Source organism: Salmo salar, chromosome ssa16, assembly GCF_905237065.1.
Source record: "Salmo salar chromosome ssa16, Ssal_v3.1, whole genome shotgun sequence".
Lineage (NCBI taxonomy): Eukaryota > Metazoa > Chordata > Actinopteri > Salmoniformes > Salmonidae > Salmo > Salmo salar.
Window position 1 is genome coordinate 87708574 of NC_059457.1, and position 72089 is coordinate 87780662.

A 72089-nucleotide genomic window follows, 5' to 3' on the forward strand; every position below is an offset into this window, starting at 1 on the left:
GTAATGTTTTTTTACGAGCTGATAAAATGGCGGCGGCAACTCTGTCTGGGTCAGTGGACTTCAGTGCAGGCAGTGCGGTTGAATCAGAGGGACAATTTCACGGTTGCTCTACTGTTTTGAAGCTGAGTGTAATGATTATCAGTTTTCTACATATTCAGACACCTTCAGCTGTTTCTATCTTATCTATATTTGTTACTATGATGTGAATGGTAAATACAAATGGTTTTTGCGAGCTAAATCACATTTTATTGGTCACATGCGCCAAATACAATGTGTAGACTCTACAGTGAAACGCTTACTTCCAATAATACATAGTTAAAAAATAAAGGGAAATATTTTCTAAATTAATAAAGTAATAGTAGCACAAGGAGTACCAGTACCGAGTCAATGTGCAGGTTGGTAATACAGGATGAATCTGCAGGGTTAATAATTGAGGTAATACAGGATGAATCTGCAGGGTTAATTGTGGTTATACAGGATGAATCTGCAGGGTTAGTTGTGGTAATACAGGATGAATCTGCAGGCTTAGTTGTGGTAATACAGGATAAATCTGCAGAGTTAATTGAGGTAATACAGGATGAATCTGCAGGGTTAATTGAGGTAATACAGGATGAATCTGCAGGGTTAATTGAGGTAATACAGGATGAATCTGCAGGGTTAATTGAGGTAATACAGGATGAATCTGCAGGGTTAATTGAGGTAATACAGGATGAATCTTCAGGGTTAATTGTGGTAATACAGGATGAATCTGCAGGGTTAATTGAGGTAATACAGGATGAATCTGCAGGGTTAATTGAGGTAATACCATATGTGCATGTCACTTTCACCCCTAGCTACTAGACAATGAGGATGTATAATAATCAGAGTAGCAGCTGTGTGTGTGTGTTGAGTGTCAGTGTAGTTTGTGTGGGTTGAGAAGTGGGTGTGCATAGAGCCAGTGTTCAGAGGGCCCATGTCTAAACTTGTCAGCCTCCTGAGGGGGAAGAGGCGTTGCCCTCTTCACGACTGTTGGTGTGTTTGGACCATGATAGGTCCTTAGTGACGTGGACACTGAGGAACTCGAAGCTCTCGACCCGCTCCACTACATCCCGTCAAGGTGAATGAGGGGGCATGTTCGGCCCTCTGTTTCCTTTAGTCCTCGATAAGCTCCTTAGTTTTGCCCATGTTGAGGGAGAGGTTGTTGTCATAGCACCACACTGCCAGGTCTCTGACCTACTCCCTATAGGCTGTCTCATCGGTGATCATGCCTACCACCATTGGCTAACTTAACGATGGTGTTGAAGTCGTGCGCTGCCACGCAGCCGTGGGTGAACAGGAAGTACAGGACCACGCACCCCTGAGAGGCCCCGTGTTAAAGGTCAGCGTGGTGAATGTGTTTTTGCCTACCCTCACCACCTCTCGTGCGGCTCGTCATGAAGTCCAGGATCCAGTTGCAGAGTGAGGTGTTCAGTCCCAGGGTCCTTAGCTTAGTGATGAGCTTGGAGGGTACTATGGTGTTGAACGCTGAACTATAGTCATTGAACATCATTCTTACGTAGGTGTTCCTCTTGTCCAGATGAGAAAGGGGAGTGTAATAGAGATTGCGTCATCTGTGGGTCTGTTGGGGAAGTAGACAAATTGGAGTGGGTCCAGGGTTTCTGGGAAGATGGTGTTGATGTGAGCCATGACCAGCCTTTCAAAACATTTTATATCTACAAATGTGAGTGTTACAGGGCAATAGTCATTTAGACAGGTTACCTTAGTGTTCATGGGCACAGGTACTATGGTGGTTTGCTTGAAACATGTAGGTATACAGACTGGGTCAGGAAGAGGTTGAAAATGTCACTGAAGACACTTGTCAGCACATGTTCTGAGTACGCGTTATGGTAATCCGTCTGGCCCCGTCGACCTTGTTAATGTTAACCTGTTTAAAGATCCTACTGTTTAAAGGCTACGGAGAGCGTGGTCATACAGTCATCCAGAACAGCTGGTGCTTTCACTCATGGTTCAGTGTTGCTTGCCTCGAAGTGAGCATAGAACGCATTTAGCTTGTCTGGTAGGCTTGCGTCACTGGGCAGCTCTCGGCTGGGTATCCCTTTGTAATCCATAAATCTAGTGCTGAGGGATTAGTGCATTTTTGAGGTCAGTTTCGGTTCAATTATTAAAAAAGGCTCACGGATTTGAGTTTCAATTATACATTTTTTTCTTTACATTACATGAAATAATGACATCAATAATTTTAGAGCTTTTTAATGGAAATTGCAAAGGTGTGTGTGTGTTGGTGTCAAATAGCTTGAGAGGGGGTTGGTCGGTACGGTTTGATTTATTGTTCATATCACACGCTCTAGCTCTCTAAACACATGCACACACACACACGCTCGCTCGCTCTCTCTCTCTCCACACACACTCCCCCTATATCTACCTCTCCCAGCAGGTCAGTCCATCTCTCTCTCTTTCTCTGTCCTCCATCTCTCTCTCTCTTTCTCTGTCCTCCATCCCTCTCATTTGGATGATAGATAGGGATGGCCCAAGGCCAAAATAGTGAACATTCAATTGCAAAAACATTGAAAATATTCCATTGTATCTGTCAGGTCCATTTTTCGGTAGACATCAATAGAAAAGTAGTCAATTACTATGACAAAATCAAATATTTCAGTTGTGTATATTATACTGAACAAAATTATAAACACAACATGTAAAGTGTTGCTCCCATGTTTCATGAGCTGAAATAAAAGATTCCAGAAATATGTACAAAAAGCTTATTACTCTCAAATGTTGTACAGAAATGTGTTTATATCCCTGTTGGTGAGCATTTCTCCTTTGCCACGATAATCCATCCACCTGACAGGTTTGGCATATCAATAAGCTGATTAAACAGCATGATCATTAAACAGGTGCACCTTGTGCTGGGGAAAATAAAAGGCCACTCTAAAATGTACAATTTTGTCACACAACACAATGCCACAGATGTCTCAAGTTTTGATGGAGCTTGCAATTGACATGCTGACTGTAGGAATGTCAGAGAATTTAATGTTAATTTCTCTACCTTAAGAAATGAACATCGTCGTTTTAGAGAATTTGGCAGTATGTCCAACTGGCCTCACAACCGTAGAGCAAGTGTAACTGTGCCAGCCAAGGACCTCCACATCTGGCTTCTTTACCTGTGGGATCGTCTGAGACCCTCCACCCTGACAGCTGATGAAACTGAGGAGTATTTCTGTCTGTTCTAATATGCCCTTTTGTGGGGAACAACTCATATTGATTTGGCTGTGCCTGGCACCCCAGTGGGTGGGCCTATGAAAGTGTATCCATCTAGTGATCTGTCGAGTCTGAAAAAACCCATGATGGTCATTGTAGTTCATTACCAAGTTTCTGTGCTAAACTAGGTTGAATATTTGCTTTATGAAAACTAAAACTCTCTTTAGAACCAGCATACCACATATTGGAGTTCCTGACTTTCGTTTAATGATTTGATTTCTCTCTAGAGAAATGTCACCTTGGGCTCACACACAAAAAAACTAACTGAATAGAATTCAAGTAATTGAACTGACAATTAGTTGTACAAACAAAAAATGTAATTGCTCAACGCTAAATAATACAGTGAATATTATTCAGGAAAATAGCACATAGTGCTGCCTAAAACATACTGTAACCTTGAACTAAATGGTTTTTGAGTCATTCATTTTAATGTAGGAAATCTACTATAGGTTAAGTGTAATTTAAACTGTGCACTTTGTTTAATGTGAATTCATGTTTTATTGTCAATGATTAGTTACCTGATATATGGAAATGAGAGAAATTAACAAGAAAACATTTTAATATATTTTGTTATAATAAAGAGAGTGCCAGAACTGTCAAGACAATAACTTTTCTGTCTCTCTCCTTCCACACTGAGTCCAAACCTACAGTCACTGGGTCCTGATTGTGACAGTGGAGCCCAGTTTGTACTGCAGGATCCAGAGATGGCATCAGTGAAGCTTGAAGACTGCAGTCAAACACTGGAGCTGAATGTCAACATTAAAGATGAAGAAGAGGAGGAGAAGATTGGGAAATCTGTTTCTCATGGTAAGAGCAGGTTCTATCTAACTAATTTTGTTGTTTGTTACAACTTCCCACTGTGTATGAAAAGTTGCAGTAGAACTGTTTCATGATGAACTGTTTTCAATGAGAAGGTAGATGTTATTTCATGCTAATGACACTTGCATGGTTTGACACCAGTATTGCCAGCATTTGTTTTATTCACTGGGCTACCTGGAGTGATCAGAGAGTAGACTAAAGAAGTGAAGTAGTTAAGTTTTATGAAATGAGTCTGTGTAGGTTCTAACTCTTGTGATAGTGAGTGGAGGATGATATGGCTCATAGTTTTCATGACTTTTGCCCCTTTTTAGTTTTTGACTCCTACCCAGTTTTAGAATAGTTTTATTCCCGTTCTGTAATTGTACAGCCTACTTACATGAATTCATATGTCACCCGGTACAGCCAGAAGAGGATTGACCACCCCTCAGAGCCTGGTTCCTCTCTAGGTTTGTTCTGAGGTTCCTACCTTCCTAGCGAGTTTTTTGTGGCCACTGTGTTTCTACATCATAGGCTGCTCTTTGGGGTTTTAGCCTGGGTTTCTGTAGAACACTTTGTGACAACTGCTGATGTAAAAAGGGCTTCATAAAATACATTTGATTGACATGTATATCACACCAACTGACTGGTTCTTCTGATGTTGTTCACACAGGAGACCATGTTGAGACATTCTCTACATCCAGAGAGCAACAGCAGGAAGATCACAGAGCTAAGAGGTCTCACCACTGCCCACATTGTGTGGAGATTTTCCCATTTCTATCAAAGCTAAAAATACACCTACAAATACACACAGGAGAGAAGCCTTACTCCTGCTCTGTGGAAGGGTGGGCGTGTAACTCAAACATCTAGCCAAAGGCTGCGTGTTTGAATCTCATCACGGAGGACTTAAGTATTTCAGCTAATTAGCAACTTTGCAACTACTTACTACTTTTGAGCTGTTACTGAGCATTTTAGCTTAGCATGCAACTACTTAGCATCGTAGCTAACCTTTCCCCTAAACCCATTTAACTCTACCTTAAACCCCTCACCCCTAACCTAGCTAACGTTAGCAACAACAAATTGGAATTCATAACATATCATACATATTACAAGTTCGTAAAATATTGTATGAATAGCAATGCGTAAAATAACATGCGAATTGTAATTCGTAACGTACGATACGCAACAATTTCAAAGATTTACAGTTTGTGTGTGTGTGTGTTTGTTTGTGTGTGTGATTTACAGTTTGTATAAGGATATCAGTCAATTGAAATAAATAAATGAGGACCAAATCTATGGATTTCACATGACTGGGCAGGGGCTCAGCCATAGGTGGGACTTGGGAGGGCATAGTCCCACTTGGGAGCCAGGCCCAGCCAATCAGAATGAGTTTTTCACCACAAAAGGTCTTTATTACAGACAGAAATACTACTCAGCCCCCCCCCCCAGACAATCCTGCAGGTGAAGAGGTCCTGGGCTGCCGTGGTTACATGTGATCTGCAGTTGTGAGGCCAGTTGTATGTACTGCCAAATTCTGTAAAAGGACGTTACAGGTGGCTTATGGTGGAGATATAAATATTGAGTTCTCTGGCAACAGCTATGGTGGACATTCCTGCAGTCATCATGACAATTGCACATTCCCTCAACTTGAGACATCTGTGACATTGTGTTGTGTGGCCTTTTATTGTCCCCAGCACAAGGTGCACCTGTGTAATGATCATGCTGTTTTATCAGCTTCTTGATATGCCACACCTGTCAGGTGGATGGATTATCTTGACAAAGGCTGAAATGCTCACTAACAGGGATATAAACAAATTTGTGCACAACATTTGAGAGAAATAAGATTTTTGTGCATATGGAACATTTATGGAATTTTTTATTTCCGCTCATGAAACCAACACTATACATGTTTTGTTTATATTTTAGTTCAGTTTATATTGGTAGGCCAATGTAATGTAATGTAATGTAACCTAACATGGTAAATGGAGTGGCATGGATATAACATATAATACATTTTGTTTGAGACCAGGTTGTCCCTCTGCAGTATTCTGTGGGAATGAGCAAGTAGACACTCTTTTTATTTTTTATTGAACCTTTATTTAACTAGGCAAGTCAGTTAAGAACAAATTCTTATTTACAATGATGGCCTAGGAACAGTGGATTAACTGCCTTGTTCAGAGGCTGAATGACAGATTTTTAACTTCTCAGCTCGGGGATTCGATCTAGCAACCTTGTGGTTACTGGCCCAACGCTCCAACCACTAGGCTACCTTCCATCCCTAACACGTATCAGATAGAGATGGTGTGATGATCACTTTTCACCACTAGTTTGGGGGGATTATTTTACAACTTGATTTAATGATACACAGCTTATGAAATGAATACATGTGTTTATTAATTGTCTTTAAAACTAGATTAGTTATTTTAGTTACTGATCATGAATGTGTTTGGATAACTGCATTGAAGCAAACTTTATTGATCTGCCAATGAAAAATAAAGTTACATGAATATGTACTGGTCAACCTCTTCTTCTCTTTAGTATTCAGTTCTTCATATTAGATCTGACAGTATGAATGGTTCTTATGGTTGTATTCAGTTCTTCATATTAGATCTGACAGTATGAATGGTTCTTATGGTTGTATTCAGTTCTTCATATTAGATCTGACAGTATGAATGGTTCTTATGCTTGTATTCAGTTCTTCATATTAGATCTGACAGTATGAATGGTTCTTATGGGCTGAGTGCCGGGAGTGTTTTTGTATGACTACAATCAGGAGTTCTCTCTGACCCTGTGATGTCACCAGCACATTAAGTACATTCATCTTAACATAGCCAGGTGAGACAACCACATATCACAGTAAATACATTTCTCCTCAATTAGTCAGTGTTAGTAGGACAAGTGTCACATTTTTATTATTATTTGTATTATTATTTGTATTTTGGGGGGATACTCTTTAAAGATGTAGGGTTTCAGACCTTTTCGGGCAAATGGGCAGGGACTCTGCTGTCCTAGCATCAGAGGAAAGCTGGTGCCACCATTGGGGTGCCAGGACAGAGAAGTGCTTTGACTGGGCTGAGAGGGAGCTTGACCTGCTGTAGCAGTGGGACGGCCATGAGACCAGAGGTGGCAGAACTGAGTGCTCGGGTTGTGTCATGAGAATTTTGCTATCTCAATGGTTGAACTCAACTATCACTCTAGCTTTGACCAATTCCCCAGAGGTTGTAAATCTCCGGTTAATAAAGAATTAGACAAAGTCTCAGATTCTGCAATAGATCAATACTTTATTCAGAGCGCGCTCTGTCTTCAAAATGAGAACACAATCTTTTTATAGCACACACACCCACAAATGAACTCACATCAGTACAAACTCCACCTCTCTTTAGGTGGGCTGTATTTTTCCAAAGTTCACATACATTGTTTATCACACTTCTGCAACGTGTTTCATCATCTTCTGCAAGCCTAGCCATTTCTAACAGTTTTTCTCCTCCTTAGGGTGGGGAGGCCTCTTTCCAGTTATTAGTTTCACTGTTATCACAAGTCGACAGTTCATTTGTCCTTGAATGTCTCAACTATACCCAGCTCATATTGCAAAATAGTAACACAATGGCCTAGTCACACACATTATTGAATTGAGTCTTAACACATTTCATACAATTATATGGTTTCAGGGTGGAATAATTTAGACATTATCTTAAGCATACAAATTATTCTATCAGGTTGGGATACAGGGTTTGAGCATAGCCTGAAGGTAGAGCAGGGGCAGTTCCTCTTACTGCACCGTAAGTAAACACTATTGTCTTGTAGTGGATGTGAGCTTCGACTGGAAGCCAGTGGAATGTACGGAGGAGCAGGGTGACATGGGGGAACTTGGGAAGGTTAAACACCCAGACGGACTGCAGTGTTCTAGATAAGTTCAGTGGCGACCCATCATTCAGGGCAGGTTTTGAGCCCCACAGTTTTAGCAATAAAAAAGTGAGAAAAAAATAATCTGTTTGCAAACAATGTAAAAAAGCATAATTGAGTTAGTAATAAAGCCGCATACAGACATGGTCTCTTTTTTGTTTTCTTGAGTAAGGCAGCTCCAAAATGCAGGTGTTTCAGCCTAGCTCAGTGCTTTCTGTGGAGGTGGGGCAAGCCAGCAGAAAATACGGAGCATTGCACTGTGATTGGCTTAGTGTTCTGTCATTCATGGGGACAATACGTCACTACCAAGTCTAAGGGTAGAACTTGAAAATTCAAGCCCCTTAGGTACTGCCATAGAGTTACATTAGAAGTGCCCATCCAAGAAGGCTCAAGGTCATTGTCCACAGATAAAATAACGTCAAATCATTTTTTATCTACAGTCGCTTTGATTGGACTGATCATGTCAACATCCTACTTTCAAAATCTGAGCTAGCAGTCATCATGAATCAAGTCGACAATCTACTGGCAAATCCTTTTTAATCTTTGTCATATGAAGAGAAATAGTGAAAAATTATAGATTAAACGTATCGGTGCTCATCGGCCATTGGACAAACATTACACAACAAGTTGGAAATTGCAAATTCAACAATGAGTGATTTGGAAGGAATCAGTGGCTAACTGCAAGCATTTCAAAGCAATCATTAGCGTGCTATTCAGTGGAGTGGCTGTGTGGTCTCAAGTCTAAGATTAAGGGGCTATTTTCCTAGTTTAAAATTGTAAACATTCAACATTGGCCATGCTGTCAATGAAGCTTGATTTGTGCCGTGTGTTGGAGAAAACTTGTAAATAGTATTCATTTATTGAGTTAATGTTGAATAATAGAAGAGAACATTTAGCATTTGTAAGTGTGTTTAACAGTAGGTTAGAGAAATATTGAATGCATAAAAGAATGTGTCGGTTAGGATGGAACTTGTCTGTGTGAGGAAACAAGTTGATCTATTCTCAGAAGATTAGGCGAGACTGAGTTCCGAGAAGAGAAGTAAGCCAGACGCTGCGATACCAATGAGGTTTCCTGTTTTGAGCTAGAGTTGTCAATTGCAGGCATGAAGAAGAATTATAGATGTACCCTGTTAGACAAAAGGAGCTATTAAAGTAGAACATTGTGACAGGGTTAGAGAAGGGGAGGGGCATTAATAAAATGTGTTGTATAACCAAATGTGAGGTATAAAAAGCTATGTGCGTTGTATGATTTTCAGAGCTCTCTGAATAAACGCTTACAAACAGTTCGCTGGGTTTAGTGTCTATGATGGGGTTAAACTATTCTTCTTAGATAGAAACTCAGAGCCTTACAACCCCTGATTATAGTTTAGACCTGACACCGCGCTCAAAACAACTTAACTCGGTACTGCAAAATCTGACTTCAAGACAACTGGGAACTCGGGGTAAAACAAGCTACGACTGAGAAAATACGTTTTGAACTTTCATCCAACTCAGAATTGTAAATTGGGAACTCAGGCCTCTTTCTACAGCTACAACCTGAAGATCACTGACGTCATCATGATTCCATTTTTTTCCCTTCGAGTTCTCAGTTGTCTTGAAAGCACCATAAATCCAGAGAATGCCAGACTTTGATTATATAGTTTGATGACAAATATGCCCACGAAGGACTGCCGTTCAACCTTCCTGTTCAAGTGAGCACAGCACAACAAGGAGAGTCCAAAAATGTCTTGCATTCTGCTGCATAAATGATGTAATATGCCAGGGAGATATGTATACTGTAGCTAAGAAAGTAATACTAAGTGTATGTTGTGTAGGAAGATGTTAGTAGCCCATGTGCCTCATCCTAATAATTTGGTCTATTTTCAACTCTTAATTTTGCCTACCGTTCTGACTTGGTGGTTCACATGTAGCCTATAACCTGTTTTTGAGAAATGTAATCATTGAATATTGTAAGAGCTTTCATTGTCTGCTTATATGCCCCTTTATTTATCCTACGGTTCTGACTTGGCGTACAGGGAGAGCACTGTAAGAACGGCCCATATTCTGAATTCTGTCGCTGTACATTTCAAAAGTGCTGAACAAATAGTTATACTGACCTCGTCCGTCCTAGCTCATTAATGTCTTAATCGAAATTACGGATTGCCTCTTATTTGCTTGTCGCCCCCTTATGCCATAGTTTGTACATCTCAATTGTCAGTAGAAACCACATTTGTTTAAGTAAGTCAGCTATGTTTTTTTTTAAAGGCAGTAAATGAGATTGAATGAACTGTTTCGTTGCCAGACAAGGCTCCGCTGATAGCCAGGTGTAGTAGTGGTAAATTGTTGGGACTATACTGTTGGGTCAGCTTTATGTAGGCCCTAACAGTTTGTGGGCACCGTTTCTCACCGTTATAGTGCAATTAATGTATTGTTTAGTATTCTGTTGTGTAGTGGCTTTGCTGGCATGCATCCCACTTTTTCCATTTTTCCATTTAATCATTATTTAACTAGTCAAGTCAGTTAAGAACCAATTATTATTTACAATGACGACCTACCCCGGCCAAACCCGGACGATGCTGGGCCAATTGCGCACTTCCCTATGGGACTCCCAATCACGGCCAGATGTGACTCAGCCTGGATTCAAACCAGGGACTGTAGTGATGCCTCTTGCACTTAGATGCAGTGCCTTAGACCGCTGTGCCACTCGGGAGCCCTTAAAAGGTTTGCGCCCAACGTGGGGCAGGAGTTTGACGGCACAAGCGGGGAGCCCAGTGTGTTGGTACTCTTCCCCACATCTGTTCCTCGCCACAAACTTGTCTCGGAGCTCGACGGACTATTTCTTCGACCTCATTGCTTAGTTTTTGCTCTGTCATGCACTGTCAACTGTGGGACCTTATATAGACAGCTGTGTTCCGTTTCCAATCATGTCCAATCATTTGAATTTACCACAGGTGGACTCCAGTCAAGTTGTAGAAACATCTCAAGGATGATCAATGGAAACAGGATGCACTTGAGCTCACTTTCGAGTCTCAGAGCAAAGGGTCTGAATACTTATGCAAAAATGTCTAAAAACCTGTTTTTGCTTTGTCATTATGGGGTATTGTGTGTATATTGATGAGGGGTAAAAAATGCAATTAATCAATTTTCGTATAAGGCTGTAACATAACAAATGTGGAAAAAGTCAAGAGGTCTTGTATAATGCCCTGTATATGCTTTAAACTACAAATTTAAGGAACTGAAGTGGTTACACAATGGCATAATGGAAAATGCATGTCCAATGGTTATCTCTGTATTAGTACTATCCACATTAAAACACCTAGGTAGAGCAGTGGTTATCTCTATTAGTATTATCCACATTAAAACACCTAGGTAGAGCAGTGGTTATCTCTGTATTAGTATTATCTCTGTATTAGTATTATCCACATTAAAACACCTACGTTGAGCAGTGGTTATCTCTGTATTAGTATTATCTCTGTATTACCCACATTAAAACACCTAGGTAGAGCAGTGGTTATCTCTGTATTAGTATTATCTCTGTATTAGTATTATCAACATTAAAACACCTAGGTAGAGCAGAGGTTATCTCTGTATTAGTATACTTAAAACAACATTAAAACACCTAGGTAGAACAGAGGGTTATCTCTGTATTACCCACATTAAAACACCTAGGTAGATCAGTGGTTATCTCTGTATTAGTATTATCCACATTAAAACACCTAGGTAGATCAGTGGTTATCTCTGTATTAGTATTATCCACATTAAAACACCTAGGTAGATCAGTGGTTATCTCTGTATTAGTATTATCTCTGTATTACCCACATTTAAACACCTAGGTAGAACAGTGGTTATCTCTGTATTAGTATTATCCACATTAAAACACCTAGGTAGAACAGTGGTTATCTCTGTATTAGTATTATCTCTGTATTACCCACATTAAAACACCTAGGTAGATCAGTGGTTATCTCTGTATTAGTATTATCTCTGTATTACCCACATTAAAACACCTAGGTAGATCAGTGGTTATCTCTGTATTAGTATTATCTCTGTATTACCCACATTAAAACACCTAGGTAGAACAGTGGTTATCTCTGTATTAGTATTATCTCTGTATTACCCACATTAAAACACCTAGGTAGATCAGTGGTTATCTCTGTATTAGTATTATCTCTGTATTACCCACATTAAAACACTTAGGTAGATCAGTGGTTATCTCTGTATTACCCACATTAAAACACCTAGGTAGATCAGTGGTTATCTCTGTATTACCCACATTAAAACACCTAGGTAGATCAGTGGTTATCTCTGTATTACCCACATTAAAACACCTAGGTAGATCAGTGGTTATCGCTGTATTACCCACATTAAAACACCTAGGTAGATCAGTGGTTATCTCTGTATTACCAACATTAAAACACCTAGGTAGAACAGAGAGGACAGAGCATGTGGCTTTGCAACACACAGGTGTTTCATCTCCACACTGGGATGATTTTAACAGTGCAACGCCACACAGGCCTCATGCCTCTCAGGTAGGAGGGTACCAGAAATAAATGAATAAAAAACACTAAACTAATGAAGGACCACACAGTCACCAACAATATATCTCTGGTGTCAATACTTTCAACTGGCTCAGCTCGCTGTTACAGTACAGCACCACCAAATTCCATTTATTAAGTAACCATCTGTCTTATGTAACCATAAAAATGTAACGTAATACTATTTTGACAGTCACAGATTTATATTTACTATGTTACCTCTAGTCTATGAGACGAGGCTGCTCCTTGACCTACATTATGCACATGCAGGTCAAGAGGTGTGTTTTCCCTTCAGCATCTGCATGTGGCATACGTCAGCTGAACTGCACTACCGAACATGCCCTCTGAGCACAGTGGAAAACATGCTTATAGACTGGAAGCCTTGCCCCTTGATCCGAAAAGGGTGTAATTGCAGACCGCAATTAGGGGCGTTCTCTGATATCGGGTGTTTAATGACTTCAAGTTTACACCAATTGATGCTCCCCATTGGTCCGTGGCCGTTTCTTTTGCTTTGGGACAACAGTTTTTGACTACTGTAGCATTGTAGCTAAACATAACCCTAACCCGTTTCCTAACCTTAATCTCAGTCTCCTAACCACCACGTTAATTATCATAACCTGCCACGTTAGTTATCCAAACCTGCATGGTAAACAAATCCCTAACCATCACCCTTTTCCTAACCTTAACCTCGGATCTCCTACCTGCCACATTAGTTATCCAAACCTGCATGGTAAACAAATCCCTAACCCTCACCATTTTCCTAACCTTAACCTCATTCTCCTAACCTGCCACGCAGGTGTCATTTACCAGTTGAAGGATACCGATTGTAAAGATTAATTGTACGTGCGGCTGAAAGATTTTTGGGAGTTCAGGAATTAACATTGGAAGCATTGCAGGTAGTGGTGGAAAAAGTACCCAATTGTCATACTTGAGTAAAAGTAAAGATACTTGAGTCCTTTCCTATCAAGGTAAAAGTGAAAGCCACCCAGTAAAATACTACTTGAGTAAAAGTCTAAAAGTATTTGGTTTGACATATACATCAGTATCAAAAGTAAATGTAATTGCTAAAATATACTTAAGTATCAAAAGTAAAAGTATAAATCATTTCAAGTTCATTATATTAAGAAAACGATTATCTTGTAGTTTAAATGTATTGATAGTCAGGGTCACACTCCAACACTCAGACATAGTGTTACTCCGATTTCAGAGCACTCTCGGGTGAGTGTGCCAGAGGGCTGAATAATTGATGAAAAACGAACGCTCAACACCCCTTGAATACGGCTGGTGTCAGTAAACGTCGGCAAAAAAGCGTAATTAAATTGTTGCCTGCAGCACAGTTAAAGTCACCAATGCTCTGGATAACAGGAACACAGCCTAACCGCTCTGCTAAGGCGAGTAAAATGGTCAGAGTTCTCTCATTTGCACTGGAAGTAGCTAGCAAGCTAGCCAATGTTAACCAGTTAGCTTGGATGCTTGACTGCCGTTGTGAGGTCAGAACGCTTGAATCAACCCTACTCCTCCGCCAGAACGTCCAGTGTGGTTCTGAACGCTCCGAGACCGATACGAACTGACAATCTGACAACGCTCTGAATTTACGAACGCCCAAGCGCACTCTGGCACTCCAGATTGAATTTAAGATCTCACCCATAATTGACAAACAAAGTATTTCTGTTTAGTGAGTCCGCCAGATCAGATACAGTAGGGATGCGTGAATTGAACAATTTTCCTGTCCATTTCCTGTCCATGCAAATGTAACGACTACTTTTGTGTGTCAGGGAAATTGTATGGAGTAGAAAGTACATTATTTTATTTAGGAATGTAGTGGAGTAAAAGTAGAAGTTGTCAAAAATATCAAAAGTAAAGTACAGATACCCCAAAATACTACTTATGCAGTACTTAAACTATTTGTACTTAAGTACTTTACACCACTGATTGCAGGGAATACTGACTGAAGATGTTCCTCCCTACGAGGCCCATGAGACTGTGTAGGGATGTGATTTGAATAGGACTGTGACTAAGAGTTCCTCCCTACGAGGCCCATGAGACTGTGTAGGGATGTGATTTGAATAGGACTGTGACTGAAGATGTTCCTCCCTACGAGGCCCATGAGACTGTGTAGGGATGTGATTTGAATAGGACTGTGACTGAAGATGTTCCTTCCTACGAGGCCCATGAGACTGTGTAGGGATGTGATTTGAATAGGACTGTGACTGAAGATGTTCCTCCCTACGAGGCCCATGAGACTGTGTAGGGATGTGATTTGAATAGGACTGTGACTGGAGTAGTGGGATGTTATTTATCTATTTTTGTGTTTTGTTTTGATGTCGTTGTCCCCCCTCCCTTTATCCACAATGGACATGTATTTCTTTCTACAGTTTACTAACCGTACAGTAGGTGGCGGCAGACACGTTATATTTGTGTAAATGTCAGTATACCAGAGAAGAAGATGACGCTGTTGTATTGTCGTTGTGGGGAACAGGAAGTTCCGGGTAGAAAACGACAGAACTGTGCTTGTATGTCGATAGGGGTTGTGTCCGTTTCAAATGTATTATTGTAGGTATGTAAAAGCACGTTTAAACTTTCTAATGTCGAAATAATATATAATATGCTAGGTAACAAATCCGTCAAGGTATTATCACGTTTGGTAAAGGTTTTAATTATATGTGTTATTTTGGGGTCAACCCGAGTGAGTGAAGAACGTGATTCAAAACGATTTTACAAGTCACATAGCTAGACTTTGGGTTTGTTTGAGTGTATGGACACAATTTAGTAAAAGTAATTTCATAAAGATTCCACTTATTTGAGTTCGTTTTCACATGTTCTTGGTTTTGTGTAAAATGTTTATGAGCTGGTAAATAGCCTCTTCCGAACCATCCTGATCTCGCGAGTTTACATACACTGTTTCGTTAATGTACGCTCGCGAGATCAGGATGGTTCGGAGGACGCTAGTCAAATGGCGGCTTCAACGGTTTCGGTCGTCTTTCGAGGAGTTTGCTCGTGGTGAAATGGCCACATGAGGCTGTGTGCTGGAGTGTCAATAGAGGGAAGCTAACTGAAGTTATCCTTCACCATTTGGAGAGAGAGGCCAACTGCATGGAATGGCGTCGATTAATGCAGATGAATCAGAGCACCTGTCAAACTCATTCCATGGAGGACCAAGTGTCTGCGGGTTTTCTCTCCACCTTTGTACTTGATTAATGTATTAAGGTCACTAATTAGTAAGGAACTCCCCTCACCTCATTGTCTAGGTTTTAATTGAAAGGAAAAAACTAAAACCTGCGGAGACTCGGCCCTCAATGGAATGAGTTTGACACCCCTGAAACAATGGAAATGGAGAGAGAGTTTGAGAAGCAACAGCTGTGCTGGAATGCGATCAATGTGGGGGACAGTTCTGATATGGAGCAGGAGGATGAGGGCCTAGAATGTGAATGGTCTGTAGTGGAAAGACATAGGAAGAACAGAGATAATGATACTGGAAGCAGTGGTGCATGTAGTATAGAAACTCTAAAGAGGTCCAAGGTAGGGAGCTAGAGTAATAATGTGTCACAGTGGAAAGTTGGGATGGTGTTTGAGGAGACCACAGGGCCTCATTTACACCCTATCTGATTAACCAAGGCCATAAAGAGAGGTGAAGTTAAACTGGGCCGCATCCGTGTAAATGAGAACTTGTTCTGAACTAGCCTACCTGGTTAAATAAAGGTGAAATAAAAAATTGAAAATGGTAGATTGTTCATATCTTGTACTAGTCAGGTTCATCAAGGGAAGATTCTTCAATTGGAAAATCATAATGGGACGAAGCTCAGAAGCCGTGCTAAATTGAAGGGAGTAATCTCTGAGGTCCCAATATCTATGTTCATGGATAATATTGTTAAAGAACATGTGAAGGGAGACAGAGTGGTTGAAGCCTAAAGGTTGATCAGTAGGAAAGGGGGTTAAAGAAGTGAAAGCTTATCAGTGCTGTTGAGGTTTGAGAAGGTTTTGTCTGGAAAGGTACAGAATAGGATTCCTTGTCTTCAATGTCAGAGAATTTGACCCAGCCTCATCAATCAAATCAAATGTATTTATAAAGCCCTTCTTACATCAGCTGATATCACAAAGTGCTGTACAGAAACCCAGCCTAAAACCCCAAACAGCAAGCAATGCAGGTGTAGAAGCACATTGGCTAGGAAAAACTACCTAGAAAGGCCAGAACCTAGGAAGAAACCTAGAGAGGAACCAGGCTATGAGGGGTGGCCAGTTCTCTTCTGGCTGTGCACATTATTGTAATTTAGCAGACACTCATCCTGTGCTGGCCCCCCGTGGGAATCGAACCCACAACCCTGGCATTGCAAACACCATGCTCTACCAACTGAGCTACAGGGATGTCAGTTGGTTTTTCATAACCGATCATTGAGAGTATCTCTACCGCTCCTGCTGTCTCTAGAGAGTTGAAAACAGCAGGTCTGGGACAGGTAGCACGTCCGGTGAACAGGTCAGGGTTCCATAGCAAAACAGTTGAAACTGGAGCAGCAATGGTGAATCATCACAGTGTTTTTAAATGTCAAAGAATGGGACATGTAGCTGTTGAGTGGAAAGATGTGCCAAGTGGGGTGGGGAACATGATTACGGTGAATGTTGGTGCAATGTGACGGTTAAGTGTTGCAATTGTGCAGAGGGTGCAGCATTTGTGCAGCATTTGGTGGATGCCAGGTGTAGAGAGATGCTCAGAGATATAGAATCCGTCATGATGTATGATATGCAGAGGCTGTAAGACAGACTGGTGGAACTACAGTGCAGACTGATGGAGCTTCCATGGTTGGTCCTGTAGTAAGAGGACCTACTGTCAGACTGACGGAGCTTCCATGGTTGGTCCTGTAGTAAGAGGACCTACTGTCAGACTGATGGAGCTTCCATGGTTGGTCCTGTAGTAAGGGGACCTACTGTCAGACTGATGGAGCTTCCATGGTTGGTCCCGTAGTAAGAGGACCTACTGTCAGACTGATGGAGCTTCCATGGTTGGTCCTGTAGTAAGAGGACCTACTGTCAGACTGATGGCGCTTCCATGGTTGGTCCTGTAGTAAGAGGACCTACTGTCATACTGATGGAGCTTCCATGGTTGGTCCTGTAGTAAGAGGACCTACTGTCAGACTGATGGAGCTTCCATGGTTGGTCCTGTAGTAAGAGGACCTACTGTCAGACTGATGGAGCTTCCATGGTTGGTCCCGTAGTAAGAGGACCTACTGTCAGACTGATGGAGCTTCCATGGTTGGTCCCGTAGTAAGAGGACCTACTGTCAGACTGATGGAGCTTCCATGGTTGGTCCTGTAGTAAGAGGACCTTCTGTCAGAACTGGTCTTCCTACTAGTCCTGACATGGTTTCGAGGCCTGTTCAGAAATCTTGTGCCTATACATGTGCTGTGACAAAGGATACTTCAATATTGAATAAAATGTACTTCATAGCTTTCATTGGTAAGGTTATCAACAACTTGGATTGTGTAAAGCAGAAATACCAGGTTTAAAGTTATCTTGTAAACTTCAGCAGAGTTGTTGGTGGTAACAGATGTTATTGTTGGCATGGTATTTGATAAGCTGGATAACCTAAGGGTGGATTGTCTCAGCATGATATAGACCCCAATGTTTGCAACCACAGAAAGGGATCTATTGATAAAGTTTATTAGGGGTGTGGGAGGGTTTTTGGGGAAGGGGGGTGTGGTAGAAGTTAATAGGGATTTCTTGGTTTATTTTATTAGTACAGAATTAGACAGACATGAACCTTAAACGTTTGTTTGTGGACCACCATGATACCATAGGAGGTCTGCATCAACGGACTTCAGTGCAGGTAGTGCCTCATCAGAGAGAGAACATTTCAGTTGCACTACAGTTTTGAAGCTGAATGTAATGATTGTCAGTTTTTTACATGTGTACTAATATTCAGACACATTCAGTTGTTTCTATATTAATCTGTAATTCAGGGCTTCAAGTAAATAAATATTAGTGCTTGAAAAAGTACTTAAGTCCTTGAATTTGCCACTGTACGACCCCTGATAATTCTTACTATGGTGTGAATGGGAAATACAATGTTTTTTTGTGAGTGAAATAATACAGTGAAGACAAGGTTATTCATATTCTTTTTTACATAGTACTGCATAAAACATACTGCAACCTTGTTCTAAATGGTTTTTGAGTCATTTATGCATTTATGTGAATTTAGGAAATGTACTATAGATATAATTTTATTTTTTATTTTAATTTTACCTTTATTTAACTAGGCAAGTCAGTTAAGAACAAATTCTTATTTTTACTGACGGCCTAGGAACAGTTGGTTAACTGCCTTGTACAGGGGCAGAACTGCCTTGTACAGGGGCAGGCTTATGTTGTGCAATTTAAAATGTGTACTTTGTGTCTAATGTGAATGAATGTTTTGTCAAGGATTAGCTACCTGATCTACTGAAATGAGATAATTGAACAAGAAAAAATAGAAAATATTTTTACAGAATAAAGAAAGTGCCAGAACTGTCAAGAAAGTAACTTTTGTGTCCGTTTGTCTTTATTACTTCAGGCCGACTCAGATCAAGTCTGAGGCCGGTAACATCAACAGTGAGGACAAACCCAGCCTGCCTCTCTCCTTCCACACTGAGTCAAAACCTACAGTCACTGGGTCCTGATTGTGACAGTGGAGCCCAGTTTGCACTGCAGGATCCAGAGATGTCATCAGTGAAGCTGGAAGACTGCAGTCAAACACTGGAGCTGAATGTCAACATTAAAGATGAAGAAGAGGAGGAGAAGATTAGGACAACTGTTAATCATGGTAAGAGCAGGTTCTATCTATAAGTTATCTTCATAAATTAGACCTCCATAAGTTATAACCCAGTCTACTGCTAGGTTGAATTCTGTAATTCTGACATCACACATCCCTGAACCACTCAAGACTTCACAGCGAAGTAACATTTTTTTAAACTTGTAACGCTTGCATATGCCCACACATTGTCTCAAGAACGTTGAAAATGTTTCATACCCTCAATCAGTTAGTTAGGCATACCTCATTTCAAAATAGGCCATGACATCATCACTGTCAATATTTAATTATAATTCTTCACGTTTTACCAGTGAAATGACCAAGCTGCGTCTGCATGCCAATCGTTTGATCTCAATCAATTTCATGGGAATATGCATTTAAATCTCCTTAAATTTCTGTTTGGTTAGCAAATTAGAGCAGATGGTGTTAAATTATATAGACTTCCTGTATTTTGTTTTAATCAAAGCACATTCTGCCTAATGGCGCGCGCTGTTGAGTTTGGGACGATTCAGCAAACCCTCCTAAAATCTCGTAAGAAATTAGGTGTTGCTTTTGTTGTAACAGTAATGTTATGCTATGATATTTGGTTATGTGGACTACTAATTAATCACTAGGTGATCGTCCAAGACATTGATCTAACTTTACTAAACAAACACCATTGTGGCGGCGCATCGCTCCTGCAGCACTACACCCCTGCAGTCTGCTGCACCGAACTAGCGATTGATGCTCACCTGGCCTACTCTTTTGCCCCACGCAACATTTGGTAACGAGAGAACATGTTTGGCTGTTTTTATGAAAATCTGGGGATATTTGGCCAAGGAAACATTTCTGGTTGGTCTCAAGGAATGTCACACAGGGAGACTTTTTAAAACAGGATTGAGTGAAGTAGCAGCTAATGCCCATGGAGATCCTAACAATTATTATTATTATTAACCTTTATTTAACTAGGCAAGTCATTTAAGAACAAATTATTATTTACAATGACGGCCTACACCGGCCAAACATGGACGACGCTTGGCCAACTGTGCGCTGCCCTATGGGACTCCCAATCACGGCCAGTTGTGATACAGCCTGGAATCTAACCAGGGTGTCTGTAGTGATGCCTCTAGCACTGAGATGCAGTGCCTTAGATGATGCTGCGCCACTCGGGAGCTCATAAGGTTGATGAAATTCCATTATCTTTCAGTCTAATAGGGCTATTTACTTCCTTTTGTAGCTCTTCACCAACTTCTTGTATGTATATTGTACATAAATATAAACGCAACATGCAACAATTTCAACGATTTTACTGAGTTACAGTTCATATAAGGGGCGGCAGGTAGCCTAGTGGTTAGAGCGTTGGGCCAGTAACCGAAAGGTTGCTGGATCGAATCCCTGAGCTGACAAGGTAAAAATCTGTCGTTCTGCCCCTGAACAATGCAGTTAACCCACTGTTCCCCGGAAGGCTGTCATTGTAAATAAGAATTTGTTCTTAACTGACTTGCGTAGTTAAATAAAGGTTAAATGTATTTAAAAAAAAATATATATATATAATAAGGACATCAGTCAATTGAAATGAATTAGGCCCTAACCTGTAGATTTCACATGACTGGGCAGAGTTGCAGCCATGGGTGGGCCTTGGAAGGCATAGGCCCACCCACTTGGCAGCCAGCGCCACCCACTGGGGAGCCAGGTCCAGCCAATCAGAATGAGTTTTCCCCACAGAAGGGCTTTATTACAGACATAAATACCCCCCCTCAGATGATCCCGCTGGTGAAGAAGCCAGATGTGGAAGTCCTGGGGTGACGTTGTTACACGTAGTCTATGATTGTGAGGCCGGTTGGACGTACTGCCAAATACTCTAATACGACGTTGGAGGCAGCTTATGGTAGAGGAAATAACATTCAATTCTCTGGCAACAGCTGTGGTGGACATTCCTGCAGTTAGCATGCCAATTGCACGCTCCCTCAAAACTTGAGACATCTGTGACATTGTGTTGTGTAACAAAACTGTACATTTTAAAGTGTCCTTTTATTGTCCCCAGCACAAGGTGCAGCTGTGTAATGATTATGCTGTTTAATCAGCTTCTTGATATGTCACACCTGTCAGGTGGATGGATTATCTTGGCAAAGGAGAAATGCTCACTAATAGGGATGTAAACATATTTGTGCACACAATTTGAGAGAAATAAGCTTTTTGTGTGTATTGGAAAATGTCTGAGATTTTTTATTTCAGCTCATGAAACATGGGACCAACACTTTAAATGTTGCGTTTATAGTTTTTTTCAGTGTAGTTAGGCATTACTGTCCTCTCCATGTTCGGCTGGAATTTAGCCTGAAAAGGATTTGAGAAATATGATTGGTTGAGGATTAGGCCTACGTCTCGTTTTGCACTGCACAGAATATCAGCTCTCAACAACGTTGGAGAATTGTTGAACAGAACCAGTAGACTACCACATCCTGATGATTTATATCTGATAGATATATATTTAATATTTTTTGTTGTAGAAACATCTCAAGGATGATCAATGGAAACAGGATGCACCTGAGCTCAATTCAAAAGTTTGGGGTCACTTAACACCAGTCTCAACGTCAACAGTGAAGAGGCGACTCCGGGATGCTGGCCTTCTGGGCAAGAGTTGCAAAGTCCAGTTTTATTGCTTCTTTAATCAGCACCACAGTTTAAACCTGTGCTAACATAATTGCAAAAGGGTTTTCTAATGACAAACTTGGATTAGCTAACACAACATGCCATTGGAACACAGGAGTGATGGTTGCTGATAATGGGCCTCTGTACGCCTATGTAGATATTACATAAAAAATCTGCCGTTAACATGTACAATAGTCATGACACCAGTATTGGATGACACCAGTATTGCCAGCATTTGGTTTATTCACTGGGCTATCTGGAGTGCTCAGAGTGTAGACTAAGGAAGTGAAGTAGACAAACTGCCAGTGTTTTAAAGTTCTATGAAATGAGTCTGTGTAGTGACTAACCCTTGTGATGTTGAGTGGAGGATGATATAGCTCATCATTTTCATGACTTTTGCCTCTTTTTAGTTTTTGACTCCTACCCAGTTTTAGAATAGTTTTATTCCCATACAGCCTACTGAAATGAATACATACACTACCGTTGAAAAGTTTAGGGTCACTTAGAAATGTCCTTGTTTTTGAAAGAAAAGTATATTTTTTGTCCATTAAAATAACATCAAATTGATCATTAATACAGTGTAGACATTGTTAATGTTGTAAATGACTATTGTAGCTGGAAACTGCTGATTTAGCATTTTTGGGGAATATCTACGTAGGTGTACAGAGGCCCATTATCAGCAACCATCACTCCTGTGATCCAATGGCATGTTGTGTTAGCTAATCCAAGTTTATAATTTTAATAGGCTAATTGATCAATCTGGAGCATTTGTAGGTTCAATTACAGCCTCAAAATGGCCAGAAACAAAGACCTTTCTTCTGAAACTCGTCAGTCTATTCTTGTTCTGAGAAATGAAGGCTATTCCATGCGAGAAATTGCCAAGAAACTGAATATCTCGTACAACGCTGTGTACTACTCCCTTCACAGAACAGCGCAAACTGGCTCTAACCAGAATAGAAAGAGGAGTGGGAGGCCCTGGTGCACAACTGGGCAAGAGGACAAGTACATTAGAGTGTCTCGTTTGAGAAACAGACGTCTCACAAGTCCTCAACTGGCAGCTTCATTAAATAGTACCTGCAGAACACCAGTCTCAAAGTCAACAGTGAAGAGGTGACTCCGGGATGCTGGCCTTCTAGACACTATTCTGGTTAGAGCCAGTTTGTGCTGTTCTGTGAAGGGAGTAGTACACAGCATTTTACGAGATCTTCAGGCGTTTCCAGCTACAATAGTCATTTACAACATTAACAATGTCTACACTGTATTTCTGATCAATTTGACATTATTTTAATGGACAAAAAATCTCCTTTTCTTTCGAAAACAAGGACATTTCCAAGTGACCCCCAAACTTTTGAAAAATAGTGTATTTTATTTTATTTTTTATTGTTTTTTTTAAACCTTTATTTAACTAGGCAAGTCAGTTAAGAACAAATTCTTATTTTCAATGACGGCCTAGGAACAGTGGGTTAACGGCCTTGTTCGGGGCAGAACGACAGATTTTTACCTTGTCAGCTCGGGGATTCGATCTTGCAACCTTTCGGTTGCTCTAACCACTAGGCTACCTGTCACCCGATATAGACAGAAGAGAATTGGTCACCGCTCTGAGCCTGGTTCCTCTCTAGGTTTCTTCCTAGGTTCCTGCTTTCTAGGGAGTTTTTTGTGGCCACTGTGCTTCTACATCTGCATTGCTTGCGGGAATTTAGGCTGGGTTTCTGTTAAGCACTTTGTGACAGCTACTGATGTAAAAGGGTTTCATAAAATACATTTGACTGACATGTATATCACACCAACTGACTGGTTCTTCTGATGTTCACACAGGATACCATTTTGAGACATGCTCTACATCCAGAGAGCAACAGCAGGAAGATCACAGAGCTAAGAGGTCTCACTACTGCCCACATTGTGAAGAGATTTTCCCATTTCTATCAAAACTAAAAATACACCTAAAAATACACACAGGAGAGAAGCCTTACTCCTGCTCTGACTGTGGGGTGAGTTTCTCTCGACTGGATACCTTAAAAACACACCAACGTATACATACGGGAGAGAAGCCTTACTACTGCCCTGACTGTGGGGAGAGATTCTCTCAAAAGACCAACTTAAAAGCACACCAACAAATACATACAGGAGAGAAGCCTTACTCCTGCTCTGACTGTGGAAAACGTTTCTCCCGATCAGAAAACTTAAAATCACATGAACGTATACATACAGGAGAGAAGCCATACTCCTGCTCTGACTGTGGAAAATTCTTCAAAACATCAACTGGGCTAACAGTTCATCAGAAAACACACACATTAGAGAAGTCTTACTTCTGCTCTGACTGTGGAAAATGCTTCAAAACATCATCTGAGCTAAAAGTTCATCAGAGAACACATACAGGAGAAAAGCCTTACTCCTGTTCCGACTGTGTAAAATGCTTCAAAACATCAACGGTGCTAAAACTTCACCAGAGAACACACACAGGAGAGAAGCCTTACTCCTGCTCTGACTGTGGGGCGAGTTTCTCTCGACTGGATACCTTAAAAACACACCAACGTATACATACGGGAGAGAAGCCTTACTACTGCCCTGACTGTGGGGAGAGATTTTCTCAAAAGACCAACTTAAAAGCTCACCAGCAAATACACACAGGAGAGAAGCCTTACTCCTGCTCTGATTGTGGGAAGAGTTTCTCCCTATTGGGTACCTTGAAATCACATGAACGTATACATACAGGAGAGAAGCCTTACTACTGCTCTGACTGTGGAAAACGTTTCTCCCGATCGGGTACATTGAAATCACATGAACGTATACATACAGGAGAGAGGCCATATTCCTGCTCTGAATGTGTAAAATGCTTCAAAACATCAGCTGAGCTAAAAGTACATCAGAGAACACACACAGGAGAGAAGCATTACTACTGCTCTGGCTGTGGAAAATGCTTCAAAACATCAACTGAGCTAAAACTTCATCAGAGAACACACACAGGAGAGAAGCCTTACTTCTGCTCTGACTGTGGGAAGAGTTTCTCTCACCAGAGCAACTTAAAAACACACCAATGTATACATTAAGGAGAAAAGCCTCATCAGTTCTCTGACCAGCTAAGAATAAAGTCACTCCATCACTTAATTCTCATCTCATGAAAGAAGTTGAAGTGGATCAAATGAAGAAAGTGTAGAACACTGTAATCCTATTGTTTCTCACTATGAGAGAACTGTGCAGAGGAAAGGGAGCATTATAGAATATTAGCCTCTCTTTACTGGTCAGTGTGCACCTTGTCAGTTTTAGTATGTTTTGTTTTGTTAGCTTCTACTGTAAATATTTGCCCTTAGTGTTGAATACCCTCTGTGAGGCTTCTCATTTTGAAAACAAACACTAGTCTGACAATTGACTAGGTGGTACTGCTTCCCTCTCAGCCTGGTCTGACTCTGTCTGTGGGGAGAGTGTCAACTGGGCAGCTTAAAAACACACCACCGTTTACAGGTAGGAGAGAAGCCTTACTCCTGCTCTGTGGAGAGGTGGGCGTGTAACTCAAACGTCTAGCCAAAGGCTGCGTGTTTGAATCTCATCACGGAGGATTTTAGCTAATTAGTAACTTACTTATTTTTAGCTATTAATTAGCATGTTAGCGTAGCATGCAACTACTTAGCATCTTTAGCTAACCTTTCCCCTAAACCCATTTAACTCTACCTTAAACCCCTCACCCCTAACCTAGCTAACGTTAGCAACAACAAATTGGAATTCATAACATGTCATACATATTACAAGTTCGTAACATATTGTATGAATAGCAATGCGTAAAATTACATACGAATTGTAATTCTACAAGTCGTATTATACTGAACAACAATCTAAACGCAACAATTTCAACAATTTACAGTTCGTATAAGGAAATCAGTCAATTGAAATAAATAAATGAGGTCCTAATCTATGGATTTCACATGACTGGGCAGGGGCTCAGCCATGGGTGGGACTTGGGAGGGTATAGGCCCACTTGGGAGCCAGGCCCAGCCAATCAGCATGAGTTTTTCCCCACAAAAGGTCTTTATTACAGACATAAATACTACCCCCCCCCAATTGCACATTCCCTGAACTTGAGACATCTGTGACATTGTGTTGTGTGGCCTTTTATTGGCCCCAGCACAAGGTGCACCTGTGTAATGATCATGCTGTTTTATCAGCTTCTTGATATGCCACACCTGTCAGGTGGATGGATTATCTTGACAAAGGCTGAAATGCTCACTAACAGGGATATGAACAAATCTGTTAACAACATTTGAGAGAAATTAGCTTTTTGTGCATGTGGAACATTTCTGGAATTTTTTACTTCAGCTCATGAAAGCAACACTTTACTTGTTTTGTTTATATTTTAGTTCAGCTTAAATTGGTAGGCCAATGTAATGTAACATACTAAATGGAATGGCACGGATGTTTTTGTAACATATAATACGTTTTGCTCTGAGACCAGGTTGTCCCTCTGCAGTATTCTGTGGGAATGAGCAAGTAGACGCTTTTTTGTTTTTTTTTACCTTTATTTAGCTAGGCAAGTCAGTTAAGAACACATTCTTATTTACATTGATGGCCTAGGAACACTGGGTTAACTGCCTTGTTCAGAGGCTGAATGACAGATTTTTTACCTTGTCACCTTGGGGATTCGAGCTAGCAACCTTTTGGTTACTGGCCCAACACTCTAAACACTAGGCTACCTTCCGCCCCTAACATGTATCAGATAGAGATGGTGTGATGATCACTTTTCACCACTAGTTTGGGGGGGATTATTTTACAACTTTATTTAATGATACAACTTATGAAATGAATAAATAAAATCTGATTTATTTATATAGCCCTTCTTACATCAGCTGATATCTCAAAGTGCTGTACAGAAACCCAGCCTAAAACCCCAAACAGCAGGCAATGCAGGTGTAGAAGCACGGTGGCTAGGAAAAACTCACTAGAAAGGCCAAAACCTAGGAAGAAACCTAGAGAGGAACCAGGCTATGAGGGGTGGCCAGTCCTCTTCTGTCTGTGCCGGGTGGAGATTATAACAGAACATGGCCAAGATGTTCAAATGTTCATAAATGACCAGCATGGTCAAATAATAATAATCACAGTAGTTGTCGAGGGTGCAGCAAGTCAGCACCTCAAGAGTAAATGTCAGTTGGCTTTTCATAGCCGATCATTGAGAGCATCTCTACCGCTCCTGCTGTCTCTAGAGAGTTGAAAACAGCAGGTCTGGGACAGGTAGCACGTCCGGTGAACAGGTCATGATTCCATAGCCGGAGGCAGAACAGTTGAAACTGGAGCAGCAGCACGGCCAGGTGGTCTGGGGACAGCAAGGAGTCATCATGCCAGGTAGTCCTGAGGCAAGGTCCTAGGGCTCAGGTCCTCCGAGAGAGAGAAAGAGAGAATTAGAGAGAGATTAGATTCACACAGGACACCGGATAAGACAGGAGAAATACTCCAGATAGAACAAACTGACCCTCGCCCCCTGACACATAAACTACTGCAGCATAAATACTGGAGGCTGAGACAGGAGGGGTCAGGAGACACTGTGGCCCCATCCGATGATACCCCCGGACAGGGCCAAACAGGCAGGATATAACCCCACCCACTTTGCCAAAGCACAGTCCCCACACCACTAGAGCGATATCTTCTCAACCACCAACTTACCGTCCTGAGACAAGGCTGAGTATTGCCCACAAAGATCTCCGCCACGGCACAACCCAAGGGGGGGCACCAACCCAGACAGGAAGATCACGTCAGTGACTCAACCCACTCAAGTGACGCGACCCCTCCTAGGGACGGCATGGAAGAACACCAATAAGCCAGTGACTCAGCCCCTGTGATAGGGTTAGAGGCAGAGAATCCCAGTGGAGAGAGGGGAACCGGCCAGGCAGAGACAGCAAGGGCGGTTCGTTGCTCCAGAGCCTTTCCGTTCACCTTCACACTCCTGGGCCAGACTACACTCAATCGTAGGACCTACTGAAGAGATGAGTCTTCAGTAAAGACTTAAAGGTTGAGACCGAGTCTGCGTCTCTCACATAGGTAGGCAGACCATTCCATAAAAATTGAGCTCTATAGGAGAAAGCCCTGCCTCCAGCTGTTTGCTTAGAAATTCTAGGGACAATTAGGAGCCCTGCGTCTTGTGACCGTAGCGTACGTGTAGGTATGTACGGCAGGACCAAATCGTAAAGAAAGGTTGGAGCATCCCCATGTAATGCTTTGTAGGTTAGCAGTAAAACCTTGAAATCAGCCCTTGCCTTAACAGGAAGCCAGTGTAGGGAGGCTAGCACTGGAGTAATATGATCACATTTTTTGGTTCTAGTCAGGATTGTAGCAGCCGTATTTAGCACTAACTGAAGTTTATTTAGTGCTTTATCCGGGTAGCCGGAAAGTAGTGCATTGCAGTAGTCCAACCTAGAAGTAACAAAAGCATGGATTAATTTTTCTGCATCATTTTTGGACAGAAAGTTTCTGATTTTTGCAATGTTATGTATTTGTGAATACATGTGTTTATGAATTGTCTTTAAAACTAGATTAGTTATTTTAGTTACTGATCATGAATGTGTTTGGATAACTGCATTGAAGCAAACTTTATTGATCTGCCAATGAAAAATAAAGTTACATGAATATGTACTGGTCAACCTCTTCTTCTCTTTAGTATTCAGTTCTTCATATTAGATCTGACAGTATGAATGGTTCTTATGGTTGTATTCAGTTCTTCATATTAGATCTGACAGTATGAATGGTTCTTATGGTTGTATTCAGTTCTTCATATTAGATCTGACAGTATGAATGGTTCTTATGGTTGTATTCAGTTCTTCATATTAGATCTGACAGTATGAATGGTTCTTATGGTTGTATTCAGTTCTTCATATTAGATCTGACAGTATGAATGGTTCTTATGGTTGTATTCAGTTCTTCATATTAGATCTGACAGTATGAATGGTTCTTATGGTTGTATTCAGTTCTTCATATTAGATCTGACAGTATGAATGGTTCTTATGGTTGTATTCAGTTCTTCATATTAGATCTGACAGTATGAATGGTTCTTATGGTTGTATTCAGTTCTTCATATTAGATCTGACAGTATGAATAGTTCTTATGGTTGTATTCGGCCATGAGACCAGAGGTGGCAGAACTGAGTGCTCAGGTTGGGATATAAGGGTTTGAGCATAGCCTGAAGGTAGAGATGGGGCAGTTCCTCTTGCTGCACCGTAAGGGAACACCATTGTCTTGTAGTGGATGTGAGCTTCGACTGGAATCCAGTGGAATGTATGGAGGAGCAGGGTGACATGGGGGAACTTGGGAAGGTTAAACACCCAGACGGACTGCAGTGTTCTAGATAAGTTCAGTGGCGACCCATTATTCAGGGCAGGTGGGCCACCTGTTTTGAGCCCCACAGTTTTAGCGATAAAAAAGTGAGAATAAAATGATCTGTTTGCAAACAATGTAAAGAAAAATACATATATAATCGAGTTATTAATAAAGCCGCATACAAACATGGTCTCTATTTTGTTTTCTTCAGTAAGGCAGCTCCAAAATGCAGGTGTTTCAGCCTAGCTCAGTGCTTTCTGTGGAGGTGGGGCAAGCCAGCAGAAAATATGGAGCGTTGCGCTGTGATTGGCTCAGTGTTCTGTCATTCATGGGGACAATACATCACTGCCAAGTCTAAGGGTAGAACTTGAAAATTCAAGCCCCTTGGGTGCTGCCATAGAGTTACATTAGACGTGCCCATCCAAGAAGGCTCAAGGTCATTGTCCACAGATAAAATTACAGCAAATCATGTTCTGTCTACAGTCGCTTTGATCATCATACTTTCAAAATCTGAGCTAGCAGTCATCATCATGAATCAAGTCGACAATCTACTATCAAATCCTTTTTAATCTTTGTCATATGAAGAGAAATTATAGATAAAACGCATCGGTGCTCATCGGCCATTGGACAAACATTACACAACAAGTTGGAAATTGCAAATTCAACAATGAGGGGTATGGAAGGAATCAGTGGCTAACTGCAAGCATTGCAAAGCAATCATTGGCCTGCTATTCAGTGGAGTGGCTGTGTGGTCCCAAGTCTTTCCTAGTTTAAAACTGTAAACATTCAACATTGGCCATGCTGTCAATGAAGCTTGATTTGTGCCGCGCTCAAAACAACTTAACTTGGTACTGCAAAATCTGACTTGAGTGAGTTCAAGACAACTGGGAACTCGAGGCAAAAACAAGCTACGACTGAGAAAATACGTTTTGAACTTTCATCCAACTCAGAATTGTAAATTGGGAACTCAGGCCTCTTTCTACAGCTACAACCTGAAGATTACTGACGTCATTATGATTCCATTTTTTTCCCTTCGAGTTCCCAGTTGTCTTGAAAGCACCATAAATCCAGAGAATGCCAGACTTTGATGACAAAGTTTATGACAAAATATGTCCACGAAGGACTGCCGTGCCACCTTCCTGTTCAAGTGTGCACAGCACAATAAGGTCCAAAAATGTATTGTATGCTGCTGCATAAATGATGTAATATGCCAGGGAGATATGTATACTGTAGCTAAGAAAGTAATACTAAGTGTATGTTGTGTAGGAAGATGTTAGTAGCCCATGTGCCTCACCCTTGTAATTTGGTCTATTTTCACCTCTTAATTTTGCCTACTGTTCTGACTTGGTGGTTCACATGTAGCCTATAACCTGTTTTTGAGAAATGTAATCATTGTAAGAATGTTCATTGTCTGCATGTATGCCCTTTTATGTATCCTACGGTTCTGACTTGGCGTACAGGGAGAACACTGTAAGAACAGCCCATGTCCTGAATTCTGTCGCTGTACATTTCAAAAGGGCTGAACAAATAGTTATATTGACTATGTCCGTCCTAGCTCGCTCATTAATGTCTTAATCGAAATTACAGATGGCCTCTTATCCGCTTGTCGTCCCCTTATGCCATAGTTTGTACATCTCAATTGTTAGTAGAAACCACATTTGTTTAAGCAAGTCAGCCATGTTATTTTAAAAGGCAGTGAATGAGGCTGAATGAACTGTTTCGCTGCCAGACAAGGCTCTGCTGATAGCCAGGTGTAGCAGTGGTAAGTTCTTGGGACAGCTTTATATAGGCCCTAACAGTTTGTGGGCACCGTTTCAGTGCAATTAATGTATTGTTTAGTGTTATGTTGTGTAGTGGCTTCGCTGGCAATGCATCCCACTTTTTTAGTGTTTTATTTAATCTTTATTTATCTAGGCAAGTCAGTTAAGAACAAATTCATTTTTTAAATTATTATTTTTTATTATTTTACCCCCTTTTTCTCCCCAATTTCATGGTATCCAATTGGTAGTAGTTACTGTCTTGTCTCATCGCTGCAACTCCCGTACGGACTCGGGAGAGGCGAAGGTCGAGAGCCATGCGTCCTCCGAAACACAACCCAACCAAGCCGCACTGCTTCTTGACACAGCGCACATCCAACCCGGAAGCCAGCCGCACCAATGTGTTGGAGGAAACACCGTACACCTAACGACCTGGTCAGCGTGCACTGCGCCTGGCCCGCCACAGGAGCGTTATAGAAACATATAACAGTGGTTATCTCGGTATTAGTATTATCTCTGTATTAGTCACATTAAAACACCTAGGTAGAGCAGTGGTTATCTCAGTATTAGTATTTTCTCTGTATTACCCACATTAAAACACCTAGGTAGAGCAGTGGTTATCTCAGTATTAGTATTATCAATTTGTATTATATTAGGGAACATCCACATCAAGAAACTGTACAGTCGTGGCCAAAAGTTTTGAGAATGACAGAAATATTAATTTCCACAAAGTTTGCTGCTTCAGTGTCTTTAGATATTTTTGTCAGATGTTACTATGGAATACTGAAGTATAATTACAAGCATTTCATAAGTGTCAAAGGCTTTTATTGACAATTACATGAAGTTGATGCAAAGAGTCAATATTTGCAGTGTTGACCCTTCTTTTTCAAGACCTCTGCAATCCGCCTTGGCATGCTGTCAATTAACTTCTGGGCCACATCCTGACTGATGGCAGCCCATTCTTGCATAATCAATGCTTGGAGTTTGTCAGAATTTGTGGGTTTTTGTTTGTCCACCCGCCTCTTGTGAATTGACCACAAGTTCTCAATGGGATTAAGGTCTGGGGAGTTTCCTAGCCAGGGACCCAAAATATCTATGTTTTGTTCCCCGAGCCACTTAGTTATCACTTACCTTATGGCAAGGTGCTCCATCATGCTGGAAAAGGCATTGTTCATCACCAAACTGTTCCTGGATGGTTGGGAGAAGTTGCTCTCAGAGGATGTGTTGGTACCATTCTTTATTCATGGCTGTGTTCTCAGGCACAATTGGGAGTGAGCCCACTCCCTTGGCTGAGAAGCAACCCCACACATGAATGGTCCCAGGATGCTTTACTGTTGGCATGACACAGGACTGATGGTAGCGCTCATCTCGTCTTCTCCGGACAAGCTTTTTCCGGATGCCCCAAACAATCGGAAAGGGGATTCATCAGAGAAAATGACTTTACCCCAGTCCTCAGCAGTCCAATCCCTGTACCTTTTGCAGAATATCAGTCTGTCACTGATGTTTTTCCTGGAGAGAAGTGGCTTCTTTGCTGCCCTTCTTGACACCAGGCAATCCTCCAAAAGTCTTTGTCTCACTGTGCGTGCAGATGCACTCACACCTGCCTGCTGCCATTCCTGAGCAAGCTCTGTACTGGTGGTGCCCTGATCCCGCAGCTGAATCAACTTTAGGAGACGGTCCTGGCGCTTGCTGGACTTTCTTGGGCGCCCTGAAGCCTTCTTCACAACAATTGAACCGCTCTCCTTGAAGTTCTTGATGATCCGATAAATGGTTGATTTAGGTGCAATCTTACTGGCAGCAATATCCTTGCCTGTGAAGCCCTTTTTGTGCAAAGCAATGATGACGGCACATGTTTCCTTGCAGGTAACCATGATTGACAGAGGAAGAACAATGATTCCAAGCACCACCCTCCTTTTGAAGCTTGTAGTCTGTTATTCGAACTCAATCAGCATGACAGAGTGATCTCCAGCCTTGTCCTCGTCAATACTCACACCTGTGTTAACGAGAGAATCACTGACATGATGTCAGCGGTCCTTTTGTGGCAGGGCTGAAATGCAGTGGAAATGTTTTTGGGGGATTCAGTTCATTTGTATGGCAAATAGAGACTGCAATTAATTGCAATTCATCTGATCACTTTTCATAACATTCTGGAGTATATGCAAATTGCCATCATACAAACTGAGGCAGCAGACTTTGAGAAAATTAATATTTGTGTCATTCTCAAAACTTTTGGCCACGACTGTACAGTAGTTCTCCTACTGGGCGGCGCGGGAAATAGTTGAAAGAGCGATTGGTGCTGAGGAAGCTATGGCAGTGGATGGCCCGCAGCCTGTTGAGATTCATAACATCGTTCACCAGTTGAAGGATACCGATTGTAAAGATGAATTGTATGTGCGGCTGAAAGGTTTTTGGGAGTTCAGGAATTAACATTGGAAGCATTGTAGGGGGTGGAGGAAAAATTACCTAATTGTCATATGTGAGTAAAAGTAAAGATACTTGAGTCCTTTCCTATCAAGGTAAAAGTGAAAGCCACCCAGTAAAATACTACTTGAGTAACAGTCTAAAAGTATTTTAAACGTCATCAGAGCGCGCAACAGGACATTGTACTGTCTACACTCGTTTTGTTGTTTACATTAAAACATTTTCATAAATCGATTTTAATCCTTACAAAAGTTTTGTTGCTAAGGATTCCACGACGCGGCTAGCCTTTGCGGCTGGGACTGCAAATTTGTGTTCCTTTTTTGTTGTTGCGTGGATTCAGCGAGTGCTAGCTGGCTGTACTACAGACACCTTACGTCGTCGTGGGAAAGACTTATTGTTATCTTTTCGTAAAACAACTGGTTGCATGAGATCCTGAGGGAAATCGACGAGTACCAACAGCTTTATGCTATGGAGGAACAACATACTCCTTCATGGAAAGATCTGACCACCTCACAAAATAACTTTAACCCGACAAAAAAAGAAAAACAGATTAATCTACAGACATGGACGATTTACTTAGCAGGGCTGAGGGGGAGTTTGGAGTTCAGCCAGAGTGAAATTCTCATACTCCAAAGAGAAAACAAGACACTCACAGCCAAGGTAAAAATCCACGATTCCAACATGGATTGTCTACTCAGGGAAAACAGGGTGATGAAGGAGTCGCTACTAGACATGCGTGAAAATCTATTTTTTTCTGGGATTCCTGTGGACGCATCCAATAATCCAGAGGGCGCGATCAGAGAATTCATGCAATCCGCCTTGAAACTTCCTATAGAGTCTGTAAACAAGGTGGCTTTCCACCGAGTACACGGACTTGGAGCTCGGAGCGACAAGACCAAGGGTCCCCGACTGATCATAGCAAAATTTGAACACTACCAACAAAAGGAGCTGATCAAAAGCAGAGGAAGGGAGTTTAAAGGGACCAAATTCGGTCTCAATGACCAATTTCTAAGGGAGATTAACGAACGTCGTAAGAGACTGTATCCGGTACAAAGACAACAAAGGCGTGCCTTTATCATTGTGGACAAACTCTTTATAGATGGACAGCTATTCCGAGACAGCTCCATAACACAGTGGCTGTACTAAATTCTACAGGGACTTCAGCTTACGAGAAGAAAAAAAAAAGGTATGGGAACTGTAAAATTATCTGAACATTATGAAGTGGATATGAACACACACGTACTCAATTACATTCTTGCTTACACATACGGACTTATACATACACACACACACACACCTGATCTCGCTCTCCTCTCTCTCTCTCTCTTTCTCTCTTTTCTCATCTCTTCTCTCCCTTTCTTTCTATTGTCGAGAACTGTTTTATAATTTTATGTGTTTATTGTTTGTCTATCTTTTTTGTATTTTTCTACAAGTCTATATATGTTTACAACAAGCAAGGGGAAGTTATCAGAATAGGGGCATTGGGGAATAATAACATATTGTATGGAATACATTTGTACTGTAGTGAAGTCGTCTCTAGAGTAATGTAAGGTTTCTTTCATGATCATGTGAAACGTCAATTGCTATGGAAATGCTGGGATATGTTTTTCAATTATGTTAAACGTAATTATGATGCAACTATGATGGTGATACGATATGGATTACAATTATCATCATGAATATCAAGGCTATACGCACTACATGTTACACACATAGACTCTCAACCATGCGAATTGGCAGTGTTGTTATTTATTTGGACATCACAGATTATAGTCTTACTCTTATACAGACACTCTCACTATATCCCATCCAATATCATACACATCAACCTACTCAGATTTTCCACACACATAATATCTTGTCTCAATTTTCTATCATCTGTGGCATTGGCTCACAGGCAAGGGAATAAAACAAATATTGCTAGAACCTATTTCTTGAATTCTAAATATCAGACATTTGAAAGCTCTAGTTTTGACCTTCATAATACCTCTGATGGCAGTAACTTTACAAGCACTAATTATGGTCAATTTAGACTGAGAATAATATCTAGTTATGGTAAGGGGTGAAATAAGGATAGCCAGTTATAATTGTAATGGTTTAGCAGATTATAAAAAAAGAAGATCAGTCTTTACATGGCTAAAAGAAAAGGAATATAACATATACTGTTTACAGGAAACTCACTCTACATCCTTAGATGAAGTTGCGTGGAAAAGGGAATGGGGAAAGGGTGTCATGATATTAATTAACAATCATTTCGATCTGAATGTGCAAATAGTCAGGAATGATTCGCAAGGAAGGTGGATCCTTTTGAATATGAAAGTGGACGAAAAAGAGATTTGGCTCATTAATTTATATGGTCCAAATCAGGATGATCCACACTTCTTCGAAAACATTTATACCAATTTATTGAACTTACAGGCAACAAATGATCTAATCATTATGGTAGGAGACTATAACACAGTGTTAAGTACCTCAATGGACCGTAAAGGTAATCACTACAAACTATCATCACCGTGCCCTTAAGGAAATCAGAAATATTATAGACACATTAGAAATAGTGGATATTCGGAGACTAAAAACCCTGACCTAGTGAGATATACATGGAGGAGACTTAATCAAGCTAGTCGTCTTGACTACTTTCTTGTCTCTTTCTCTCTTGCATCAAAGGTTAAAAAAGTTTTAATAGGAGACAGAATGCGATCGGATCATCATCTAATTGGCATTCACATAACTCGTATAGATTTTCCACGTGGAAAAATACTTGATATACCTCTACTGGTATGCCATCAAGCCCTGGGTTTTTTCCAGACTGATATTGGAAATTTAATCAGTCTTCAGTAACGAGTTTCTGCAAATTATTTTTGTTAGCGTTCCTGTATTGGAGAATTCTGTGCATTTTTCTCCATATTCCATACAGTTAGCTTTATTTTTGTAATAGATTACATTAGATTGTTCTTGAATAAGTTCCTCAAGTTCTATTTGTTTTTCCTCTAACTTATTTTGTATCTCTGTAATATCATTTTTATTGCTATCTACCTGTACTATTAGTTCATGGATTTCCCTTGTTAGTCTTGGCTCTTTAGCCAGAAACTGCTTTTTTATTATTGATGAATATTGAATTGAATGACCCCTGAAGGTACATTTAAAGGTATCCCAAAAAATAAGGGGATTTGCTGAACCTATATTATACTGGAAAAATTCAGTTATAAATTATTTTGTCTTAGTTAAAAATAAGTTGTCCTCCATACACCTGCATATACACACACTCTCATTCAAATAAACACATACAAGAACATACATGTAATAGACTTGCATACAAACGTATACAGTTGGCATTGCTCTTATGATTTTAGTTGTCCTTGATGTCCTTTTGTTTTAAATGTATTATTTTGTTTATTTTTTCCATTGTTGTTTGCTGTTTTCTTCTGTGTTTTCCTTTTTTCTCGTTAGTTCATTCTCTTGGTTGTTGGTGCATTGGGGTGTTCTTGGGGGTGGGGAATGGAATTAATTGTATTTTTTATTTAATTTCTTCTTCCTGGGGGGGACTGTGGGAGGCATCTCGAATGGTTGAGGGACAGCTATTGGGGAACTGTGGGGGGATCTTGGAGGGTTCGCGTTCACATTTTTTTGGCCTGGTGGTAGATTGGTCAACATGCCCTTGAGCAGGGCATTGACCCTGGATTCATCTGTGTATAACTCTGAATGGGAATCTGTTGGATGACTGGTATGATGTAGTTAATGAGCGGCTTCACTGCAAGTATAAAAAATGTAAAATTAAAAAAATTCTTAGCGAATCCTTTTAAGCGCTCTGGTCGGAAAGGTGGTTCCATCACACTGATACGCTCTTCTGACCTCATTAGGGGCATGGCTTAGTTAATGTGCAACAGACATGAAAAACCATTATCTCATTAGAAAACCAAAATGAAGTTCCTATCTTAACAAAAATAGTTTTATCGTTCTTTATATTGTATTAACATCCTATTGAATGGAAGCTTTACAGCTAGAATGTGTTGCCATCCTAAGTTACAGTATTTCCGTTATACAGTTTTTTAATGACATCACAAAATGAAAAGCGATATGACAGGATTATTCTTTAGATCCCCACAGACCATTCGTAACATTCCTATCTTATAAATATTGTTCCAAAGTTCACTCTTTGGATGTTAAGAGTTTTTGGTCTGCACAATGTCTCTGTAACAAAGCAATGCAATCTCCATAGAAAAACATTGGCAGTAGAATGGCCTTACTGAAGAGCACAGTGACTTTCAACTTCGCACCTTTCCAACAAGTCACTTCATCAAATGTCTGTCTTGCTAGAGCTGCTCCAGTCAACTGTAAGTGCTGTTATTGTGAAGTGGAAACGTCAAGGATCAACAACGGCTCAGCTGCGAAGTGGTAGGCCACACAAGCTCACAGAATGGGATTGCCAAGTGCTAAAGTGCGTAGCGTGTAAAAATCGTCTGTCCACGGTTGCAACACTCACTACCGAGTTCCAAACTGCCTCTGGAAGCAACGTCAGAACTGTTCATCAGGAGCTTCATGAAATGAGTTTCCATAGCCGAGCAGCCGCACACAAGCCATGTGCAATGCCAAGCGTCGGCTTGAGTGGTGTAAAGCCCGCCATTGGCGTTCTCTGGAGTGAGCAATCAGGCTTCATCATCTGGCAGTCCGATGGATGAGTCTGGGTTTGTCAGATCGCTACTTGTCCGTAAAGTTTGGTGGAGGAGGCATAATGGTCTGGAGCTGTTTTTCATGGTTCGGGCTAGGCCACTTAGTTCCAGTGAAGGGAAATCTTACAGCATACAATAATATTCTAGACGATTCTGTGGCAACAGTTTTGGGAAGGCCGTTTCCCGTATGACAATGCGAGGTCCATACAGAAATGGTTTGTCGATTGGTGTGGAAGAACTTGACTGGCCTGCACAGAGCCCTGACCTCAATCCCATCGAACACCTTTGGGATGAATTGGAATGGCAACTGCTAGCCAGGCCTAATTGCCCAACCTCACTAATGCTCTTGTGGCTGAATGGAAGGAAGTCCCAGCAGCAATGTTCCAACATCTATTGGAAAGCCTTCCCAGAAGAGTGGAGGCTGTTATAGCAGCAAAGGAGGGACCAACTCCATATTAATGCCCATGATTTTCAAACGAGATGTTTAAGCCTGGACTCGAACCAGGATCTCTAGTGGCACAGCTAGTACTGCAATGCAGTGTGTTAGACCACTGCGCCACTCGGGAGGCCTGATATTTAGATTTTCTATTCACTACATTTTTTACATTTTACATTTTAGTCATTTAGCAGACGCTCTTATCCAGAGCGACTTACAAATTGGTGCATTCACCTATAATATCCAGTGGAACAACCACTTTACAATAGTGCATCTAAATCTTTTAAGGGGGGGGTTAGAAGGATTACTTTATCCTATCCCAGGTATTCCTTGAAGAGGTGGGGTTTCAGGTGTCTCCGGAAGGTGGTGATTGACTCCGCTGTCCTGGCGTCCTACCAGTACTGTAGTGGCAGCAGTGTGTAGGAGGGAGGTTCCTGGGTGTGAGAAGTGTGCAGAAGGGCATGAGACAAAGGAATGTGTAGTATTGGGGAAAGTAGTGGTATGTGTTAATTGTAGGGGTGCCCATGGGGCTGGGGATCAGAAATGTCCCGTGCGAGAGAGGTAGGTTGATGTTTCCAGGATTAGTGTAGTGCAGAAGTTGTCATATGCTAAGGCAGTGAAGAAAGTAGAGGAAGATGGGTCAAGGGTGAGGGATTCTGAGAGGAGTGGTGTGAGTAATAGATATGTACCAGCACAGAGAGGTAAACCAACAATTGATATATTTTTCAGTAACATTGGATTTTTGGCATTTCTAGCAATGGTTATCAACTGTACTGAAGGGATGGAATGTAGGTCGCAGAAAACTGAGGTTGTGGTGGCAGCTGCCGAGAGGTATTTGTGTGAGCGAGACTTGACATCAAAATAGTTACAGGGTGTGTTAAGTGTTGGTGTCCCATCCTTTCAGGTTGTTGGCCTGAGGTAGGACAAAATAGATTTAAATAGTGGAGTAGGGTGGTGTATTTTTATTTTTTTAATTTGTAAGTGGAGATAGTAGCGTATTTGTTTATTTTTCCAAGCGAAGTATTAACGAGTTGTATTCCAGTCTAGTAGGTGGCGGTAATGAAACATGCATTGGATTCCAATCGAAGAAGAAGAAGGAGAAAGAACAGGAACACTAGCACTGTGCTATGAAGACGATAGCTTTTGTGTACGTTTGAAATGTTTACTACAGGTATGTAATAGCACGTTTACACTTTCTAATATCGAAAGAACATGTCATAACATGTTAGGTAGCAAATCCGTCAAGGTATTGTCACGTTTGCTAAAGGTTTTATGACCTTATTGTTGTGTCAAACCGAGTGAGTGAAGAACGTGATAAGTCACATCGTTAGAGACTGGGTTTGTCTGAGTGAATCAATATACATTATTTCGTGAAGATAAATTCATAAAGAATCTATGTATTTGAGATTTCTGAGTTCGTTTTACATGTTATTGTTTTGTTGTGTAATGTTTTTTTACGAGCTGATAAAATGGCGGCGGCAACTCTGTCTGGGTCAGTGGACTTCAGTGCAGGCAGTGCGGTTGAATCAGAGGGACAATTTCACGGTTGCTCTACTGTTTTGAAGCTGAGTGTAATGATTATCAGTTTTCTACATATTCAGACACCTTCAGCTGTTTCTATCTTATCTATATTTGTTACTATGATGTGAATGGTAAATACAAATGGTTTTTGCGAGCTAAATCACATTTTATTGGTCACATGCGCCAAATACAATGTGTAGACTTTACAGTGAAACGCTTACTTCCAATAATACATAGTTAAAAAATAAAGGGAAATATTTTCTAAATTAATAAAGTAATAGTAGCACAAGGAGTACCAGTACCGAGTCAATGTGCAGGTTGGTAATACAGGATGAATCTGCAGGGTTAATTGTGGTAATACAGGATAAATCTGCAGGGTTAATTGTGGTAATACAGGATGAATCTGCAGGGTTAATTGAGGTAATACAGGATGAATCTGCAGGGTTAGTTGTGGTAATACAGGATGAATCTGCAGGGTTAGTTGTGGTAATACAGGATGAATCTGCAGGGTTAATTGAGGTAATACAGGATGAATCTGCAGGGTTAATTGAGGTAATACAGGATGAATCTGCAGGGTTAATTGAGGTAATACAGGATGAATCTGCAGGGTTAATTGAGGTAATACAGGAGGAATCTGCAGGGTTAATTGAGGTAATACAGGATGAATCTGCAGGGTTAATTGAGGTAATACAGGTAATACTTAGTTTTGCCCATGTTGAGGGAGAGGTTGTTGTCATAGCACCACACTGCCAGGTCTCTGACCTACTCCCTATAGGCTGTCTCATCGGTGATCATGCCTACCACCATTGGCTAACTTAACGATGGTGTTGAAGTTGTGCGCTGCCACGCAGCCGTGGGTGAACAGGAAGTACAGGACCACGCACCCCTGAGAGGCCCCGTGTTAAAGGTCAGCGTGGTGAATGTGTTTTTGCCTACCCTCACCACCTCTCGTGCGGCTCGTCATGAAGTCCAGGATCCAGTTGCAGAGTGAGGTGTTCAGTCCCAGGGTCCTTAGCTTAGTGATGAGCTTGGAGGGTACTATGGTGTTGAACGCTGAGCTGTAGTCATTGAACATCATTCTTACGTAGGTGTTCCTCTTGTCCAGATGAGAAAGGGGAGTGTAATAGAGATTGCGTCATCTGTGGGTCTGTTGGGGAAGTAGACAAATTGGAGTGGGTCCAGGGTTTCTGGGAAGATGGTGTTGATGTGAGCCATGACCAGCCTTTCAAACATTTCATGGCTACAGATGTGAGTGCTACGGGGCGATAGTCATTTAGGCAGGTTATCTTGGTGTTCATTGGCACAGGGAGCTATGGTGGTCTGCTTGAAACATGTAGGTATACAGACTGGGTCAGGAAGAGGTTGAAAATGTCACTGAAGACACTTGTCAGCACATGTTCTGAGTACGCGTCATGGTAATCCGTCTGGCCCGGCGGCCTCGTGAATGTTAACCTGTTTAAAGATCCTACTGTTTAAAGACTACGGAGAGCGTGGTCATACAGTCATCCGGGAACAGCTGGTGCTTTCACTCATGGTTCAGTGTTGCTTGCCTCGAAGTGAGCATAGAACGCATTTAGGCTTGTGTCACTGGGCAGCTCTCGGCTGGGTATCCCTTTGTAATCCATAATACTAGTGCTGAGCGATTAGTGCGTTTTTGAGGTCAGTTTGGTTTCGGTTCAATTATTAAAAAAGACTCACGGATTTGAGTTTATTAAATGGAAATTGCAAAGGTGTGTGTTGGTGTCAAATAGCTGGAGAGGGGGAGTGGTCGGTACTGTTTGATTACATTTGATTAATTGTTCATATCACACACTCTTTCTCCACACACACACACACACACACACACACACACACTCTCACTCTCTCTCTCCACACATACTCCCCCCTATATCTACCTCTCCCAGCTGGTCAGTCCATCTCTCTCTCTCTCTGGCCTCCATCTCTCTCTCTCTCTGGCCTCCATCTCTCTCTCTCTCTGGCCTCTCTCTCTGGCCTCATCTCCCTCTCTCTTTGGCCTCCATCTCTCTCTCTCTCTGGCCTCTCTCTCTCTGGCCTCTCTCTCTCTGACCTCTCTCTCTCTCTCTCTCTCTGGCCTCCATCTTTCGCTCGCTCTCGTTCTCTCTCTCACTCTCTCTTTCTCTCTGCGTGTGTGTCCTCCATCCCTATCTCTGTCCTCTCTCCCTATCTCTGTCCTCTCTCCCTATCTCTGTCCTCCATCCCTCTCCGTTGGACGGTAGATAGGGAAGGCCAAAGGCCAAAATAACGCTAAATAATACAGTGAAAATTATTCAGGAAAATAGTACATAGTGCTGCCTAAAACATACTGTAACCTTGAACTAAATGGTTTTTGAGTCATATATTTTAATGTAGGAAATCTACTATAGATTAAGTGCACTTATGTTGTGTAATTTAAAGTGTGCACTTTGTCTAATGTGAATTAATGTTTTGTTGTCAATGATTAGTTACCTGATATATGGAAATGAGAGAAATTTACAAGAAAACATTTTAATATATTTAGTTATAATAAAGAAAGCGGCAGAAATGTCAAGACAACTTTTTGTGTCCGTTTCTCATATCTACAGGACGACTTGAATTAAGTCTGAGGCCTGTAACATCAACAGTGAGGACAGACCCAGCCTGCCACTCTCCTTCCACACTGAGTCCAAACCTACAGTCACTGGGTCCTGATTGTGACAGTGGAGCCCAGTTAGCACTGCAGGATCCAGAGATGGCATCAGTGAAGCTGGAAGACTGCAGTCAAACACTGGAGCTGAATGTCAACATTAAAGATGAAGAAGAGGAGGAGAAGATTGGGACATCTATTTCTCATGGTAAGAGCAGGTTCTAACTAAGTTTGTGTTTTCATTCCAACTTTCCACTGTGTATGAAAAGTTGCAGTAGAACTGTTTCAATGAGAAGGTAGATGTTATTTCATGCTACTGAGACTTGCATGGTTTGACACCAGTATTGTCAGCATGTGTTTTATTCACTGGGCTATCTGGAGTGATCAGAGAGTAGACTAAAGAAGTGAAGTAGTAAAGTTCTATGATACGGCTGTGTAGTTACTAACTCTTGTGGTTTTTGACTTTCGCCCCTTTTTTAGTTTTTGACTCCTACCCAGTTTTAGAATATTTTTATTCCCTTTTGTATTGTACAGCTGACTTACATGAATTCATATGTCACCCGGGTACAGTCAGAAGAGGACTGGCCAGCCTTCAGAGCCTGGTTCCTCTAGGTTTGTTCCGAGGTTCCTACCTTTCTCGCGAGTTTTTCGTGGCCACTGTGCTTCTACATCTGCATAGGTTGCTCTTTGGTGTTTTAGGCTGGGTTTCTGTAGAACACTTTGACAAACTGCTGATGTAAGAAGGGCTTCCTAATATACATTTCATTGACATGTATGTCACTCCAACTGACTGGTTCTTCTGATGTTGTTCACACAGGAGACCGTGTTGAGACATTCTCTGCATCCAGACAACAACAGCAGGAAGATCACAGAGCTAAGAGGTCTCACCACTGCCCACATTGTGTGGAGATTTTCCCATTTCTATCAAAGCTAAAAATACACCTAAAAATACACACAGGAGAGAAGCCTTACTCCTGCTCTGACTGTGGGGTGAGTTTCTCTCGACTGGATACCTTAAAAACACACCAACGTATACATACAGGAGAGAAGCCTTACTACTGCTCTGACTGTGGGGAGAGATTCTCTCAAATGAGCAGCTTAAAAGCACACCAACAAGTACATACAGGAGAGAAGCCTTACTCCTGCTCTGATTGTGGGAAGAGTTTCTCCCGATCGGATACCTTGAAATCACATGAACGTATACATACAGGAGAGAAGCCTTACTATTGCTCTGACTGTGGAAAACGTTTCTCCCGATTGGATAACTTAAAATCACATGAACGTATACATACAGGAGAGAAGCCATACTCCTGCTCTGACTGTGTAAAATGCTTCAAAACATCAACTGAGCTAAAAGTACATCAGAGAACACACACAGGAGAGAGGCGTTACTACTGCTCTGACTGTGGAAAATGTTTTAAAACCTCAACTGAGCTAAAACTTCATCAGAGAACACATACAGGAGAGAAGCCTTACTTCTGCTCTGACTGTGGGAAGAGTTTCTCCCGATTGGATACCTTAAAAACACATGAACGTATACATACAGGAGAAAACCCTTACTCCTGCTCTGACTGTGTAAAATGCTTCAAAACATCAACTGAGCTAAAAGTTCATCAGAAAACACACACAGGAGAGAAGCCTTATTACTGCTCTCTCTGTGGAAAATGTTTTAAAACATCAAATGAGCTAAAAGTTCATCAGAGAACACACACAGGAGAGAAGCCTTATGTCTGCTCTGACTGTGGGAAGAGTTTCTCTCACCAGAGCAACTTAAAAACACACCAACGTATACATTAAGGAGAAAAGCCTCATCAATTCTCTGACCAGCTAAGAATAAAGTCACTCCATCACTTAATTCTCATCTCATAAAAGAAGTTGTAACGTTGAATTTGATCAAATGAAGAAAATGTAGAACACTCTATAGTAATCCTATTGTTTCTCACTGTGAGAGAACTGTGCAGAGGAAAGGGAGCGTTATAGAATGTTAGCCTCTCTTTACTGATCAGTGTGCACCTTGTTAGTTTTAGTGTACTTTGTTTTGTTAGCTTCTACTAAGATTTGCACTTAGTGTTGAATACCCTCTGTGAGGCTTCTCATTTTGAAAACTAACACTAGTCTGCCAATTGACAGGGTGGTACTGCTTCCCTCTCAGCCTGGTCTGACTCTGTCTGTGGGGAGAGTGTCAACTGGGCAGCTTAAAAACACACCACCGTTTACAGGTAGGAGAGAAGCCTTACTCCTGCTCTGTGGAGAGGTGGGCGTGTAACTCAAACGTCTAGCCAAAGGCTGCGTGTTTGAATCTCATCACGGAGTATTTTAGCTAATTAGCAACTTTGCAACTACTTACTACTTTTTAGCTATTAATTAGCATGTTAGCTAACCTTTCCCCTAAACCCATTTAACTCTACCTTAAACTTCTCACCCCTAACCTAGCTAACATTAGCAGCAACAACAACTTGGAATTCGTAACATGTCATACATATTACAAGTTCGTAACATATTGTATGAATAGCAATGCGTAAAATAACATACGAATTGTAATTCGTAACATACGATACGTCCTACAAGTCGTATTATACTGAACAACAATCTAAACGCAACAATTTCAAAGATTTACAGTTCGTATAAGGAAATCAATCAATTGAAATAAATAAATGACGCCCTAATCTATGGATTTCACATGACTGGGCAGGGGCTCAGCCATGGGTGGGACTTGGGAGGGCATAGGCCCACTTGGGAGCCAGGCCCAGCCAATCAGAAAGAGTTTTTCTCAACAAAAGGTCTTTATTACAGACAGAAATACTACTCAGCCCCCCCCCCCCCCAGACAATCCTGCAGGTGAAGAGGTCCTGGGCTGCCGTGGTTACATGTGATCTGCAGTTGTGAGGCCCGTTTGATTTTCTGCCAAATTCTCTAAAAGGACGTTACAGGTGGCTTATCGTAGAGATATAAATATTGAATTCTCTGGCAACAGCTCTGGTGGACATTCCTGCAGTCATCATGAAAATTGCACATTCCCTGAACTTGAGACATCTGTGACATTGTGTTGTGTGGCCTTTTATTGTCCTCAGCACAAGGTGCACCTGTGTAATGATCCTGCTGTTTTATCAGCTTCTTGATATGCCACACCTGTCAGGTGGATGGATTATCTTGACAAAGGCCAAAATGCTCACTAACAGGGATATAAACACAACATTTGAGAGAAATAAGCTTTTTGTACATATGGAACATTTCTGGGATTTTTTATTTCGGCTCATGAAACCAACAATTTACAGTTTTCGTTTATATTGTTCAGTTTATATTGTTAGGCAAAATTGTTAGGCAAAATTGTTAGGCAAAATATAATGTAACCTAACGTAACATACTAAATGGAGTGACATGGATGTTTTTGTAACATATAATATGTTTTGCTCTGAGAGCAGGTTGCCCCTCCACAGTATTCTGTGGGAATGAGCGTCTTTTTTTTAAATTAAACCTTTTTTTAACTAGGCAAGTCAGTTAAGAACAAATTCTTATTTACAATGATGGCCAAGGAACAGTGGATTAACTGCCTTGTTCAGAGGCAGAAGGACAGATGTTTAACTTGTCAGCTCGGGGATTCAATCTAGCAAACTTGTGGATACTGGTCCAACACTCTAACCACTTGGCTACCTTCCATCCCTAACACGTATCGGATAGAGATGGTGTGATGGTCACTTTTCACCACTAGTTTGGGGGGATTATTTTACAACTTGATTTAATGATACACAGTTTATGAAATGAATACGTGTGTTTATTAATTGTCTTTAAAACTAGATTAGTTATTTTAGTTACAGATCAAGAATGTGTTTGGATAACTGCATTGAAGCAAACTTTATTGATCTGCCAATGAAAAATAAAGTTACATGAATATGTACTGGTCAACCTCTTCTTCTCTTTAGTTTTCAGTTCTTCATATTAGATCTGACAGTATGAATGGTTCTTATGGTTGTATTCAGTTCTTCATATTAGATCTGACAGTATGAATGGTTCTTATGGTAGTATTCAGTTCTTCATATTAGATCTGACAGTATGAATGGTTCTTATGGTTGTATTCAGTTCTTCATATTAGATCTGACAGTATGAATGGTTCTTATGGTTGTATTCAGTTCTTCATATTAGATCTGACAGTATGAATGGTTCTTATGGTTGTATTCAGTTCTTCATATTAGATCTGGCAGTATGAATGGTTCTTATGGTTGTATTCAGTTCTTCATATTAGATCTGACAGTATGAATGGTTCTTATGGTTGTATTCAGTTCTTCATATTAGATCTGACAGTATGAATGGTTCTTATGGTTGTATTCAGTTCTTCATATTAGATCTGGCAGTATGAATGGTTCTTATGGTTGTATTCAGTTCTTCATATTAGATCTGACAGTATGAATGGTTCTTATGGTTGTATTCAGTTCTTCATATTAGATCTGACAGTATGAATGGTTCTTATGGTTGTATTCAGTTCTTCATATTAGATCTGACAGTATGAATGGTTCTTATGGTTGTATTCAGTTCTTCATATTAGATCTGACAGTATGAATGGTTCTTATGGGCTGAGTGCCGGGAGTGTTTTTGTATGACTACAGTCAGGAGTTCTCTCTGACCCTGTGATGTCACCAGAACATTAAGTACATTCATCTTAAAATAGCCAGGTGAGACAACCACATATCACAGTAAATACATTTCTCCTCAATTAGTCAGTGTTAGTAGGACAAGTGTCTTATTATTATTATTTGTATTATTATTTGTATTTTTTGGGGGAGGGAAACTCTTTACGTAGGGTTTCAGACCTTTTCGGGCAGATGGGCAGGGACTCTGCTGTCCTAGCATCAAATGGAAGCTGGTGACACCATTGGGGTGCCAGGACAGAGAAGTGCTTTGACTGGGCTGAGAGGGAGCTTGACCTGCTGTAGCAGTGGGACGGCCATGAGACCAGAGGTGGCAGAACTGAGTGCTCAGGTTGGGATATAAAGTTTGAGCATAGCCTGAAGGTAGAGATGGGGCAGTTCCTCTTACTGCACCGTAAGTAAACACTATTGTCTTGTAGTGGATGTGAGCTTCGACTGGAAGCCAGTGGAATGTACTGAGGATCAGGGTGACATGGGGGAACTTGGGAAGGTTAAACACCCAGACGGACTGCAGTGTTCTAGATAAGTTCAGTGGCGACCCATCATTCAGGGCAGGTTGGCCACCTGTTTTGAGCCCCACAGTTTTAGCAATGAAAAATTGAGAAAAAAATAATCTGTTTTGCAAACAATGTTAAAAAAACATATATAATTGAGTAATTATTAAAGCCGCATACAGACATGGTCTCTTTTTTTTGTTTTCTTAAGTAAGACAGTAAGCCAGCAGAAAATACGGAGCGTTGCGCTGTGATTGGCTCAGTGTTCTGTCATTCATGGGGACAATTCGTCACTGCCAAGTCTAAAGGTAGAACTTGAAGATTCAAGCCCCTTGGGTACTGCCATAGAGTTACATTAGAAGTGCCCATCCAAGAAGGCTCAAGGTCATTGTCCACAGATAAAATAACGTCAAATAATGTTATATCTACAGTCACTTTGATTGGACTGATCATGTCAACACCATACTTTCGAAATCTGAGCTAGCAGTTATCATCCTGAATGAAGTCGACAATCTACTAGCAAATCCTTTTTAATCTTTATCATATGAAGAGAAATAATGAGAAATTATAGGTAAAACATATCGTTGCTCATTGGCCATTGGATTTAATTAACGTTACACAAGTTGGAAATTGCAAATTCAACAATGAGTGGTTTGGAAGGAATCAGTGGCTAACTGCAAGCATCGCAAAGCAATCATTAGCCTGCTATTCAGTGGAGTGGGTGTGTGGTCCCAAGTCTTTCCTAGTTTAAAACTGTAAACATTCAACATTGGCCGTGCTGTCAATAAGGCTTGATTTGTACCGCGCTCAAAACAACTTAATTCAGAACTGCAAAATCTGACTTGAGTGAGTTCAAGACAACTGGGAACTCGGTGAAAAACAAGCTATAACTGTAAAAATACGTTTTGAACTTTCATACAACTCAGAATTGTAAATTGGGAACTCAGGCTTCTTTCTACAGCTACGACCTGAAGATCACTGACGTCATAATTTTTTTTCTTTGTTCTGAATTCTGTCGCTGTACATTTCAAAAGTGCTGAACAAATAGTTATATTGACTACGTCCGTCCTAGCTCGCTCATTAATGTCTTAATCGAAATGACGGATTGCCTCTTATCCGCTTGTTCTCCCCTTATGCCATAGTTTGTACATCTCAATTGTCAGTAGAAACCACATTTGTTTAAGTAAGTCAGCTATGTTTTTTTTTAAAGGCAGTAAATGAGATTGAATGAACTGTTTCGTTGCCAGACAAGGCTCCGCTGATAGCCAGGTGTAGTAGTGGTAAATTGTTGGGACTATACTGTTGGGTCAGCTTTATGTAGGCCCTAGCAGTTTGTGGGCACCGTTTCTCACCGTTATATTGCAATTAATGTATTGTTTAGTATTGTGTAGTGGCTTTGCTGGCGTGCATCCCACTTTTTAAAAAACGTATTCATCTAGGAAAGTCAGTTAAGAACAAATTCTTATTTACATTGACGGCCTACCCCAGTCAAACCCGGACGATGCTGGGACAATTGTGCACTTCCCTATGGGACTCCCAATCACAGTCGGATGTGATTTAGACTGGATTCGAACCAGGGACTGTAGTGACGCCTCTTGCACTGAGATGCAATTCCTTAGACCTCTGCGCCACTCGGGAGCCCTTAAAAGGTTTGCGCCCAACGTGGGGCAGGAGTTTGACGGCACAAGCGGGAAGCCCAGCCAACACAGATTTGAGAAAGGCTTTGGTACTCTTCTCCAGATCTGTGCCTCGCCACAAACCTGTCTCGAAGCTCGACTGACAATTTCTTCGACCTCATTGCTTGGTTTTTGCTCTGACATGCACTGTCAACTGTGGGACCTTATAGACAGGTGTGTGCTTTTCCAATCATGTCCAATCATTTGAATTTACCACATGTGGACTCCAGTCAAGTTGTAGAAACATCTCAAGGATGATCAATGGAAACAGGATGAAATTCAGCTCAATTTCGAGTCTCAGAGCAAAGGGTCTGAATACTTACCAAATAAAGTATTCATTTTTATAAATTTGCAAAAATGTCTAAAAACCTGTTTTCGCTTTATCATTATGGGGTATTGTGTTTATATTGACGAGGGGAAAAATGCATTCAATACATTTTCAAATAAGCCTGTAACGTAACAAAATGTGGAAAAAGTCAAGGGGTCTTGTATAATGCCCTGTATATGCTTCAAACTACAGATTTATGGAACTGAAGTAGTAAACACAATGAAAAAATGGGAAATGCATGTTCTATGGATATCTCTGTATTAGTATTATCCACATTAAAACAACTAGGTAGAGCAGTGGTTATCTCTGTATTAGTATTATCCAGATTAAAACACCTACGTAGAGCAGTGGTTATCTCTATATTAGTATTATCTCTGTATTACCCACATTAAAACACCTAGGTTGAGCAGTGGTTATCTCTGTATTAGTATTGTCTCTGTATTACCCACATTAAAACACCTAGGTAGAGCAGTGGTTATCTCTGTATTAGTATTATCTCTGTATTATCCACATTAAAACAACTAGGTAGAGCAGTGGTTATCTCTGTATTAGTATTATCCAGATTAAAACACCTAGGTAGAACAGTGGTTATCTCTGTATTAGTATTATCTCTGTATTACCCACATTAAAACACCTAGGTAGAACAGTGGTTATCTCTGTATTAGTATTATCTCTGTATTACCCACATTAAAACACCTAGGTAGAGCAGTGGTTATATCTGTATTACCCACATTAAAACACCTAGGTAGGGCAGTGGTTATCTCTGTATTAGTATTATCCAGATTAAAACACCTACGTTGAGTAGTGGTTATCTCTGTATTAGTATTATCTCTGTATTACCCACATTAAAACACCTAGGTAGATCAGTGGTTATCTCTGTATTAGTATTATCTCTGTATTACCCACATTAAAACACCTAGGTAGAACAGTGGTTATCTCTGTATTAGTATTATCCAGATTAAAACACCTACGTTGAGTAGTGGTTATCTCTGTATTAGTATTATCTCTGTATTACCCACATTAAAACACCTAGGTAGAACAGTGGTTATCTCTGTATTAGTATTATCTCTGTATTACCCACATTAAAACACCTAGGTAGATCAGTGGTTATATCTGTATTAGTATTATCCAGATTAAAACACCTACGTTGAGTAGTGGTTATCTCTGTATTAGTATTATCTCTGTATTACCCACATTAAAACACCTAGGTAGAACAGTGGTTATCTCTGTATTAGTATTATCTCTGTATTACCCACATTAAAACACCTAGGTAGAGCAGTGGTTATATCTGTATTACCCACATTAAAACACCTAGGTAGGGCAGTGGTTATCTCTGTATTAGTATTATCTCTGTATTATCCACATTAAAACACCTAGGTAGAGCAGAGAGGACAGAGCATGTGGCTTTGCAACACACAGGTGTTTCATCTCCACACTGGGATGATTTTAACAGTGCAATGCCACACAGGCCTCATGCCTCTCAGGTAGGAGGGTACAAGAAATAAATGAATAAAAACCACTAAACTAATGAAGTCACAGTCACCAACAATATATCTCTGGTGTCAATACTTTCAACTGGCTCAGCTCGCTGTTACAGTACAGCACCATCCATTTCCATTTATTAAGTAACCATCTGTCTTATGTAACCATAAAAACGTAACATATCATACTATTTTGAGAGTCCCGGATTTATATTTACTATGTTACATCTAGAGGTGCGCTTTCCCTTCAGCATCTGCATGTGGCATCACCCACCTCACAGCATGAATCAAAAATGGTTAATAACTTTGGCTGTGAGTGATGGGAAAAAATCAGACTCTAAGGCAATTACTTGAATAATTCAATATATGCTTTGTTTACAAACTTGATAAGTAAATTGTCTTATTTAAATAAAAAGTGACTTCACTATGGGGCCGTCAATTGGAATTGGGCCGTGCTTCAGCTGAACTGCAGTACCGAAGATGCCCTCTAAGCACAGTGGAAAGCATGCTTATAGACTGGAAGCCTGGCCCCTTGATCCGAGAAGGGTGTAATTGCAGACTGCAATTAGGGGCGTTCTCTGATATCGGGTGTTTCATGATATCACGTTTGCACCAGTTGATGCTCCCCATTGGTCCGTGGCCATTTCTTTTGCGTTGGGACAACAGTTGTTGACAAATGTAGCATTGTAGCTAAACCTAACCCTTTCCCTAACCTTAATCTCAGTCTCCTAACCGCCACATTAATTATCATAACCTGCCATGTTAGTTATCCAAACCTGCTTTGTAAACAAATCCCTAACCCTCAACCTTTTCCTAACCTTAACCTCAGTCTTCTAACCTGCCACGTTAATTATCCTAACCTACCACTTTAATAATCCTAACCTGTTATGTATGCTATGTGCCTAGTTAAATAATAGTCTCCATCAGTTTCATAACACTGGAACTGACCAATGGCATGAATCAATTTTTCTTATATCAGGGGACATCCACATCAAGAAACTGTACAGTAAACTGTATCTTTCAAATAGTTGAAAGAGCGATTGGTGCTGAGGAAGCTATGGCAGTGGATGACCCGCAGCCTGTTGAGATTCATAATGTCATTTACCAGTTGAAGGATACCGATTGTAAAGATTAATTGTACGTGCGGCTGAAAGGTTTTTGGGAGTTCAGGAATTAACATTGGAAGCATTGCAGGCAGTGGTGGAAAAAGTACCCAATTGTCATACTTGAGTAAAAGTAAAGATACTTGAGTCCTTTCCTATCAAGGTAAAAGTGAATACATATGTCACCCGGTACAGCCAGAAGAGGACTAGCCACCCCTCAGAGACTGGTTCCTCTCTAGGTTTCTTCCTATGTTCCTGCCTTTCTACTGAGTTTTCCCCTAGCCACTGCGCTTCTGCATTGCTTGCTCTTTGGGGTTTTAGGCTGAGTTTCTGTTCAACACTTTCAAAACTGCTAATTTAAAAAAGGCTTAATAAAAAAATCACAGAGTTGTGATTGACATGTATATCACACAAACTGACTGATTCTTCTGATGTTGTTCACACAGGAGATCATGTTGAGACATTCTCTACATCCAGAGAGCAACAGCAGGAAGATCACAGAGCTAAGAGGTCTCACCACTGCCCACATTGTGAGGAGAATTTCGCAATTCTATCAAAGCTAAAAAATACACACAGTAGAGAAGCCTTTACTCCTGCTCTGACTGTGGGGGGAGATTCTCCCGATTGGATACCTTAAAATGTCACCAACAAATACATACAGGAGAGAAGCCTTACTCCTGCTTTGACTGTGGTAAATGCTTTAAAACATCAACTGAGCTAAAATCTCATCAGAGAACTCACACAGGAGAGAAGCCTCACTACTGCTCTGACTGGGACGAGTTTCTCTCAATTGAGCAACTTAAAAACACACCAACGTATACATAAAGGAGAGAAGTTCTCTCAGACCAGCTAAGATTAAAGTCACTCCATCACTTAATTCTCATTTGATAAGTGTTAACAGTGAATTGGATCAAATGAAGAAAGCAAAGAACACCAATCCAATTGTTTCTCACTGAGAGAACTGTGTCGTGTCTTTGGCTATGCCGGATTAAGTGATATGACATGCTAACTTATAAAATTATTTCTCTGTAATTAATATTACCTGATTAAGCTAATCATGTAAATGTAATTAACTAGAAAGTCGGGGCACCACGGAAGAACGTTTATAGAGCTGTTATCTTCCGAATAAACTCTTAAAATACTTAGTAATATTTTACCTCGATAGCAGTCAATATTAACCCTTGTCTTATTTTCAGTCTCATAATGAAAGTTGTAAATTCTTGGTTATCTTCACGAACCCTGGCTAACAAGTTGAATCAGAAATACAAAATTGGGTTTAATTATTTATTTACTAAATACCTAACTAATCACACAGAATTACAAATACATAGAATACAATGATGTCATACAGAAAACGTCCCGGTAGACGGAACAGATATGACGGCTGGTTACACAAAGGAAAGGGGGTTGGGCTTGAATGAAAGAGCGGGAAGATTTAGGAACAGAGAAACAGCAGCTATGCTATCGTAAATACATTATCTTATGCATTCTAAATTACCGTCCATTTGGAAAAGGAAAATGCAATAAATATTTACTCTGAGCTGCGCTTCGGTAGATTGGTCGTAGATGCTGGCCGGGTTGGCCAACAGATCTCCCTGTTTTCGGAAGAATGTCAATGGTGGTCGATTGAATACGTGGTGGTATCTTCGTCTGGTTGTTAGACTGGATCCGTCGTCCGTCCTTTCCTAGCCCACGTTACAGCGGCCGCTGCTAACTCAACGGCTAGGAAGTAGCACTTCTGTAGTGAATAAGCTCAAAGTTCATACCAGTTCATACCAGAGCTCACGCCGAGGTGGGCTTAGTTCTGTACTTGACATGTGTGTCCTTCTAACGTAAAGGCTGCAGACCTCCCGTACTGGAACAAACGTGGTTATCTTTTCGTCAAAGGATTATATAGTGGAGAGGGGGAGGGAGGTGTTTCATCGTTTATAACCCCTGTCTCTTCACAGGGTTGGGCCACTGATCGAGCAGGGCACTTTCCTTATGAAAACCCAAATCTCTCATTCGGAAGCTAAAATTACATTTCATCTCCTAACAAACATTTTCAATATCAAACATTTCAATTGCATAACAATTTCATGTGACTCTGATAACTACAGGGCGTATACTTTCTCAGATACAGTTTATGTCGTCCAGTCATCAGTCATAATGTCTCAGATGACAACCGAACTGACATACATACTCATTACGTTCCCAAGCATATTTCCAACTGGTTTTATTAACAAAATATGTGGTACCTTTCCCCATTTGTTTGATGTTCCCAGACTCTCTATATTTAACACAGGCTATTCAGGTCCTTCAGTAGATTCAGAGAGGGGAAGAGAGAAAGGTATTTATGGGGGGGGGGTCATAAACCTTACCCACAGGCCAACGTCATGACAGTCCCCCCATGTTGGGTTCAATCTTGCGATTAACCTGCATATTATAACCCAACATAAAAATGAACGTGGGTTGTCCTAGTTGTGGATCCTCGTTGTGGTCCCCATCTGGCGGTCGACCCGGGTAGGGTGTCTGCAAATGAAGAAATCCGCTCCAAGGCTGGGCAGCAGATGTCTAGTTGGTGGTTGCTATTGCAGTCCCCCCTCTGGTGGTCGACCCGGGTAGGGTCTCTGCAAATGAAGAAGTCCGTTCCATGGCTCGGCAGCGGATGTCCGGATTGGGATCGCCGTTCCGGACCCGTCGTCTGGTCGTCCAGACTGGAATATCTGGGCAGTAACTTAGGCAGATGTTAACAACGCACACACACTCATGAAATATATCATTACATTTCCTCCCAAATGAGCGGCGTTGTGGCACTAATTGATGGTTGTATGGGGGAGTTGTTTATGGCTCTATCACTTTCTATGTGCCAAAGAAAATAAACAAAATTAATGGAAGCATAAACAAAACAAAATAGTTATGCCACCTTAATCATCTAATTGGACTGTATCCTATCTACGTCCATGGTCTTGGCAAAATGACCCTATCATGGCATTGTCTAATGTCATATCTAGGGCTTTCCTAATTTGCGGGGTGGCGCTTAGGGTACTATCCTAAGTTGACAACTATATGATAAGTCTACAGCTGTAAGACACTAGTTTTGGGCAGTCTACAGGATGACCTATGGACTTCTGGTTAGAAAACTGGTGAGTGCTGTAGAGTCAAAGGCCTAGAAGTAAATGTTCAACTTTACTAAGGCTGGTATTTTGCTTGGACCCTTAAGTGATCCTAGCATAAATCCTAATTGGATGTTCCGTTGTGCATGTGCGTTTATGCGTACACAATCGCGCATGTCAAGGGAAGAAAACCAAGTATCCTGGCAGATTACAACTTGTTCAGAATGAGTCTGACGTAGTCAGGTAATTTTCAGGTCAATGCCTGGAGGTCAGTCAGAATTGGTGTCAAGGGAGTCTGTAGTAGTTTTCTACAAGTCACTGTGTCTTCCACTATTGTAGTGGCAGTAGGTATGAAGTCAATTTCATAGCTATGTTATCCACGGAGGAGCTAACCTCACGACAGAAGTACTCTAAGTATTAGACCAGTCGTACGTGGTGTGATCATGGTTCATGACTTCTAATAATTTTCTCCTGAACGGAGGGTTCTATTTATTAGTGGCATGTGTTAACCATTGGAAGAGTGCAATGGAGATTCCCTTCCCCGTGTTGCACTCTGAGTGACTCCTATGTCGCTATTATCAATAGCAATTTAACTTGTGAGGTTACTAATCCTCTTACTGAGTGTTGCTGGACTAACTGTGGTATTGGTACTGGTATTCAAGGGGTCCAGTTGTCCTACCGATTTATTCTGAAATATTATCTACCGGAACACATGATTGGAGCATATTACTAGTTGTATTGTAGTTGAACCTACACATGGCAAGGAATGATTATTGTTGCCATTTGTTTTGGAGGTGGGCAAGTCCATTGGACTTCCTTTACGACCAGTGTGGTACACCTCAGTACTATCTTAGACGTGTTCTAAGATAATCCCCGTCTAGGGGCCTGTCTGCTCCTCACTGTTCTCATAGGGGAGTTTACAACTAGATTTGATTTATGCTCTGGCGGCCTCGTACGGTGTTGTCCGTAGTCTCGACCCCCCCACCGGCCTCGATGAGGCTCATCATGGGTCTGGGCTACTATTCTCCCCCCTTTGTGTCTCGGGACCCCCCCACCAGCGGGTGGTGTTGGTGTCCGAGGTGCAAACGAAAAGGTCGGACCCTATGTACGAGTTGTCCGTGGCCGCGTTATTATGAGGATGGCTGTATCCTTTCAGCCAAATCTCCTGGTGTTTGTGCTTCAACACCCTCAGTGGCTGTCGAGGTCTGTCAGTCACCACCGCGTCCGCGTGTTGCAACCTCTTTAGTACCTGCAAACTGAGACGAGGATATCGGTCTGTGATATCGCAAAGTGTTTCACCAGTGGGAGTCATCGGGTCAGTTGCTGGACTGACGCCATTAGTGTCATTGTAAGGGGTGACAGTCCCCAACAAAGCAGAAGGTGTATCATCGGAAGCAGAGTGTACTCTGCACATCAATGTTTTTCTTGCTGAGACGGCCGCAGTGCTTGCGGAAGTGTCCGAAGGGCAAGAGAAGTTCATCTCAACTACCGTATTGCACGACTGCAAGGAGGAGGGAAGTTGCTCATTCACAGAGACAGCGGGCTCGAAATCATGAAAAGAATGGTCAATCAGATTGGCTGATGGAATGTGTCGAGATATCGTAATATCTCCTTGGATCGGATTTTGTACCAAGAGGTTTCTAAACGTCTTTTCCCAAAGGGATGTTTTCGACAGATACCCCTTGTGAATGACTGCATTGCAGCTAGCGTTAGGGGAAGACAGTGTGGTCAGTGGAGAAGGCACTGTGACCTGTGACCATACCTGGTTGGTTTTCCAATCCATCAATGGGAGTAACCGATCCATCAAGTCTGCTCCAAGTAGCAGGGTTACAGTATCGAGGCTGGTAACATACACAGGGTGAACGAGCGATACGTCCTGGAAGTGTAGTTTCAGCATGACTCTCAATGTGAGAGGCGAGGTAGTCTGAGTGACCCCTCGAAGTGTAGTGTCGCATCGTTCCACTTTTAACCAACGTTTAGTTGGCTTCAAAGCCCTTTTGAGATCATCAAACAATGTTTGAGAGATGAGTGATATTGTCGCACCCGAATCAATTAGCGCATGACAAGCTAAGCAGTCCTCCAGGACTGTTTCCAGGTATGGCCGTTTAGATTCGTGGTTAGTGGACATATTCCCCACAAAGTGGAGTGGTCGTTCGCAACGACGTGATGTGCCATGTCTGTTCAAGATGGAAGCAGATTGACTTTTCCGATTTTGAGTGGGCTTGGCTTTAACAAAGCGTTTGACCTTTTTCTTCGCAACTTTTGTATCAGAGTCTATAGACAGAGCCCGGGGGCTTGTTTCTTGATCAAGCGGGCCCTGGATAGGGTCTTGAATGAGAGCGGGAGAAATTTGAACTTTAACGTCCTTGCTATGGGTGTTAATTCCTGCGGACCTGGTGTCCGGTAATTCCCCGTCTAGTCCTTGTGACTTATCTTTTACCCTTTTCTCAAATTGTTCTCGCTTAAGTTCTTCCCGTAGTGGGACTTCTGGAGAACATTGGTCTACGTTTTGATCGTCCTTCAACCCTTTGTTACCCTTGTGCTCTGACACTTTTTGTGGGTTGGGTGCAGGAACGTAGCGAACGGGTCGATTGTAGCGGTAGTCATGTTGATGGCTACGTACTTTACAGTTATTTCGACCGCGGAGGTTATTGGAATCATGGTTTCGAGGTAGAAACTGTTGTTGTGCGTCATCTCTCGACGCTCCAATACCTGATAATGCACCCTCTAACTGGAGTGAGTGCTCCTGGTTAAACTTCAAAACTGAGTGGTCAGGGCTCTTAGCGTTGTGAACTTTTGATGCCTCAAAAGCTGTGCTTGCTAGCTCTCTGAGTTGTAAGATAGGCAAGCCAACGTGGGCGGCAGGGCCCAAGTAGGTAATGAAGGTGGGATACATGTTCGACAGAAACATTTGTTTGAATGGTAACAGCTCTTCCATTCCTGTTTCTGTGAGTAGGCCAAAGTAAGCTGAACGAAGCCTATGATAGTAAGCTTGTGGGTGTTCGTTCCGAGCTTGTTTGACGGTGTTAGCCAGTGAGCTATCGTGTTTGCGAGTCGCAGAACCACTGAATTCTAATATCAAAGCTGTGGCAAGTTTAGCGTAGTCATTTAGCACGTGTTGCTGTTGTAGACGAATGAACCTTGTCACGTGTCTATTCGACGTTCGCTTCAACAGGTAAACCCTGTCAGAACCCGTAGCATTCGGGTAGCCACCCAACGCGTCCTCTATGTCAGCTAGGAACGTCTCAGTATCGTTTGGCTGACCTGGAACGGGGTCAAAGGTGGGTAAATTATTGACGAGTTTGTCAAGGTATTCCGCGCCAAGCGGGCGGAGAGGGTTGGCTTCATCCTGTGGAGAGATTGGGGCCGACAGGCCAAGAGGAGAAGCCAAGCTTTGGCTTTGTTGGCCAAGAGGCTCCATATTACTCAGTGCCGAATGGCCAAGAGGAGAAGACTGAGGGACACATGATGGAGGCAATGTCTGAAACCTATCGTCTTCACTCCTTTGAGTACCGGACTCCGGTTGCTTGGATGGGTAGTCATGCTGTAGAGCGTGACCATTCTGGACTTCCTCCAGATGGTACCTAAGGGTGGTCTTCTGCTGCATTGCAGAGTCCACTTGAGCGCTTAGAGTACCAATTTTGGACACGTGAGTGTCACACCTGCTCCTTTCGGTCTCAAACTTATCTGTCATGGTTTGCAGATAGAGGTCTCGAGTACGGAGCGAGAGATTCAGTGATGAGATTTCCTTTGCTTGCTTAGAAATCAATATTTCCATCCTCATCACCTGAGTTCTCTCATCATTCATTTGGTCAGCGACTTCAATAAGTTCTGCTGATTTGTCATCCAACTTTGTCATTGTGTTCATCAACTGATCGTCTTTGGTCTGCAGAATTTGGAGTAGAACATTGTTACCTTGAGTAACGTTCAACAAAACTGCCTGCATGTTATCAAATTGCGCGTTCCTGTTTGTAGATAACTCGACAGATTTATCTAGTTTGGCGTGGACTACATCGCATTTAGTTTTGGCTAAATCGAGTTGTTCCTGGAGATGACGATTTTGTTGGAGAGTTTGTGCTCGTTCATCGTCATAAGTATTTGCAATTACTTTTAATTGTCCCAATTTCAAACGCAGTTCCTCGACTAGCAGAATGTTTTCATTTCCTGCTTTTGTCAATAGTTGCTCAGTTCTCTCCACCTGTGCCCTCATGTTAGCCATGTCTTGCACGTGCTTCAGCTGTGCACTGTGGTATTGGACCGATGCCAACCTTTGATGGCGATACATAAGTGCTAAAGTGGAGAGAACAGTCACAAAGCCTGTATTTGATGGTTGATTTTGGAGAGCGTTCGCAATTTCGGCTGTTGTTTTTCTAATGGCATAATTAGGGTTGGTATCACTGCTGAGGTCAGAGATCAATCCTTTTATGGGTGGAGGTTCACTAATTAGCGGAGGAGTGGTGACCACCTCCTTTGGTAGCTTGCACATTATTAGAAAAATGTAGAGGAAAAATGTTTCTATTTTTTTTTCAATGTTTGGGTTTGGAATTCATTGGAAGCTGCAAAGACAAGTTTAATCTATTTATAGATGTTGACGAACCATCAGTACTGTACCAGTAATGTGGAAGTTGGACGTGAATGAATTTGCAAAAGCAAATTGAATTAATTAATCAATGCCAATGATTAATCCTACCTGGGTAGGCTATCTGGGTATTAAACTTGAATTAACCTGAGAGGTTGCTTCATCCAGGTTAATATGGGAAGTTTAAAAGTGTCTCATTTGATTGCAAGAACATTAAGGTATGTTCAACAATTGAATTTATTAAATTGAATGAGATGATAATCCGTACAATCTCCATTGATTGGATATCATAAGTGTAAACAGTAGATTAAATGTTGGGAGCACTTCCCACTATGGTACACTTCTTCCTTGGGCCGAAGCCACATGGGATTCCCGCGGGGGCGGGACTTCTGTCAGTACTGGATTACTGAATGGGTTTTGCAAGAACCACATTTTACTGATTGATCAATTTTAATGATAAATCAAACCTGTATAGGCTATTTGGGATTTAAACTTGAATTAACCTGAGAGGTTTATTCATCTAGGTTAATGTGGAAAAAGATTACAATGTCTCATTTAGAAAACTCATCAATTTGGATATTATTTGAACTTGAGAATGTAAATCTGGCAATTTCCTTATTAGTTCAATTGAATAAGACATCGATATCCGTCTGGATATCACGAGTAACGACTTGAGTGTCACCTGACTAATTATTCTGGAAGAAAGTATTGGTGACTTCTTCAGAGGGCACACACTGAAATCAAACGGAAGTACCCAGGGCGGGACTTTTGTTCCGCAAGTCGGATGACTTACAATGTGGCACAAAACAAAATGGCTGTTTTCCCTTTTTGTTAGCTTAGCATCTCGAGCAAGCTAATGCTACTTTATGCCTGAATGCTCAACATAGGATTCCCTTGGCAAGGGAAAGGTTTTACTTATAACGTATTATGTTCAAACCCTTTTCGGCGATATTTGACGATGTTTTAACCGGAACTCGCGGGAAACAACGAAATGCACCGTGGTCTACTCGCATCGAAACGCGAGAGACAGAGAGATACTTATCGCTGGTCAAGCTAATCTCTCCTAAATTTCAATCGGCTGGCTCTTTGTCCTCGCTCGAGAAATTAATAATGACCTAGCCAACACGCGTCTGAAACGCGAGAGGCAGAAATACTTAGCGTTTGGCCAAACGCGCTATTTCTCAGATAGCTTTATCAGCCATCATACATACATGTATAGTTTATGCTACCCACTGACTACGTCAGAGCACAACACGGAGGCTATTCTCCGGAACACACACGCACCAATAATTCCAGTCTACAATTCCCATAATGTATATAATCAACTTGGTATATTATGTAATCTGCTTTTCAATTTTATATATGCTGAATCAAAATAAAAGCTTCATCCTATTTTAGATTCCTCGCACGGGGGCTCCAATATGTCGTGTCTTTGGCTATGCCGGATTAAGTGATATGACATGCTAACTTATAAAATGATTTCTCTGTAATTAATATTACCTGATTAAGCTAATCATGTAAATGTAGTTAACTAGAAAGTCGGGGCACCACGGAAGAACGTTTATAGAGCTGTTATCTTCCGAATAAACTCTTAAAATACTTAGTAATATTTTACCTCGATAGCAGTCAATATTAACCCTTGTCTTATTTTTAGTCTCATAATGAAAGTTGTAAATTCTTGGTTATCTTCACGAACCCTGGCTAACAAGTTGAATCAGAAATACAAAATTGGGTTTAATTATTTATTTACTAAATACCTAAACTAATCACACAGAATTACAAATACACAGAATACAATGATGTCATACAGAAAACGTCCCGGTAGATGGAACAGATATGACGGCTGGTTACACAAAGGAAAGGGGGTTGGGCTTGAATGAAAGAGCGGGAAGATTTAGGAACAGAGAAACAGCAGCTATCGTAAATACATTATCTTATGCATTCTAAATTACCGCCCATTTGGAAAAGGAAAATGCAATAAATATTTACTCTGAGCTGCGCTTCGGTAGATTGGTCGTAGATGCTGGCCGGGTTGGCCAACAGATCTCCCTGTTTTCGGAAGAATGTCAATGGTGGTCGATTGGATACGTGGTGGTATCTTCGTCTGGTTGTTAGACTGGATCCGTCGTCCGTCCTTTCCTAGCCCACGTTACAGCGGCCGCTGCTAACTCAACGGCTAGGAAGTAGCACTTCTGTAGTGAATAAGCTCAAAGTTCATACCAGTTCATACCAGAGCTCACGCCGAGGTTGGCTTAGTTCTGTACTTGACATGTGTGTCCTTCTAACGTAAAGGCTGCAGACCTCCCGTACTGGAACAAACATGGTTATCTTTTCGTCAAAGGATTATATAATGGAGAGGGGGAGGGAGGTGTTTCATCGTTTATAACCCCTGTCTCTTCACAGGGTTGGGCCACTGATCGAGCAGGGCACTTTCCTTATGAAAACCCAAATCTCTCATTCGGATTACATTTCATCTCCTAACAAACATTTTCAATATCAAACATTTCAATTGCATAACAATTCCATGTGACTCTGATAACTAGAGGGCGTATACTTTCTCAGATACAGTTTATGTCGTCCTGTCATCAGTCATAATGTCTCAGATGACAACCGAACTGACATACATACTCATTACGTTCCCAAGCATATTTCCAACTGGTTTTATTAACAAAATATGTGGTACCTTTCCCCATTTGTTTGATGTTCCCAGACTCTCTATATTTAACACAGGCTATTCAGGTCCTTCAGTAGATTCAGAGAGGGGAAGAGAGAAAGGTATTTATGGGGGGGGGGGGGGTCATAAACCTTACCCACAGGCCAACGTCATGACAACTGTGCGGAGGAAAAGGAGTGTTATAGAATGTTAGCCTGTCTTTACTTTACTGATCAGTATGCACCTTGTCAGTTTTGGTGTGTTTTAGATTCTACTGTAAACATATTGAGATTACCTTGGATTTGCCCTTAGTGTTGAAAACCCTCTGAGGGATCTCTTGTTAAAACAATGGAGTGTGATGTTGACTGGGTGGTACTGTGTGTTGTCCTTCTGCAGTTTTCTGTGGGAATGAGCTGGTAGACACATGTATCAGATAGAGATGGCGTGATGATCAGTTTTCACCACTAGTTTGGGTATATTATTTTTGCTATTAATCAACTTTGTTTAACGATAAACATGCTTTGAAACATCTACACTGAAAAAATATATATAAATGCAACATGTAAAGTGTTGGTCCCATGTTTCAAGACCAGAAATGTTCCATATGCACAAAAAGCATATATATCCCTGTTAGTTAGCATTTTTTCTTTGCCAATATAATCCATCCATCTGACAGGTGTGGCATATCAAGAAGCTGATTAAACAGCATGATCATTACACAGGTGAACCTTGTGCTGGGGACAATAAAAGGACAGTCTAAAATGTGCAGTTTTGTCACACAACCCAATGCCACAGATGTCTCAAGTTTTAAGGGAATGTGCAATTGGCATGCTGACTGCAGGAATACCCACCAGAGCTGTTGCCAGAGAATTGAATGTTCATTTCCCTACAATAAGCTGCCTCCAACATTGTTTTTGAGAATTTGGCAGTACCTCCAACCGGCCTCAACCGCAGACCACATGTATGGTGTTGTGTGGGCGAGCGGTTTGCTGATGTGAATGTTGTGAACAGAGTGCCCGATGGTGGCAGTGAGGTAATGGTATTGTTAGGCATAAACTACGGACAACAAACACAATTTTTGTGCCGTTCATCCGCCACCATCACCATGTTTCAGCATGATAATGCAGCTTTGTGAGGCTCATTTGAACTTGTTGAATTTCTGGGATCTTTTATTTCAGCTTCATGAAACATTGGACCAACACTTTACGTTGCGTTTATATTTTGTAGATTTGTTATTTTAGGCATTGATAATTCATGTATTTGGATAACTGTGGTGAACTTAATTGATCTACTAATGAAAATGTTCTCCATTAATTTGTGCTGGTCAGCCTTTGTTTTTTGGTGTTTCTATACTGTAAATGTGTTTTTGTTTTATTTCTTAAAGTTCAAAATGTATATTTCTATTTATCTACTCAAAACATGTCACTACACCTCTACACATCACCATGGTGACAAGCCAATATGCCAGCCACCAGTATTCTCACTAATGCATATGTTATGGTTTAAAAACCTTAGACCCATTAACTCATCTATGATTTTCATGGAGACTTCAAACGGATCTCCCAGGTATCTAGATGGATCCTACACATCACCATGAAGACTTCAAACGGATCTCCCAGGTATCTAGATGGATCCTACACATCACCATGGAGACTTCAAACGGATCTCCCAGGTATCTAGATGGATCTAAAGAACAGTCAGAAGTAGGCTTGGATTTACTCCACGACCACTTCTCTAGTTTCCCCTTTTATTCCTTCACTCGTCTCCACTCGACACGCCATCAGTTTCAAACAAAACATCCCCTCCGCCATCTTCTAGCCTTCCTGAGTCTGCCTCCTCTGTCCGTCTTTCTCCCAATGAATGGCCTGATGCCTCCCTGTCTCTGTGGACGCAAGGCCGAACACGCATCGCACACTGCATGCCACTTTCTCTCCAGGCATAAAAAAGTTTCAAATTCTCGCTGAAGTTTCTAGCCACAAGCATAAACTACCTAGCTGGCTTCTTCTTCGATGATATCATGGGGGTCTGCAAGCAAACGTTTAAGGTGCATTCCGCCACCTGTGCTGAAGTGTGAGATCATTTATGGTCTGCCCAATTTTTTACTGTAAAATAATGATTTAAATCAACATATCCCTACTTATTTCTACCACACCTTCCCCAAAAAACTCTCAACCCCATTAAACAAATCAAATCAAATCTAATTTATTTATATAGCCCTTCTTACATCAGCTGATATCTCAAAGTGCTGTACAGAAACCCAGCCTAAAACCCCAAACAGCAAGCAATGCAGGTGTAGAAGCACGGTGGCTAGGAAAAACTCCCTAGAAAGGCCAAAACCTAGGAAGAAACCTAGAGAGGAACCAGGCTATGAGGGGTGGCCAGTCCTCTTCTGGCTGTGCCGGGTGGAGATTATAACAGCACATGGCCAAGATGTTCAAATGTTCATAAATGACCAGCATGGTCAAATAATAATAATCATAGTAGTTGTCGAGGGTGCAACAAGTCAGTAACACAAGAGTAAGTGTCAGTTGGCTTTTTCATAGCCGATCTTTGAGAGTATCTCTACCGCTCCTGCTGTCTCTAGAGAGTTGAAAACAGCAGGTCTGGGACAGGTAGCACGTCCGGTGAATAGGTCAGGGTTCCAGCAGGTCTGGGACAGCAGGTCTGGGACAGGTAGCACGTCCGGTGAACAGGTCAGGGTTCCATAGCTGCAGGCAGAACAGTTGGAACTGGAACAGCAGCACGGCCAGGTGAACTGGGGATCATCAAGCCAGGTAGTCCTGAGGCATGGTCCTAGGGCTCAGGTCCTCTGAGAGAGAGAAAGAGAGAAAGAGAGAATTAGAGAGAGCATATTTAAATTCACACAGGACACCGGAAAAGACAAGAGAAATACTCCAGATGTGACAGACTCACCCTAGCCCCCTGACACATAAACTACTGCTGCATAAACCCTGGAGGCTGAGACAGGAGGGGTCAGGAGACACTGTGGCCCCATCCGATGAAACCCCCGGACAGGGCCAAACAGGTAGGATATAACCCCACCCACTTTGCCAAAGCACAGCCTCCACACCACTGGAGGGATATCTCCAACCACCAACATACCATATAAACTGCATCTATATCATGCTGAAACAATCCACCCTTTGGATTGTCAACATAATGTGACTCCTAAAAACTTTTAATATAGGTGTTGTGTAGGAACTCGAATATTTCAGTGATATTTCTGCTGTGTGTGGCTTTGACAGATCTCATGGGATGATAAACCTATTCTTTGCCATGTTAAAGCCCTATTGGGACAGGCGTTTCTAGAGACGTTCAGGCGTTACTAGAGACGTTGGTTTTGTAAATATTATCCAAGCAGATGGATCCTACATTATTCCAGAGGATGATTCACACAAGATACGTTTTTCCAAACTGCCCCCTTTTTATTGACTTTTTTTGTGACAGAAGCCCGACGCACGGTTCTGACTGTCTGCCTACCTATGCCTCTCGAAGTAGACGACAGAAAATAGTTTCCAACCATGCCAAAAATACAGAATCTTAGGAGTAGATTCCGCTTGGCACCCAGAAATAGGAATCGACTCCCCACCACTAAACACTAGATCTGTGCTGTGAAGACGAAAGGTTTTGTGTCCGTTTCAAATGTATTACTACAGGTATGTAATAGCACGTTTCAACTTACTAATATAGAAATAACATGTCATAACATGCTAGGTTGCAAATCCGTCAAGGTATTATCACGTTTGGTAAAGGTTTTATGTGTTATTTATGTGTCAAACCGAGCGAAGGACGTGATAAGTCACATAGTTCGAGACGACTGGGTTTGTCTGAGTAAATTAATCTACATTATTTCATAAAGATTCCATTAACATTTCTGAGTTCGTTTTACGTGTTATTTCTTTTGTGTGTAAAAAAAATTGTATTAGATTGTAAAATGGTGGCGTCCACTCTTTGAGTCAACGGACTTCAGTGCAGGCAGTCCGTTGTATCAGAGACAATTTCACGGTTGCTTTTCTGTTTTGAAGCTGAATGTAATGATTATCAGTTTTCTACATGTGTAGTAATATTCAGACACATTCAGTTGTTTCTATCTTCTCTATATTTGTTACTATGGTGCGAATGGGAAATACAATTGTTTTTGGTAGCGATATCACATTTTATTGGTCACATGCGCCAAATACAACTGATTGACTTTAGGGAAAGGGCTGAATGCCTTCAACTGAAATGTCTTCCGCATTTACTTTACAGTGAAATGCTTACTTACGAGCCCATTCCCAACAATGCATAGTAATACAATTTGAGGCTAATATTTTTTAAATAAAGTACAAGTAGTACAATAAAAACGAGTCTATGTTCAAGGAGTACCTGTACCGAGTCAATGTGTAGGGTTAATTGAGGTAATACAGCATGTAGGAGTAAAAGTGACTAGACAATCAGGATATATAATAATCAGAGTAGCAGCTGTGTATTTGTGTGTGAAGTCAATATGCGTGTGTATGTGTAGTTTGTGTGTGTAAAGTAGTGCTAAATAATTAATTGTAACTAAGACATAACTAATAAAGGGTGTCAATGTAAATAGTCCGGTTAGCCATTTGATTAACTATAAAACAGTCCTATGGCTTAGGGGTAGAAGCTTTTTAAGAGCCTTTTGGTCCCAGACTTAGCGCTCCGGTACCGCTTGCCTTGTGGTAGCAGAGAGAGCAGTCTATGACTTGGTTGGCTGGAGTATTAGACTTTTTTTGGGGGAGGGCTAATTGTTACACCCCCTTTTCTCCCCAATTTCCTGATTACGATCTTGTCTCCCAAACTGGCTCGGGAGAGGCAAAGGTCGAGTCATGCGTCCTCCAAAACATGACCCACCAAGCTGCGCTTCTTAACATCCTCTCACTTAACCCAGAAGCCAGCTGCACCAATGTGTCTGAGGAAACACCGTTCAACTGACGACCGAAGTCAGCCTGCAGGCGCCCAGCCTGCCACTAGTCGCTATAGCTCGATGAGGCAAGTAAATGTAAATGGGGGTCGTGTCCGTTTCCTTTAGTCCTCGATAAGCTCCTTATGAACATCATTCTTACATAGGTGTTCCTTTTATCCAGATGAGAGAGGGCAGTGTTGAGTACAATAGAGATTTACATTGATATTTTAGTCATTTAGCAGACGCTCTTATCCAGAGCAACTTACAGTAGTGAATTCATACATTTCATGCATTTTTTTTGTTTTTTTGTACTGGCCCCCCGTGGGAATTGAACCCACAACCCTGGCGTTGCACACACCATACTCTACCAACTGAGCCACAGGGAAGAGATCGTGTCGTCTGTGCGTCTGTTGGGGCAGTAGACAAATTGGAGTGGGTCCAGGGTTTCTGGGATGATGGTGTGAGCCATAACCAGCCTTTGAAAGCATTTCATGGCTACAGATGTGAGTGCTACAGGGCGATAGTCATTTAGACAGGTTACCTTAATGTTCATGGGCACAGGTACTATGGTGGTTTGCTTGAAACATGTAGGTATGCAGACTGGGTCAGGAAGAGGTTGAAAATGTCACTGAAGACACTTGTCAGCTGGTCAGCACATGTTCTGAGTACGCGTCATGGTAATCCGTCTGGCCCCGGCGACCTTGTGAATGTTAACCTGTTTAGAGGTCTTACTGTTTAAGGTCTACGGCGAGCGTGGTCATATAGTTGTCCGGAACAGCTGATGCTTTCACTCATGGTTCAGTGTTGCCTGCCTCGAAAGTTGGTTTGGTTTCAAATAATAAAAAACATTAAATAAATAATGACAATGACAACAATAATTGTAAAGCTTTTTAATGAAAATTCCGAAGGCCAAAATAGTGAACATTCAATTGCCAAAACATTTAAAAATATTCCATTGTCTCGGTCAGGTCATCATTATTTCTATTTCTACTTTCTTCCACTACAAATCTACCATTCCAGTGTTTTACTTGCTATATTGTATTTACTTCGCCACCATGGCCCTTTTTTGCCTTTACCTCCCTTACCTCACCTCATTTGCTCACTTTGTATATAGACTTATTTTTCTACTGTATTATTGACTGTATGTTTGTTTTACTCCATGTGTAACTCTGTGTTGTATGTGTTGAACTGCTTTGCTTTATCTTGGCCAGGTCGCAATTGTAAATGAGAACTTGTTCTCAACTTGCCTACCTGGTGAAATATTCCAAGGCATTTACGGTTGCAGAAGTCAACAAATGAGAGCGCATGCAGAAGTCAACAAATGAGAGCACCTGGGGACACACAGGGTCTGGGTTAACCTCTACATCACCAGAGGAACAGAGGAGAAGTAGGATGAGGGTACGGCTAAAGGCTATAAGAACTGGTCGTCTCATGCTTTTGGAACAGAGAATAAAAGGAGCAGATTTCTTGGCGTGGTAAGATAGATTCAGGGCATGGTGTACAGATAAGGGTACGGTAGGGTGCGAGTACAGTGGAGGTAAACCTAGGCATTGAGTGACGATGAGAGAGGTTGCATCTCTGGAGGCCAGTTAAGCTAGGTGCAGTCTCCGAAAGGTGTGGGGGGTGGGACAAGGGTGCTATCTGAGGCATGTTGAGCGGGACTAGGGGCTCTGCAGTAAAATAAAACAATGAGAGCTGCCCTAAACAACAGTTTACAAGGCATATTGACATTAGAGAAAGGCATAAAGCAATCACAGGTGTCGATTGGGAGAGCTAAGACAACGGGTGAGACAGCAACAGGTAAACAGCTAAGACAACGGGTAAATGGCGATGAATGGGCAGAGAGGGTCAGTTAGCTACACACAGGGCCTGAGTTTGAGGCTGGGGCCAACAGATAAACAAAATGAAGTACCGTGTTAATGAACAGTCCAGCAGGCATCAGCTGTGTAGCAGAGTTGCTGCTGATTAGACCTCGGAACACCACTGCCACCAGCCTGTACCGTTGACACCAGGCAGGATGGGTCCATAGACTCATGCTGCTTATGCCAAATCCTGCCTCTGCCATCAGCATGATGCAACAGGATCTGGGATTCGTCAGACCAGGCAATATTTTTGCACTCCTCAAATTGTCCAGGGTTGATGGAGTGCCCACTGGAGCCGCTTCTTCCTTGTTGTTAGATGATAGGAGTGAAACCCGGTAAGGTTGTCTGCTGTAATAGAACCATCCGTGACAAGGATCGACAAGTTGCAGCATTCCGAGATGCCGTTCTGCACAACACTTGTTGTGCTGTGGGATTATTTGTCTGTTTGTGGCCTGCCTGTTAGTGTGCACAATTCTCGCCATTCCCCTTCGACCTCTTTCTTCAACAAGCTGTGTTCGACCCCCACAGGACTGCTGCTAACTGGATGTTTGGTCGCACCATTCTCTGTAAACCCTAGACACTGTCATGTGTGAAAAGCCCAGGAGGGTGGCTGTTTCTGAGATACTGGATCCAGCTTACCTGGCAACTATCATACCACGCTCAAAGTCACGTACCTGGCAACGACTATCATACCACGCTCAAAGTCACGTACCTGGTAACTATCATACCACGCTCAAAGTCACGTACCTGGCAACGACTATCATACCACGCTCAAAGTCACGTACCTGGCAACGACTATCATACCACGCTCAAAGTCACGTACCTGGCAACGACTATCATACCACGCTCAAAGTCACGTACCTGGCAACGACTATCATACCACGCTCAAAGTCACGTACCTGGCAACGACTATCATACCACGCTCAAAGTCACGTACCTGGCAACTATCATACCACGCTCAAAGTTGCTTAGGTCACTGGTTGACCCTACCGTCCCTCCCCTGGTTGGAGTAAACCAACAGACAACAATACTTCTACTGCTACATACAGCTATTTTTGCTCACATCTACGGTACCTGTAAATAAATACACTGCTCAAACACTTAAACAACACAATGTAACTCCAAGTCAATCACACTTCTGTGAAATCAAACTGTCCACTTAGGAAGCAACACTGATTGACAATAAATTTCACATGCTGTTGTGCAAATGGAATAAACAACAGGTGGAAATTATAGACAATTAGCAAGACACCCCCAATAAAGGAGTGGTTCTGCAGGTGGGGACCACAGACCACTTCTCAGTTCCTATGCTTCCTGGCTGATGTTTTGGTCACTTTTGAATGCTGGCGGTGCTTTCACTCTATTGGTAGCATGAGACGGAGTCTACAACCCACACAAGTGGCTCAGGTAGTGCAGCTCATCCAGGATGGCACATCAATGCGAGCTGTGGCAAGAAGGTTTGCTGTGTCTGTCAGCATAGTGTCCAGAGCATGGAGGCGCTATCAGGAGACAGGCCAGTACATCAGGAGATGTGGAGGAGGCCGTAGGAGGGCAACAACCCAGCAGCAGGACCGCTACCTCCGCCTTTGTGCAAGGAGGAGCAGGAGAAGCACTGCCAGAGCCCTGCAAAATGACCTCCAGCAGGCCACAAATGTGCATGTGTCTGCTCAAACGGTCAGAAACAGACTCCATGAGGGTGGTATGAGGGCCTGAGGTCCACAGGTGGGGGTTGTGCTTACAGCCCAACACCGTGCAGGACATTTGGCATTTGCCAGAGTACACCAAGATTGGCAAATTGGCCACTGTGCTCTTCACAGATGAAAGCAGGTTCACACTGAGCGCGTGACAGACGTGACAGAGTCTGCAGACGCCGTGGAGAACGTTCCGCTGCCTGCAACATCCTCCAGCATGACCGGTTTGGCGGTGGGTCAGTCATGGTGTGGGGTGGCATTTCTTTGGGAGGCCGCACAGCCCTCCATGTGCTCGCCAGAGGTAGCCTGACTGCCATTAGGTACCGAGATGAGATCCTCAGACCCCTTGTGAGACCATATGCTGGTGCGGTTGGCCCTGGGTTCCTCCTAATTCAAGACAATGCTAGACCTCATGTGGCTGGAGTGTGTCAGCAGTTCCTGCAAGAGGAAGGCATTGATGCTATGGACTGGCCCACCCGTTCCCCAGACCTGAATCCAATTGAGCACATCTGGGACATCATGTCTCGCTCCATCCACCAATGCCACGTTGCACCACAGACTGTCCAGGAGTTGGCGGATGCTTTAGTCCAGGTTTGGGAGGAGATCCCTCAGGAGTCCATCCGCCACCTCATCAGGAGCATGCCCAGGCATTGTAGGGAGGTCATACAGGCACGTGGAGGCCACACACACTACTGAGCCTCATTTTGACTTGTTTTAAGGACATTACATCAAAGTTGGATCAGCCTGTAGTGTGGTTTTCCACTTTAATTTTGAGTGTGACTCCAAATCCAGACCTCCATGGGTTGATAAATTGGATTTCCATTGATTATTTTTGTGTGATTTTTGTTGTCAGCACATTCAACTATGTAAAGAAAAAAGTATTTAAAAGATTATTTCTTTCATTCAGATGTAGGATGTGTTGTTTAAGTGTTCCCTTTATTTTTTTGAGCAGTATATTATACATATATTGCCATTCATTCTGATCTGAACTCCAACCCTCCG

At 41.7% G+C, this 72089-nt stretch overlaps 2 protein-coding genes across 6 annotated transcripts in view; both read left to right on the forward strand.

Annotated features, from left to right (window-relative positions):
• The window catches only part of LOC123723922 (zinc finger protein 177), a 7021-nt gene extending 476 nt beyond the window's left edge, over window positions 1-6545 (forward strand). Inside the window, exons 1-3 of one of the 2 annotated variants that reach the window (XR_006759619.1) lie at window positions 1-4044; window positions 4459-4502; window positions 4706-6545. The exon at window positions 1-4044 is cut by the window's left edge and continues 476 nt beyond it. Coding sequence is in view for 1 of the 2 variants with exons in the window: in XM_045696787.1 (XP_045552743.1) it covers window positions 3888-4044; window positions 4706-4902 (354 nt within the window). In the remaining variant the exon portion in view is untranslated. The remainder of the gene's footprint in view (window positions 4045-4458; window positions 4503-4705) is intronic. The other variant, XM_045696787.1, reaches the window with a different exon arrangement.
• An 8347-nt stretch (window positions 6546-14892) lies between these two features.
• On the forward strand, window positions 14893-53343 carry LOC106575388 (zinc finger protein 501-like). 4 transcript variants are annotated; one of them, XM_045696774.1, is made up of 5 exons: window positions 14909-15003; window positions 18985-19233; window positions 42530-42778; window positions 43388-43560; window positions 44701-46465. In XM_045696774.1, exons 2-5 carry the CDS (start codon window positions 19131-19133, stop codon window positions 44767-44769), a joined length of 594 nt encoding a protein of 197 aa, XP_045552730.1. In that variant the 5' UTR covers window positions 14909-15003; window positions 18985-19130; the 3' UTR covers window positions 44770-46465. The 4 variants fall into 4 exon arrangements, with proteins under 4 accessions (XP_045552732.1, XP_045552729.1, XP_045552730.1 ...); XM_045696776.1 differs by lacking the exons at window positions 43388-43560; window positions 44701-46465 and adding an exon at window positions 52742-53343 and having other exon boundaries at window positions 14893-15003; XM_045696773.1 differs by having other exon boundaries at window positions 14906-15003; window positions 43388-46465.
• The last annotated feature ends 18746 nt before the right edge of the window (window positions 53344-72089 follow it).

Bases quoted from the DNA above. Each gene is read 5' to 3' on its own strand.
- LOC106575388 (XM_014151893.2), top strand. From the start codon at position 19,131: ATGTCATCAGTGAAGCTGGAAGACTGCAGTCAAACACTGGAGCTGAAT. The intron at 19,234-23,664 runs GTAAGAGCAGGT...ATGTTCACACAG, and splicing joins TAGGACAACTGTTAATCATG to GATACCATTTTGAGACATGC.